Here is a 72,089-nt window from a genome sequence, read left to right on the forward strand (position 1 = left end):
AGAACGGCTCGCCAAGGGTCTCTGCTTTTACTGCGGAGAGGGCACACACCTGCTACGTTCCTGTCCAGAGAGGCCGGGAAACTCCAAAGCCTAGGGTTGGTAGTAGAGGCCACCCTAGGTGCTGGGACTCTCTCAGACCTGGTTACGTGGACTGTTCAAGTGACAACAGGAGAGACGCGGTTCACGGCAGAGGCATACCTCGATTCCGGAGCAGCAGGCAATTTCATCCAGCAGGCCACGTGGACAAGTACCAGGTGCCGGTTACTCCACTCGACAAACCCCTCGTGATTGCCTCTGTAGATGGGAGACACCTCTCTGACACCATCTCGTGGATTACCAAGCCAGTAGAACTACGTATCGGTGCCCTGCACACCGAGAACATCACTCTCTACATCCTCCCACACATGTCTCATCAAATCCTGCTGGGACTTCCCTGGTTACGGACACACGAACCGTCGGTCAGCTGGCGTACTGGTGAAATTACCCGATGGGGCTCCTCTTGCCACGAGAACTGCCTGAAGTCCATACAGCCCATCCGACGACCTCCGGTTCCGGAGTCCCTACCAGGACTACCTTCGGCCTATTGGTCCTTCGCGGACGTCTTTGATAAAAAGGAGTCAGAGGTACTGCCGCCACATCGTCCTTACGACTGTGGCATTGACCTACTCCCGGGAACTACACCACCTCGAGGACGGATATATCCTTTGTCCCCTGCTGAAACAAGAGCCATGTCTGCCTACATCACTGAGAACCTGGCAAGGGGATTCATCCGGAGATCCTCCTCTCCTGCTGGAGCAGGCTTCTTCTTCGTTAAGAAGAAAGAGGGCGACCTGCGCCCATGCATTGACTACCGGGGATTGAACCAAATCATCGTAAAGAATAAATACCCCCTGCCGCTCATCCCCAAATTGTTTGATCGGCTTAGAGGAGCTCGTGTGTTTACCAAGTTGGATCTTCGTGGTGCCTACAACCTGGTCCGCATCCGCTCTGGGGACGAATGGAAGACCGCATTTAACACTCGCGATGGGCACTACGAGTATTGTGTGATGCCCTTCGGCCTGTGTAACGCACCGGCAGTCTTTCAAGAATTAGTGAACGACATGTTCCGGGACCTTCTCTACGTCTGTGTGGTGGTATATCTGGATGACATCCTGGTCTTCTCTCCGGACCTCCAGACCCACAGAGAGAACGTGCAACTGGTACTACAAAGACTGAGAGAGAATCGTCTGTACGCCAAGTACGAGAAGTGTGTCTTCGAGCAGTCTTCTCTTCCCTTCCTGGGTTACGTAATCTCCGATACCGGCCTGCAGATGGACCCAGAGAAGGTCTCTTCCATTCTCAACTGGCCCCCTCCTTCCGGACTGAAGGCAATTCAACGGTTTCTTGGATTTGCGAACTATTACCGTCAGTTCATCCCTCACTTCTCTGCCCTGACTGCGCCTCTCTCTGCCTTGACCAAGAAGGGGGCTAATCCAAAGGACTGGTCACCTGCGGCCGACGCCGCGTTTGGCTCCCTGAAACGGGCATTTGCTTCCTCTCCTGTGCTCCACCGTCCTGAGTTAAACCGACAGTTCACCTTGGAGGTGGATGCCTCCTCCTCTGGAGCCGGAGCAGTGCTCATGCAGAAGTCCTCCTCCGGGAAGATGGTTACTTACGGTTTCTTCTCCAAGAGCTTCTCAGCGCCTGAACGCAACTACACCATCGGTGACCAAGAGCTATTAGCAGTCAAACTAGCTCTGGAAGAATGGCGCTACCTTCTGGAGGGAGCAGTGTACCCCGTGATCATTTACACGGACCACAAGAACCTGGAATACCTGCGGTCTGCTCAGCGACTGAACCCACGACAAGCCAGGTGGTCCTTGTTCTTTGCCAGGTTCGATTTTCAGCTCCATTTTCGTCCCGCGGATAAGAATGTGCGAGCAGATGCCTTGTCCAGGTCATTCGTGCCCATGGAACAGGAGGAGGAGGCATCCCAGCCCATCATCTGCCCAAGTAAAATCATTCCGGTGGCTCCTGTCACTCTGGCCCAGATACCGCCCGGGAAGACCTATGTCTCTGAAACTGACAGACAAAAAGTGTTGCATTGCGGCCATGCCTCGAAAATAGCTGGCCATGCTGGTCAGAAGAGAACATGGAGTACAATTGTACGTCACTACTGGTGGCCATCCCTTCGCACGGACGTCGCGTCTTTTGTCTCAGCCTGATCCTCTTGTGCCCGGAACAAGACGCCCAAACACCTGCCATATGGTCGCCTTCTGCCGCTGCCAATTCCCTCCGTTCCGTGGCAACACATTGCAATGGACTTTATTACAGACTTGCCCTTGTCCGCCGGACACACAGTCATATGGGTCGTGGTGGATCGGTTCTCCAAAATGGCTCATTTCGTCCCCATGGCTGGACTCCCCTCTGCCCAGGAACTCGCTGACGCCTACATACAGCACATCTTCCGGTTGCATGGCTTTCCCTCACACATTGTGTCCGACAGAGGAACTCAGTTTACCTCCCGCTTCTGGAGGGCCCTCTGCAAACATCTGGGAGTGGCTTTGGACTTTTCTTCAGCCTACCATCCTCAGTCGAATGGCCAAGTGGAACAAGTCAATCAGATCCTGACCTCCTTCTTGCATCACTACGTTAACACCCATCACGACGACTGGTCCACGCTCCTTCCTTGGGCTGAATTCTCCCATAACCATCACATCAGTGAGTCCTCCTCCAGCTCTCCCTTCCATGTAGTTTACGGACTTCAGCCTTCCGTCCCATTACCTGTATCTTCTTCCTCGGATGTCCCTGCTGCTGATACCGTAGTCCGTGACTTTTCAACAATTTGGGACTCTGTCAAGACGTCCCTTGGACGTGCTTCCCTGCGGATGAAGAGACACGCGGACAAAAGGCGTCTGGATCCTCCGTGTTTCTCTCCAGGAGAGCTGGTCTGGCTTGCTTCCAAATATGTCCAATTGAAGCTACCATCATACAAGCTGGGTCCTCGCTACATCGGGCCGTTTCAAGTCATCGGCAAAATAAATGAGGTCTCCTACAAGCTGCAGCTCCCGGCCACGATGAGAATACCCAACTCCTTCCACGTCTCCCTGCTCAAGCTGGTTGTCCTTGGTCCCTTCTCCGCTGCTGCCAGCCCTGCTCCTCCTCCTATTGCTGATGATGACATCTATGCGGTAAGGGATATCGTGGCCATGAAGACCGTACGGGTCGACAGTTCTTCCTGGTGGACTGGGCTGGGTATGGTCCTGAGGATAGGTCCTGGGAACCCCGGGAGAATGTGGGTACTCCTCTGATACGTGCCTTCCTGTCCCAGTTGCGGGGAGGGGGGCGTGGGGGAGGGGGTACTGTCACACTCCCCGGTGCCCGTGCCATGCTCCCCGGTGCCCATGCCACGCTCCCCGGTTCCTCTGCCACGCTCCCCGGCTGCCCTGCCACGCTCCCCGGCTCCTCTGCCACGCTCCCCCGCTCCCGGACCTCGCATCCCCGCTCCCGTGCCACGCTCCCCGGTCCCCCGCTCCTCAGCCTCCATGCTCCCTCACCTGCGTCCTCCAGGCAACCCGGTCCCCGGTCCCGGCGCCTGTCTGTTGTCCTGAGCCGGCCCGGCACTCCTGCCTCCTGTACACCGCATCCTGCTCTGGCTTCTGGCACCCGGGCCTCGCGCATGCGCATTAGGGCGCGCACGCGGTCATTGACCTTTTCTTAAAGGGCCAGCGTCCTCCAACAGGATATTGAAGATGCAGGTACAGGGTATATAGGGGGTTCCTTTCCAAGTGGGCGGGGCCTGTTCTTCGTGTTTGCTAAGCTAGGAATCAGGTCTCCCTGTGCCTTGTTCCGTACTTACCTATCTCTCTTGTAGAGTCGCTCCTGTCTCGCCAACCGGTCCTGACGATTCCAGAACCCCGAACGGTGACTGTCTGCCATCTCGTCAGTCCCTACCATCTCCGATCCCTGGATCCGTGTTGTGACCCACCTCCTCGCTCCGTTGGTTCCGGATTCTGCCTGACATCATCTCAGCCTCCGAACCTGAGCTCCATCACCCGGACTACCCTCAGAGACTCCGTGGTCCCAGGGACTTCTTCACTCCACTCCTCTGTACAGACTGTCCTGCTACCCGTAGTGCTCCGGCTACCGGGCACCTTGCCCTCTGTGAGGTGTTCAGCCCAATGGATCCACCTCCTGGGCCTACCTGTCCTCCTGGTCCTAACATATAGGGACATAATAACACTATAACCATGGTAAAGAAAAAAACTTCACCAGTAACAATCTTAAACCACTGAATAATCATTCATCTTTTAATTTTTCAAACAAAATAAAATAAACCTACAGTAAGCCATGAGCAACAAAATGACTACTAACCCATGAAGTGTCATATGTTCCACATATATTTTCCATTATACACTACACATTACTGTTACCATTCCAGACATGGTGACACCAAGGAACATGCATAATAAACCAAACATAGAAATACAACTCAAAATGTATAGACAATTCAATGCACATTTGCAATAGAAAAAGCACAGAAATGCAAACCAAAAATAACCCCAAACATGTTTAATTGTTGCTTGACCACCCTGAAATGCCTTTTGTACATGCAGAAAATGCTTTGCAGACCACATATACACATGCTGACATTACTAGAAAACTGCAATGAATACTTCAAAAGGCCAAATAAATACACTCTCCTGTTTGTGAGTCTCCAGTGTAGCTCAAAATGAGTCAGGCCCATTAATACATGCCAAACAAACTATACAAATATGTTTATACTCTGCCTACAGAATGTGCACATGTAGGTAAACACAGAAGCAATGCAAATATCTGTACTCACAATATCTATTTTTCCTTCCAGGGGTACATGACAGTGTATGGCCCAATTCCTCCATTCCTTCCATATTCCGTTCCATACCCCTCCTCCCCACTTACTTATCTATATAAATAAACACACCACAACTTCTGTTGGATAAATTTAGCCACAGCGGCCAGAGCCCCATTAAGTGCCAAATCCCCCAATACCCCAATTCCATCCGGGAGGGAATTATCCAAATAACTCCGCCCCTTTTAACTTTACCAACTCCAAGGACCCCACCCCACCGCCAACGCACACGCGCCCTGAAACCTTAGGTGCGTGCGCCCCCAACCAACTCCATGGCTCGCTCGATCCCATCCTGATTCGCGAGAGCCCATAAGTCAATTCCAATGGCGTTCAGATGCACGCCATCATTCAACCAAAAATTTCCCTCACCTGACTCCAAGTCGTGATGTCGTACTCCAACACCCCCATTAAGGGCTACAAAACGTGCTACCACCTTATTCACCTTCACCCTGGCCCTATTGATACCCCTCTCCGATCTTGCGCCCCGCCACTTCTTTCTGGGCACGATGTCTGACCACACAATCACAACCTTCGGGAATGATGACCACAACCTCAATAAGTCAAAACGAATATCCCTAAGTAACTCCCGCACCGATCTAGAACCCAGATCGTTACCCCCCACATGCAAAACTAGGATGTCAGGCAGCCGAGCTTCCTTATGAACCTCTGGTAACACTCGACTCCACACCATCCCCCTTAAACCCAGTGTGAGGTAGCAGCGTTGTTTGGGCAAAAACGTGAGGCAATGAGGCAGCAGTGTGTTCACACCAACAGTCTATTTATTGTTGCAGCATAAATAGATCCAATTTCCCACAGTCAAAGTCTCTTCCGGATCACAGCCGGTGCATATAGACAAATTCTTTGCATCAAAAAGTCTTGTTACCTTAGGACCCCGATAACCGCAGGGATCTGTGTAAGGTTCTCCTAGGCTGACACTCTTGGCCTGTGTTCACTCCACACAGAGCCAGCCCAGCTCACATAGCATGTGTTAGCTTCACCAAGCCTGGCTCTCAACTGAGCCACACCCTGCTGTGCTCTGCATGATTTTAAACGAAAATGCCGGACATGAGGATTGCTACAAAACCTGGACTGGGAGGAGGGATCTGTCTCCCTGTTACCCTTTGTGCTATACTCCCAGTAATAGCTATAGCAAACTCAGAGGGTTTCCAGACACATTCTGGGGGACACATAGCGGTCTTCAAATATTACCCCTGTCACTGCCTCACATATCCCCCCCCTCAGTTCAAACGGGTGGGGTTGAACTTTTGCCAACATACAGGGACCTCTGGACAGGGCATCCGCATTGCCCTGCCACCTACCAGCCCGGTGTTCCACAGAAAAGTGAAAGTTCTGCAAGGAGAGAAACCACCTGGTGACTCTAGCATTTCTCTCCTTAGCATTCCTCATCCAGACCAAAGGTGAGTGGTCTGTCACTAGGCGAAAGCGTCACCCCAGCAGGTAGTAGCGGAGGGATTCCAGAGCCCATTTTATGGCCAGGCACTCCTTCTCCACTATGCTATAGTTATTCTCTGCCGGGGTGAGTTTTCTACTCAAATAGGTGACCGGATGCTCTTCTCCATCTACCTCCTGGGACAGAACTGCACCCAGACCCACCTCAGAGGCATCTGCCTATACTATAAACTCCTTTTGAAAGTCAGGGTTGACAAGGACAGGCTGACAACATAGGACTACCTTTAGCGCCTGAAAGGCTTTCTCTGCTTGTGTAGTCCAGTGGACCATGACCGACTTCTTCCCTTTTAAGAGATCGGTCAAAGGCGCCGACCTTCCAGCAAAATTGGGTATGAATCGTCGGTAATACCCCATTATACCCAGAAAGGCTCTTACCTGTTTTGTGGTAAGGGGACGAGGCCAGTTTTGAATGGCTTCGATTTTGTTTACTTGTGGCTTGATAACCCCTTGGCCTATCACATACCCCAAGTAACGGGCTTCTTTGAGACCCATAGCACATTTGCTTGGATTCGCCGTCAGACCAGCAGTTCTGAGCGAATCCACTACCGCTTGTACCTGAGATAAGTGGGTGCTCCAGTCACTGCTATAGATGATGATGTCATCCAAATATGCGGAGGCATATGGTTGATGGGGTTCTAACACTATGTCCATTAATCTCTGAAACGTGGCCGGAGCCCCATGTAAACCAAATGGCAAGACGACATAGTGATAGAGCCCCCCTGGCGTGACAAAAGCGGTCTTTTCTTTTGCCGCCTCTGTCAGCGGCACTTGCCAATAACCTTTAGTGAGATCGAGAGTCGTGAAGTACTGGGCCCGTCCCAGTCTCTCTATCAGCTCGTCGACCCTGGGTATGGGATACACATCGAATTTCGAAACCTCATTTAACTTTCGGAAGTCATTACAGAATCTTAAAGAACCGTCTGGTTTCGGGATCAGCACAATGGGACTGGCCCATTCGCTCGTGGATTTTTCAATAACCCCTAGTTGGAGCATTTTTTTACCTCCTCCGCAATGGCTTGCCTACGAGCCTCTGGTACTTGGTATGGCCTCAGGCGTACCCTTACTTGAGGCTCGGTGACAATATCATGGCGGATTACGGTTGTTCGGCCTGGTAGGCTTGAGAACACATCCGTATTCCGCTGCACTAACCTCCGAGACTCCCGTCTCTGCTGTTTTGAGAGAGAATCCCCTATCCTCACTCCTAATTCATCATCAGGGGACTCCTCCTTTGTTGTTGTCAAAGCACCTGAAAAGGTTAGGTCCAACGTTACGTCAGCCACCATACATTCCCTGTCTTTCCACGCCTTCAGCAGGTTTACATGGTAGATTTGCTCTGGTTTTCTTCTACCTGGCTGATACACCTTATAGTTTACTTCCCCCACTTTCTCCCGGATCTCATATGGACCTTGCCATTTGGCTAAGAACTTACTTTCTGCAGTAGGTATTAGGACTAAGACACGATCTCCCGGTTTAAAAGACCTGATGGAGGCCTTTCTATTATATTGAGTACTTTGGGCTGCCTGAGCATCCAGCAAATGCTCTTTAACAATGGGCATTATTGCCGTGATACGATCCTGCATACACATAACTTATTCCACTGTGCTTTTGTGAGGGGTGGGCTCCTGTTCCCAAGTTTCCTTAACTATATCCAGCAGTCCCCGCGGATGTCTGCCATACAGTAACTCAAATGGCGAGAACCCGGTGGAAGATTGTGGGACCTCGCGGATAGCGAACATTAAATAGGGCAATAACATGTCCCAATCTTTCCCCTCTTTGGAGACCACCTTTTTCAACATAGCCTTCAGAGTTTTATTAAAACGTTCCACTAGACCATCAGTCTGGGGATGGTACACTGACGTGCGTAGCTGCTTGATCTGGAGGAGTTTGCACAGTTCCTTTATAATTTTAGACATAAAGGGAGTGCCCTGATCGGTCAGGATTTCTTTGGGTAACCCCACGCGACAGAACATAGCAAACAACTCCCGAGCAATAAGCCTCGCCGAGGTGTGACGTAGTGGAATGGCCTCCGGATAACGTGTTGCGTAATCCATCACTACCAGGATGTGCTGGTGACCACGGGCTGATTTTACAATGGGTCCGATCAGATCCATAGCAATCCGCTCAAAAGGCACCTCTATAATGGGTAAAGGTATCAGAGGACTACGGAAACGGTGCGTTGGTGCGGTCAACTGACAAACTGGGCAGGACTCACAGAACCTCTTGATTTCTGCGCCGACCCCTGGCCAGTAAAACCGCTGAAACATGCGTTCCCGCGTTTTCTCTTCACCTAGGTGCCCACTCATTAGGTGGTTATGAGCCAATTCCAAGGTCTGACGGCGGTACGGCTGAGGGACAACCAACTGTTCCACTATTTCCCCCCGGATTGTATCAACCCGATAGAGCAACTCTCGCTTTAGAGCCATGTAGGGAGTTTCCAGCCTGGCGCCAGGCCGCTGGGGTACCCCATCAATTACCTGTACATTTCCACGTCCAGGAGCCAATGTGGGGTCCCGGAGCTGTGCGGTTCCGAAATTATCTGGAGACACGTTCAACTCCGGGATTGCCTCGGGTGGCTCAACCTCTCCTGCCATTACCTCTAGGGGGAACCTGGCAGGGTTACACTCTGTCCCTATACTGGTGACCCCTACGGCAGGTATCCCTGAGTCGGGATCGTCCGGCTCAGGGCCTGGTTCAATCATACACCTCGGAGGGCTAGGTCGCCTCCCACATAATGTCCAGAACAGGGGCAAGTCTCTTCCCAAAATAACAGCATATTGAAGTATTTTCATCACCCCCACTTGATGTTGAACCTCTCCACACGAGGTAGCAATGGTGACCCTTTCCATAGGGTATTCACGTAGGTCTCCATGAATACAAAGTACCCCTACTTTATGTCCCGTAGGGTTTTCCCCGGAGACCAAGGAGGCATGTACAAGAGTCACTACACTTCCTGAGTCCAACAAAACCTCTGCTGTATAGCCATTAACACGTACTTTGCAGAGATGGGGCTCCTCCCCCATAGTAACAGTGCTTGCGGTACAAACAGTATGGGCATACATTGATACCCGGCGAGCGTACCGGCAGTCCATGGGTTCTGATGTGAGTGGGCACTGTGCCATCACATGCCTGAGCTGATGGCACCGCCAGCACATACCAGCAGAGGTGTCCCTGTTTCGGGTGTCTGACTTTGGGGAACCGGGACTCCGGCTAACCTTAGTCTGGGGTTTACTCTCTGCCAGGGCTGAAGACGGGACAGCACACGAGGGGGGACGGGAGTCTTTTACCAACTGTGAAGGGGGCGTATCCCTACGGAGTGCCTGCCGTGAAGCAGAGTCCCGGACCAACTCCTGGGTAGCTGTGTAGCGTTCCACCAAATTCACTAGCTGGTCTAGGGTACCGGGGTCACCCTGTCCCACACACCGTTGAATGGGGGCTGGCAAAGTCCGCACAAACCGTTCAATCACCACCCGCTCAATCATCTGTCCGGGGTTCAAGGTCTCCAGCTGCAGCCATTTTTTTTACAAGGTCCAGTAAGACATGGGCCTGTGATCGTGCATGTTTTCCCTCCTCAAAGGACCACTGGTTCACTCGTTGGGCCCGGAGATAAGTGTTAACCCCCATTCGTGCAAGGATCTCACCTTTCAGTATGCCATAGTCCTTGGCATCCTCCGTGCTGAGATCCAGGTAGGCTTTTTGGGGTTCACCTACCAAGAACGGGGCCACGACATCAGTCCAACGGTCGGTAGACAATTTCTCTCGCTCAGCGGTCCTCTCAAACACGGAGAGAAAGGCTTCTGGGTCGTCCTCTGCACTCATCTTCGTAAGTGCCGCCCTTACTCTGTCCTGGGCCGCAGGAAGGACTGGATGACCTGGAGTTACCGCTGGGAGCGCTTCTCGCAGAGCAGAAAGCTGTTTAATCAACAAGCTGTTTGTCTCCTGTTGCTGAGCTAACGCCCGCTGGTGCTGAGCATTAGCCTGTTGCTGTTGTGCACTGGTTTGTGCAAAAACCTGCTGTAGTTGAGCAGTAGACTGCGCCAGCTGCTTTACAAGATCCTCCATAGTGGCTGCTGAGGTAAACTGTAACTTTGCAGGCTTGATCATAAGCACATGAAAACTGGGTTGTTGCCCCTAGCAACCAGGCTGCAACGCCTGCAGGCTTCGTGTAACCCGCCGATCCACCGCAAACAGTCAGTAGGAAAAAAAAATTATTTATTTTTTTTTTTTTTTCCGGGTAAGTACCTCTTAGGCCATTGCCCTTAGCAACCAGGCTGCCATGCCCGCATTCTCCACCATAAAGTGAGGTAGCAGCGTTGTTTGGGCAAAAACGTGAGGCAATGAGGCAGCAGCGTGTTCACACCAACAGTCTATTTATTGTTGCAGCATAAATAGATCCAATTTCCCACAGTCAAAGTCTCTTCCGGATCACAGCCGGTGCATATAGACAAATTCTTTGCATCAAAAAGTCTTGTTACCTTAGGACCCCGATAACCGCAGGGATCTGTGTAAGGTTCTCCTAGGCTGACACTCTTGGCCTGTGTTCACTCCACACAGAGCCAGCCCAGCTCACATAGCATGTGTTAGCTTCACCAAGCCTGGCTCTCAACTGAGACACACCCTGCTGTGCTCTGCATGATTTTAAACGAAAATGCCGGACATGAGGATTGCTACAAAACCTGGACTGGGAGGAGGGATCTGTCTCCGTGTTACCCTTTGTGCTATACTCCCAGTAATAGCTATAGCAAACTCAGAGGGTTTCCAGACACATTCTGGGGGACATATAGCGGTCTTCAAATATTACCCCTGTCACTGCCTCACACCAGCCATCTAATCTTCAGTACTTCTCCACGAAAACCTAACTGCCGTCCATCTGGCCGGACATCCGCACGTCTTGCTCCCCAGTGCACGTACGAATGCCCCAATATCCACGCCAGGTACGGACCACCATCTAAAATAAAGAGAGAAAAACCAAACACACCTAAGTACCAACTAATTGACAGGAAACAAACCCCCCCCCGTCCACCTCACCAAAACCTGAACAAATTAACTCATTGACGAATATATGATTTATAATGCAACGAGCTCCACCTACCAATTTTTTGTATATCTTCTGCACCTAATCCCCTAGACGCTGCCTCAGTTGCTGCCCTATGCGGAATGAGTGAGCAGCAAAACACGAAGCTTCCAAACCCATCCCTGCTAAAGACTTCCGCATGACACCAGTGAACTGGTATCTGGAGAGGAATGAACCGTCCCTATGACAAAGCAGTGGGCCTCCCCCCCTGCCCCCAATCCCTGATACTCTCTAAAACAACGTACCGGACACATCGTGGAACCATCCACTGCTCTCAGCGTCACCCTTTTTCCCCTCCCCTCCTGGTCCGTCTTGGATCTCCTACTCCAGAATTCCAGCACCCGCTCTGAACAAAAAACACCGGTCTACAACAAGCCTCCTCCCCTTACCTTGCTTGGTGAGACCAACTCCCCCACCCTTAACGCCCCAAAAAAGGCGAAAGAAAAAGCCAACCGGAACAAAACGGTCTCCCACTCAGAGCTGCAGACCCCCACCAGTCGCTCCCCAAGCTTCTCTAACATATCAAACGACACTGGCCTCCGCCTATCCACCCTATAATGCCCCCTCCTATAACCCTTCATTGCCTGCCCAACAAGAAAACCCTTCGTCACGTCCGTCTGCCCTCTAAGTTTAAAACCAAAAGCCAACCCCGCCACAAAGCCATTCACCTTTGCTACGGACCAGCCCAATTCTGATGCTTGACCAATAAAAAACAATACCACTAGCATCCTATCCCTATCTGAAAAAACATCTCCCCAAAACCGCAACCAGCTGCACCATACTTGCCAAGCTGACTCATACGTCTCCCACGTCCTCTCCGTGACCGAGCCCCGTATCAAACGACTCACTCCCCGACAACCAGCCTCCACAGCTCCGATGGGCACTCCACTCCTGAAGACTGAGCCTCCGAGGCTAAGGCATGAAAGCGATCCCACTGAAACCGAGACAGAGCATCAGCAATGCAATTCTCTAACCCGGGCACATGAACAGCCACAATACAAGCATTCAGCCGTAAGCATTGCAAAATCAGTTCCCTCAACACTCTTATCACCGGAGGGGATGAAGCTGTGAGGTTATTAATAACAGCTACCACCCCCATGTTATCATAGTGAAACCTGAGCTTGCGATCTCTAAACTCCTCACCCCAAATAGACACCGCCACCAGAATGGGGAATAACTCCAACAACGTCAAATTTCTCAAAAAACCCAGTTGCTTCCAGTCCTCTGGCCAACTGCCAGCACACCATTGGCCCCTACAATAAGTCCCAAAACCACCGCATCTGTGTAAATCCCCCCACCGCATCTGTGTAAATCTCTCTGTTAAAATTAGTCTGTGCCTCACTCTGAATAAGGGACCTACCATTAAACTCCCGCAAAAATGACCCCAGACCTCCAAGTCGTCCTTATGCTCCTTTTTTAATCGCACGAAATGATGCGGCGCCCGAACTCCTGCCGTCGCTGCTGCCAATCTCCTGCAAAATACCCTGCCCATTGGCATGATTCTGCAAGCGAAGTTCAATTTGCCCAGCAACGATTGCAGCTCTTTCAAAGTCAACTTCCGAGACTGTCGGGCCCTCTCCACCTCCTGTCGCAAGGACACCAACTTGTCCTCCGGCAATCGACATTCCAATGCAACAGAATCAATTAAAATGCCCAAAAAACTCAACTGTGTACAAGGACCCTCCGTCTTTTCCGGTGCTAAAGGAACCCCAAATCGCCGCGCAACGCAAACCACCGTTGCCAGTAAATGTTGACAGACCGCTGAGTCAGGCGGGCCCATAACAAGAAAATCGTCTAAATAATGAATAACTGACTGAATGGTAGAAACGTCTCGCACCACCCATTCCAAAAATGAACTGAATGTCTCAAAAAACGAACAAGAAATTGCACAACCCATCGGCAAACAACGATCCAAATAAAAACTTCCCTCCCAGTGGCAGCCCAGCAACCGTATGCTATCCGGATGCACCGGTAGCAGCCTAAAGGCCACCTCAATATCAGTCTTTGCAAGCAATGCCCCCTGACCATACCGTCACACCCACCGCACCGCCTCATCAAACGACGTGTATATCACCGAGCACAATTCGGGATCTATGCCGTCATTAACTGACAAACCCTTAGGATACGATAAGTGGTGAATAAGACGGAATTTGTTAGGCTCTTTTTTAGGCACCACACCCAAGGGAGAAACTACCAAACCCTCAACCAGAGGAAACTGAAATGGGCCAGCCATCCTGCCAAGCCACACCTCCTTTTGATTTTTTTCTCTCACCACCTCTGGGTACAACAATGCTGACCGCAAATTTTTTAAAGAGAAAGGGACCTGATACACCGGCAGAGGAATCCTGAAACCATCTTGAAATCCCTGAAACAAAAGAACTGCCCTATCCCTGTCCGGAAATCTATGTAGAAAGGGGGCCATCGCGTGCAGCCGAACTGGTGTCTCCCCCTTGGCTATTACCAGCTCCGAGCTTACCTTTCCCCTTCTTAAAACATTTTTCTGCCCCATGTGAGGACCCACTGCAGTGCGAGCAGATATGTTTGAACTTACAACTGGTCCCATAGGTACATTGCCCCTCATTAAATTTCCAGCATGCCCCAGACTTGTCGCCCTGGCCACTGCTGCCACCGCTTCCTGCCTGAGACTCTCCGCCTGCACCCCCAAGAAAGGACTGACCATAACGCGATGGGGCCATGACCTTCAACCACAGCCCAATATCCTTTTGATCCCACCTAATACTGGGACGAACTGCCTTTCTTTTGCGGAATTGCTCATCATACCGAAGCCATGCCTGGCCTCCGTATGTCCTATGTGCCTCTCCTATTGAATCTAAATAACAGAACAATGATGAACAATTCTCCGGCGCCTTCTCACCCACCACACTTGCCAGTATAGCAAAAGCCTGTAACCAGTTCACAAAAGTCTGCGGCATCAGGCGCCACCTCCTTTTTTCCTCTTCTTCCTTTTTACTATCATCCTTTTTTCCTCTATCCAGATTAATTTTTTCCAATGGAAGCAGAGAAAAAATCTCCACGTATTCGTCCTTCCAGATGTTTTCCTTTGTCTCCTTTTTCAAATGAGCCCCCAATGGCCCCTCAAAACACACGTAGACCTCACCCTTTGCTCTATCATCTAACTTTATCGCATCCGCCTTATCTTTCTCTGTCTGAACAGACACCGAAACACCACTGGTAACTGTCTCACTGCCCTGACAAACACTACCTCGGCTACCACCTAACACTGCTGCACTATCCTGGGTACCCACCCAAGCTGCCGTCGGAGACACTGCGCCCCTCCCCCCGTAACCACGCTCCAGACGCAACAAAATCTCCCGGACGCTACCTATTAGCTCCCTGACCCCACTACCTTCTGCTGCCGGACCCCCCCAACAGGGGCCGCACCCGGGAACGCCACCTGCTCCCCCAATCCTAAACCTAGCACATTTAAGTTCTGGGACGTACACAACACAGATCCATACTCACTTGGCTGCACGGTTACTGTGACACCGCCAGCCGCCATTCCTGAATCCTGCCGTATGCTCAGCGCCGATCTCGACCTGGGGGGCTCCCGACCGCTTCTATCTGCCCCACCGCTGTCTCCCCTCACCTCCAAAAAGGCTGGGGGTGGCAAAAGTCCAGATACATCCACGCTGTCATGTTGCACCGGTGATTGCCCACTCTGTCCTCTGATGTTCTGGCCCCTGCTCCTTGCTTGCTGTCTCCCCCTGGATTCATCCTCCTCAGTGCAGGGGTTGTCCTCAGCTGACCCAGCTGCAAGCACCTGAACAGGCACCTCAGCCGAAGGACCCACAGAAGGCCGCAGCATGTCACTGTGCAGGCCCCACCTCCTCTGCTCTGACTCCCGGCCTCTCCAGTTTGCAGGACCCGAACTCCTTGCTTCGTCATCACGTCGCCCAGCAGACCCTGCGACCGGAGCATTGCCGACAGGGCCTGCCGCAGGATTCTTCCGTCCACGCTGCCGAGGAGGTGCAGGCCTCGCGCTGACCACGCTTTGCAGCCTGCCACCTCCCGCAGCCCCAGGCTGGCTGATCGGATTCCTCCCCGACCGCGAGCGTGGACCTGATGGAGTGTTCCGGCGCCCGCTGGTGGGAGGGTCCCCGGAGGGGCTCCGTAGCTGACGCCTGGAGCGAGGGGTTGTCTCTGGGCTTAGTCTCTCTGGAGGCCTGGTCCTCCGTTGCCTCCGTCCAAGCCCCTCCGTGCTGCGCTGCGGCTCCATATCACCCAGCAGGCTGGACACCTGCTCCTGCAGCCAGACCTCACCCCGCACGCCTGCAGCCGCCCTCAGCTCACCCAGCAAAGCCTCCATATTCGCCATAAGGTAGGTGACTGTGGGAGAGGGTACACTCCAGTTATTGAGGCACCCTAAAATGGCTCCTCTTCCCGCCTTTTTTCTATGTATTACACCCACCCCATGTCACATGCCCCTCCCCATCTCCTTCCCTTAAAGCTACCCCTCCATTCCCTCATGGACCAATCCCTGTCATGTGGGCCTCTGCTCATTTTCCGCTCCGGCCCTTTCTTTGAGACCATCCATTCCTGGGGTAGACTACCTCTGCCACAGACATCCATGCTCGTTCCACCATTAACCTGTCATGGTAGCCATCAACACGTGTGTCCCACAGCTCTGGATGCCTCTCCACTTCTCCAATCAGCCTCTCTGTATCGATTCTGGGCGCCATGATCAGTACCTGTGTTGTTCTCTGTGCTCAAAGTTCCCCTGCAGTGAGAGGACAGGTGCCCAGCTGCTGTCTGGCGTGCAAATGAGACAGGAAATGTATGTTTGGCGCCAGAATTAATGACCATCAATTGACCTGATAGATTGGTAACAAGTGTTTCAGATTTTGTGATGAAAAACGGACACGGACGATACGTGCTTAACACGGACATACTCCGTGTGCGGTCCGTGCAGGCACGGACCCATAGACTAAAGCAGATCCGTGCCTGCGTGTTGCCGGCCAAAAACGGACATGTCGTCCGTGTAGAAAAGCGCACACACGTACTTACGACACGGACACACGTTCCGTGTGATTTTACGTACGTGTGCCATCTTCCATTGAATAACATGGGTCTCCGTGTGTACGTGTCTCCGGTACGTGCAAATACGTACCGCACACGTACAAATTACACGGATGTGTGTTGCGGGTCTGAAGCACTCATCTAGGGACTGCTGGAAAAGCTGCTAACAGCAAAACTGACATTAACCGTTTCAGTACAAAAAGAAACAAAACCAATTTTAAATGTAGAGAGCCAGATGGAGAAGCTCCAGTCCAAATGTTGTCACCACCAGTCTCCAACAATAGGCAGATGACCATGACAGCATATTTCTAATTCCTGCCTAACTCCCCCAGCATATACTAGCATACATAAAGAGATCTTAAGAAAAAATATTTCTCAAGATCTTTTATGGGATGCTAATGTGACACCCTGGACTATTCAGGTCGTCACAGGGTTCTGCACAATCTTTCTGTCCCCGTGCAGGGCTAAAACCCCCATGGCTCTGGGAACCTAACCTGCAGTACTGTCTCAACCAGCATTCACAAATCCTAGTTACATCTCGCACCACACCTGTCACATACATCAGTGGGCTGCTTAAGCTGGAATAGGGCAGTCAGACAGATTGGTGGGAGGGGGGAAGTCAGCGAGGGAGGAAGTGGAGCAGAGAGCAGAGCTGACAGGCAGAATAGAAGTAGCTCCCAGTGAGAGAGGAGCTGGGAGCAGCAGCTCCCCAGAGTTCAGTGTTAGACCTTGAGCAGTGAGGAGCTCTGAGGAAGCTGGGAGTTGGAGCTCCCAGGGGAAAAGTAAACTAGGTCACAGACCATGGTCTGGACCTAGAGGAGTCAGACCCCCGGTCGCAGGGGATTGAGGCTAGGTGCCTGGGACCTGTCAAGGAGGATGGTCAGCAGCCTGGTCCAATCACCGGTCCGGGACCGAAGGCACAAAAGGGGTACACGGACCCTAGGTTGGGGAGAAGCTGCAGGCAACCCGGCAATTAATCTGCAGAGGACAGGGCCGTTATGGACTGTTCCCACCAGCTCCAGAATCGGGGCACTAGCGCAACGAGGGGGATAGGGCTTTCCTAGCAAGCAGCCCAGTGAAATCCCAAGAGTGAGCCCTGAGAGCAGGCTTCTTCACTTAGCCGCAGTGGGGAGTGGGGCCCAACTATCTCCAAGCTACCTGGCCACAACGGACAATCTAAAACTTAGTGCCAGGACACAAGTTACTATCGACAGCACTGTAGGGGACAGGCCCCGGACGAGCTCCCCTCGAGAGGCAACAGCATTCAGAGACTTGGTTTACCCTGTTGTCAGCGTCTGCTTCATTGCTGAGTGACTAACCTACTGACCCCTGCACTGCATCCCCGCTTCTCATCCACCAGAGTCCCAGGGCCTACCCCTATCCGTGGAGGGCAATGTCACCTAGCTGCCCCACTCCATCACCCCGGGTACTCCCAATAGCAGCGGCGGCACCCCCAATTACCGCACACCACGGGTGGCGTCACAAACTATATCAAATCCCCTGTAAATACCCCTTTTTACATTTGAGTGTGGCCCCTAAACCACAGTGTTGAGTGTGGCACCCTCGAACCACGAACTACCACCACCACCGGATCCGAGCGGTTCGATCCGCTGCTGGAGCGGCACACTATTGAGCGCAGGCAATAGTCACAAGGGCATTATTTCTCCTGACTAGTCTAACCTCTTAGCATGCTAACATGCTATTCAATGCCCAGCGTCATCGGCATGGACACGCGTACCTGTCCGTTGTCTTCGCCTCCGATGCCGAGTTTAGGTTTAGTGTGCATGATCAGACGTCAGCACTACCGGTTATGCGCACTAGACCTCTCTGAAGCCATGACGCATACACTCCCTTGCTTCATAGTGCGGATGATTGGAAGTGCCGGTACTTCTGATCATGCGCACTGACCCTAAACCCAGCATCTGAGGCGGTGACAATAGACACAGGTACGCCTGTTTATGCCAATGATGCTGGGCATTAAATAGCATGTTGGTATGCCAACAGGGGCGTGCTAACATGCTAAGAGGGCAGACTAATGGGGCAAAATAACACCCTGGTGACTAGTCCCTGCGCTCAATAGCATATCATAAAGTATCTTTAGAAATACTATTTCTAAAGATCTCTTTATGTATGCTAGCATGTGTTAGGACAGTTAGGTAGAGCTTAGAAATATGCGTCCAGAACTGCTTGTGATTCTGGGTGCATATTCGATCTCACAGGTTCCCATTAAGGGCATCGTGCTAGAATGTGCTGCTGAAGACTGGAGAGGATGGAAGTCTGCAGAGATGAGCTGTAAATGTGAAAAGTAATCATGGCATCTGGCCAAGATGAAGAAAAAAAAGAAACAACTTCGATCAAAGACGTCATCAATAAGGTAACTGAATGTAATTGTTAATTTGTGATACTGACTTAAGCCTGTTTCCCACGTCAGTGATTCTGGGACGTTTGTGCTTTTTTTTTAAACGTACCAGAATCACTGACATACGCAGACCCATTATAATCAATGGGTCAGCTCACACATCAGTGATTTTTCACTGACCATGTCTCCGTGCAGCGTTCACGCGTGTCCGTAATTGCCGCACGGAGACATGTCCATTTTTTTCTGGCATCACTGATGTCCCACGGATCACGCAGTGGTGTGGTCCATGAAACACGTGCCAGAAAAAAACGTGCATATAAAATAAAAATCATTTTTACTCACCCGGCTCCAGCGATGTCCTCTGCAGCCCGTGCAGCCTGCTGCTTCTGAGCCGGCTCATAATTGTCGCGCATATTCATGATGCACGACACAGCCGACCCGGAAGCAGCTGCAGGGGTCAGCGCCGGCCGGATGCTGCACCGCGGGAGCGATCAGCACCATGGAGAGCGGGAGTGCGCACAGGTGAGTTAATCTCTATGTGCAATCACGGACCACGGAGAACGGAGCCCAGATTGCACTTAGACAATCACGGCACACGGAGGGACATGTGCGTGTTTTACACGCCAGTGAAAAACGTCAGTGTTTTTCACTGACGTGTGAAACGGGCCTAAAGGCCGCTTTACACGCTGCGACATTGCTAGCATTTGCTGGCGATGTCGAGCGCGATAGCACCCGCCCCCGTCGTACGGCCGATATGTGGGGATCGCTGCCGTAGTGAACATTATTGCTACGGCAGCGTCACACGCACATACCTGCTCTGCGACGTCGCTGTGACCGGCGAACCGCCTCTTTTCTAAGGGGGCAGTTCATTCAGCACCACAGCGACATCATAGCAGTGTCACTGAACCGCTGCCCAATAGAAAAGGAGGGGCGGAGATGAGCGGGACGTAACCTGCCGCCCACCTCCTTCCTTCGTCATTGCCAGCGGCCACAGGTAAAGTGAGGTTCCTCGTTCCTGCGGTGTCACACATAGCGATGTATGCTGCCGCAGCAACGAGGGACTACATCGTACATGCAGCAGCAACGATAACTGAGAATAGGGGGGCATGTCACCGATTAGCGATTTTGAACGTTTTTGCGACGATTCAAAATCGCTCATAGGTGTCACACGCAACGACATCGCTAACGCGGCTGGATGTGCGTCACAAATTCCGTGACCCCAACGACATCACTTTAGCTTTGTCGTAGCATGTAAAGCGGTCCTTTAGGCTTTGTGCCCATGTTGCTTTTTTGTGTGCTTCTTTTCTGCACACAAAAAAGCATGTTTTGGCAGGAAAAAAGCAGCTAAAAAAAATTTCGAATTTTTTATTGCGGTTTTTTCCTGCTTATTTTTGTGCTTTTTTTTCTCATTGCAATTGGCGGGTTTCAGGCGCTGCACCCCCGCGATCGTTGCTGGGTCTCTGGTTGATGTTACAGCCAGGACCTGGAGCGGTCCCCACGCCGCTCCTGGCAGTTTAACCCCCTGAATGCTGCGATCAGTGTGATCGCAGTATTTAGGAGGCAGGGAGAGGAATTGCTAACCTCTCCCTGGAGATTGAGTCCCTTCAATGGGATTACAGGGACCCGATCGCTGCAATAGTAACCCTGGGTCATCACCATGAAGTTCCCGGGTTACTGAGCTATGGAGAGCGTCACACACCATATTGCATGCATGGTGTGTTAAGCAAAGTGCTGCACTCTAATCCACTGTGAAAAAACATTGCAGGGGAATATAGAAACGCAGAAGAAAAATAAAAACGCAGAAACAATTGACATGCTACTTCTTTGTTCAGCAACAAAATCTGCAAGGAAAAGAAGCAGCGTGTGCACAGCAAGTCATGAGTTTCATAGACTTTGCTGGGATGCTTTCACCTTGCTTTTATTGATTAAAGTAAGCAAGGAAAAACACATTAAGGCTACGACCGCACTTTGCGTTCACCTACTTGCAGTTCAAAACGCACGTTTTGTGCTTAATTGATTTGACCAAAGTTGCCTTTTTCAGAAATTTAGTGCTGAAAACGCATGCGTATTTACTGCATTTTTGTTGCGTTTTCAGCGCTTTTTGCATGCGTTTTCACCTGCGTTTTGACAGATGCGTTTTGAACATCAAGACACTGCCTAATAAAGTTTAAACATTAAAAAAGAATGAAAAAAGAGAAAAAAAAAGAATAAAACTATATTAATGGGAAAAATAATGAAAATAGATGTAATTCATAAAATTATAGCGCTAATATACATTTTATCAGAAATATAGCAATAAATGCATATTTATCATAAATTTAATTGTAAAAGCAGGCAAAACGCAGGATTTTGAAGGAATTTTGGTTTTTGCCATTTCTCATAGACTTCAATGTTAGCAAAACGCTGCATAAATGGCAAAAACAATTAACATGCTGCTTCTTTGAACGCATGGTTTTTGCCACAAAATATGCAAATTAAACGCAGCATAAAAAACTGCAAAGTGCGATCAGGATTTCTTCTTTTTTCATTGACTTTGCTGGAAAACCAAAACGCTTGCGTTTTGGCACAAAAACGCTGCTGCTCAAAACGCTGCGGAAACGCAGATAAAAATGCAAAGTGCGGTCATAGCCTAAGGGAACCTGTCACCACTTTTTTTGGCTATAAGCTGCGGCCACCACCACAGGGCTCTTATATACAGCATTCTAACATGCTGTATATAAGAGCCCAGGCCACTGTGAGAACATAAAAAACACTTTATATAACTTACCTAACGGTCGCGCTGCGGTGGAATAGGGTCACAGAGGCGTCTCCGTTGTCCTGTGCCGGCGACGACTCTTACGGCCATCTTCGTCCTCTTTCTGAAACCTGTGTGCATGACGCGTCTACGTCATACACAGTCGCCGGTCCTGCGCAGGCGCACTACAATACTTTGGTCTGCCCTGCTCAGAACTTGAATGCCAACGAGTGTGTATGACGTCAGACGCGTCATGCACCGCGGCTTCAGAAGAAGGAGGACGAAGCTGGCGCTGGCACCGGACAATGGAGACGCCTCCGTGACCCTATTCCACCGCAGCGCGACCGTTAGGTAAGTTATATAAAGTGTTTTTCTATGTTCTCACAGCAGCCTGGGTTCTTATATACAGCATGTTAAAAATGTAAAAAAAAAAAAAAACACCATCTGGGCACATAGCCTAATTCTCATTATTAGGCCTCGGTCCCACTTGTGCATTGCTTACGATACGAGAGCATTGGATGCTATATGCTAATGACAGTGTGAGTTATGCGGTAAGGATCGGCCATCAATAGAGATGAGCGAACCGGTCGCGGTTCGGCTCGAGGTCGGTTCGCCGAACGGGGGTCCCGTTCGAGTTCGGTTCGTCGAACGTTCGACGAACCGAACTCGAACCAATAGGCTATAATGGGAGGCAATCACAAACACATAAAAATGCATTATAAATGTACACAAACAGTTAATAAACATTGCCATAACACTTACCGGTCCTCGCGATCCCTTCTGCACTCTGTCTCCTGCCGCTATTCCATCCGATGATCGCTGAATCCTCCCGGTGACGGCACTGCCAGCAGAGATGCAGGACCTATCGTGATGTCAAAATAGCCATGTGACCAGTCACGTGGCTATTATCTCATTGGCTACAGACTGGTCACATGACTATGACGCGTCATGTAGGACCTGCGAGTGCATCTCTCCGGTACACGGTGCACATATGTGTATCGCCGTGTACCGGCGACATGCTCTAGCACACGGTTGACTCCCCGTTCCGTTAAGGACCGGCTGACACAGCCGGTCATTAACGGAGATCACCGTTGCCATAGCAACGCAGTTAGCGGTGACGTCACCGCTAACCGCGGCTCCGAGAGCACCGTTGCTATGGTAACGCGTCTGTCAGCGTTACCGCTGTTACCGCTGACAGCCAGCACTGATCACTCACGGAGTGAAGGCTGCACGCTGCTTCCCGATTGTAGTGAGGATTGTAGTGAGGATGAGGTTCCCCAGCCCCAAGTGATGAGCTGGTGAACCTCATCCTCACTACAATCGTCACTACTACTACACTAGAAAGAAAGAAGACAGAATAGCAGGATCGTGGAGGGCTGACAGGGGGTAATAAAGATGGAGTTTCTAATGTGTCTGTGTATTTATTTCTATTAAAGTATTTTTTCTCTGTGTGGTGTTTTTTTTTAACCCTTTATTGGAGATTCTTAATGGCCGGGTCAAACGTGCCTGACATTAAGAATCTCTGGCTTAATACTGGCTAGTAAAACAAAGCCAGTATTAACTCATGATTACCCAACAAGCCACCCGGCTCCAGGGCTGTTGGAAGAGTTGGATACAGCGCCAGATGATGGCGCTTCTATGAGAGCGCCATTTTCTGGGACGGCTGCGGACTGAAATCCGCAGCAGAGGCGACCAGAAACCTCGGGCTAACCTGTGCTGCGGATTCCAATCCCCAGCTGCCTAGTTGTACCCGGCTGGACACAAAAATGGGGCGAAGCCAACGTCATTTGTTTTTTAATTATTCCATGAAATAAGTGAAATAATTAAAAAAAAATGGGCTTCCCTATATTTTTGGTTCCCAGCCGGGTACAAATAGGCAACTGGGGGTTGGAGGCAGCCCGTGGCTGCCTGCTGTACCTGGCTAGCATACAAAAATATGGCGAAGCCCACGTCATTTTTTTGGTGGGCAAAAAAATTCTGCATACAGTCCTAGATGGAGTATGCTGAGCCTTGTAGTTCTGCAGCTGCTGTCTGCTCTTCTCCATACAGACAGACAGCAGATGCAGAACTACAAGGCTCAGCATACTCCATCCAGGACTGTATGCAGAAGTTTTTTGCCCCCTGAAAAAATTATGTGGGCTTCGCCATATTTTTGTATGCTAGCCAGGTACAGCAGGCAGGTACGAGTGCCCCCAACCCCCAGTTGCCTATTTGTACCTGGCTGGGAACCAAAAATAAAGGGAAGCCCTTTTTTTATTATTTCATGAATTTCATGAAATAATTAGAAAACAAATGACGTAGGCTTCGCCCCATTTTTGTGTCCAGCCAGGTACAACTAGGCAGCTGGGGATTGGAATCCGCAGCACAGGTTGGCCTGAGCTTTCTGGGCCCCACTGCTGCGAATTGCAGTCTGCAGCCGCCTCAGAAAATGGCATTTTCATAGAAGCGCCATCTTCTGGCACTGTATCCAACTCTTCCAGCACCTGCCTGCTATACCTGGCTAGCATACAAAAATATGGCGAAGCTCACGTCCTTTTTTTGTAGTTTTTTGGCAAAAAAAATAAAAAATGCTTCCCTGGATTTTCCATTGCCAGTGAAGGTAACACCAAGCAGTGGGGGTTAGCAGCCAGTATCTGCTTGGATTACCCTTAGCTAGCAATACAAAAAATGCAGCGGGAGCCCATATATATTTGTTTTAATTATTTATTTAAATAACTAAAAACAAAATGGGCTTCCCTGTATTTTGATTGCTGGACATCACAGTGCTGTAAAAATAAATCTTTAAAAAAAATGACGTAGCGCTCTGCGGTATTTTTGATTCTCAGCGCAGATAAAGCAGACAGCTATGGGTTGCCACCCCCATCTGCCTGTCGTTACCTTGGTTGGCAATCAAAATACAGGGAAGCCCATTAATTTTTTCTATTTAAAAAATAGTTAGAAAAAAAAATGACGTTGGGTCCCCCCATTTTTGATAGCCAGCTAGGGTAAAGCAGACGGCTGTAGCCTGAAAACCACAGCTGGCAGCTTTACCGTGGTTGGGGATCCAATGTGGAGGTCCCCCCAGGCTCTTTTTTTATAATTATTTTATAAATATTAATAATTACACAAAAAAAGTAGGGTCCCCCCCAAATTGGATCACCAGCCAAGGTAAAGCGGACAGCTGTGGTCTGGTATTCTCAGGGTGGGAAGGTCCATAGTTATTGGGCCTTCACAGCCTAAAAATAGCAGGCCGCAGGCACCCCAGACGTGGCGCATCCACTAGATGCGCCAATCCTGGCGCTTCACCCCAGCTCATCCCGTGCCCTGGTGCAGTGGCAAACGGGGTAATAAATCGGGTTGATACTAGCTGTAAAGTCACCTGAGATCAAGCCCAGCAGTTTGTGATGTCATGGCATCTATTAGATACCCAACATCATAAACTGTCAGTACTAACAAAAAAAAAAAATCGACAAAAGATATTTATTTGAAAAAACAGTCCCCAAAACATTTCCTCTTTCACCAATTTATTGTAAGAAAAAAAATAAAGGGGTCCCACGACGACTCTGGACCGTCTAGAATATGGGGGGGAGACACTCAGGGAACATATCCCCCATTTTCTTAGAGTGCGGACCCTTCATGTGAGGAGTGTGGGTGCAATGAATCTGCACTCACTCTCCCCGGGTCCACAGCAGCAGAGTCCATGTTGTAATGGTTGCTACCAAAGCTGCAATGCCCTGCTCATGAGGTAAGGGCATGCCTAATCAGGAGAACTACTGTAGAGGAAGCTCTGCTCACTGGTATATAGGTGCTCAGAGGTAATAATAGATAAAATTAGTGAGTAACCTCGGCACTCTAAATCTCCCAGACTAAGTCAGTAAGTCACAACGGATAGTAATGCAAAATCACTCTTTATTAGTCTGTATTAAGAAATTTTTTTTTTTCATAAGCATATGTTTTTGTCCAAAACAAGTTACAAATGACGTTTCGGCCTGAGCCTTCGTCAGATTGGACTTATCTGCATGTAATCCTGAAAAATGACAATAATCAGTATCACATAAGAGTGAGAGAACAATAACATAAACTTGAACAATGTAGAGGTACAATTGGGATGCAGCAAAAAAATTGCAACACAGCAAGAAATGAAACACATGATACAAATGTCATAATACAGTACAAGGACAATATAGTAATGACAAATATGGGGTCAGAGTAGGCTTAGACAGCTCTGGTACGAAAGAGATGTCAATCATAAAGTAACATGTGCAGTAGGTGTAGAGCTACACTATGCATGGCAGAGCTAATGGGTAGACCGACCATAGAAAAAGAACGGAGAAAAAGTGGAGAAAAAGTGGAGAAAAAGTGGAGAAAAAATGGAGAAAAAGTGGAGAAAAAGTGGAGAAAAAGTGGAGAAAAGGTGGAGAAAAGGTGGAGAAAAGGTGGAGAAAAAGTGGAGAAAAGGTGGAGAAAAGGTGGAGAAAAGGTGGAGAAAAGGTGGAGAAAAAGTGGAGAAAAGGTGGAGAAGAAGTGGAGAAGTGGAGAAAAGGTGGAGAAGAAGTGGAGAAAAAGTGGAGAAAAAGATGGAGAAAAAGATGGAGAAAAAGTGGAGAAAAAGTGGAGAAAAAGTGGAGAAAAAGTGGAGAAAAAGTGGAGAAAAAATGGAGAATAGGTGGAGAAAAAGTGGAGAAAAAATGGAGAATAGGTGGAGAAAAAGTGGAGAAAAAAATGGAGAAAAAGTGGAGAAAAAGTGGAGAAAAAGTGGAGAAAAAAAGGAGAATAGGTGGAGAAAAAGTGGAGAAAAAGTGGAGAAAAAATGGAGAATAGGTGGAGAAAAAGTGGAGAAAAAAATGGAGAAAAAGTGGAGAAAAAGTGGAGAAAAAGTGGAGAAAAAATGGAGAATAGGTGGAGAAAAAGTGGAGAAAAAAATGGAGAAAAAGTGGAGAAAAAGTGGAGAAAAAGTGGAGAAAAAGTGGAGAAAAAGTGTAGAAGAAAGGGAGAAAAAAGTGGAGAAAAAGTGGAGAAAAAGTGGAGAAAAAGTGGAGAATAGGTGGAGAATAGGTGGAGAATAGGTGGAGAAAAAGTGGAGAAAAAAATGGAGAAAAAGTGGAGAGAAAGTGGAGAAAAAATGGAGAAAAAAATGGAGAAAAAGTGGAGAAAAATGGAGAAAAAGTGGAGAAAAAGTGGAGAGAAAAAATGGAGAAAAAATGGAGAAAAAGTGGAGAAAAAGTGGAGAAAAAGTGAAGAAAAAGTTTAGCACCCTTTGGTGCCTTTCATGTGGCACTAAGGGGTGCTTAGCTTTGTATTTAGCCAAAAAAATGAAAAAAAAAATGACGTAGGGTTCCCCCTAGTTTTGTAGCCAGCTAGGGTAAAGCAGACGGCTGCAGCCTGCAGACCACAGCTGGCAACCTCACCTTGGCTGGTAATCCAAAACTGAGGGCACCCCACGCTGTTATTTTAAATTAAATAAATAATTTAAAAAAAAAACACGTAGGGGTCCCCCAAAATTGGATCACCAGCCAAGGTAAAGCAGACAGCTGGGGCCTGATATTCTCAGACTAGGGAGGTCCATGGTTATTGGACTCTCCCCAGCCTAAAAATAGCAGGACGCAGCCGCCCCAGAAGTGGCGCATCCATTAGATGCGCCAATCCTGGTGCTTCGCCCCAGCTCATCCCGCGCCCTGGTGCGGTGGCAAACGGGGTAATATATGGGGTTAATACCAGATGTGTAATGTCACCTGGCACCAAGCCCTGGGGTTGGTGAGGTCAGGCGTCTATCAGATACCCGACATCACCAACCCAGTCAGTAATAAAAATAAAATAGACGACAAACACATTTTTATTTGAAAAAACACTCCCCAAAACATTCCCTCTTTGACCAATTTATTAGAATGAAAAACAAATCCAGGTCTGGTGTAATCCAAGGGGTTGCAATGACGATCCACACTGTCCCAGTCAATGAAGAGCAGGATGTTCCCCATTGGCTGGGAGAGCAGTGCAGTGACCTGAGCTAACATCAATGGGTCAGCCCAGGTCACTGCAGGGCATGACAAGTGCTGCTGTCAGCGAGGTACATTATCTGCGCTGATCTCCAGCACACTGACAGCCCCTGTCACTGAGTTCAATGACCGGCGCCTTCACACCAAGTATCGCGAGAGGCCCGTGACGTCACCGCTAGTCAGTCTCGGGTCGGAAGCGAGAGGTGATGTGACAAGCGGCGGCCATGGAGGACAGTGACAGCGCTGAGGTCGGGATGGCGGGACTTCATCACCGCAGGTAAGCCGAGCGGGACCATGTGTGTGTGTGTGTGTGTGTGTGTGTGTGTGTGTGTGTGTGTGTGTGTGTGTATGTGTACATGCCGCGGGCAGGAGGGGGCGGAGCGAGCTGAGCGGGGAAGTGTGGGCTTCCTGCACGTAACTAGGATAAACATCGGGTTACTAACCAAAGCGCTTTGCTTGGATACCCGATGTTTATCTTGGTTACCAGCTTGTGGCAGGCTGCCAGCGATGGCTCCTGCACACTGTAGCTGTAAAAAGCCCTGCTTTTTGCTGCTAGAACCGTTCTCGAACGTATCTAGAACTATCGAGCTTTTGCAAAAAGCTCGAGTTCTAGTTCGATCTCGAACAGCCCCCAAAATCACTCGAGCCTAGAACTGGAGAACCTCGAACCGCGAACCGCGCTCAACTCTAGCCATCAATGCTAAAGTAGTGGACAACCTCTTTAATAAAGTTTTGCGCAACCCAAGAGGTTAAGGGTTACTATTAGGGATGATCGAATACCTCAAATATTCGGCTTCGCGAATATTTGCCGAATAGTTCGCCGCTATTCGACTATTCGCGAATATTCAATGCGCAATGTAAGTCTATGGGAAACCCAAATAACAACTATTCAGAACTGTTCGGGCTTCCCATAGACTTACATTGCACATCGAATATTCGCATAGCGGCGACCTATTCGGCAGATATTCGCGAAGCCGAATATTTGGGGTATTTGATCATCCATACTTACTAGTTTTTTGTTTATTTATGTTAGGAGCATTAACCCTAGAACGCGCAAGAAATTCAATCTAGGATAGAAAACAAATGACCTAGCAGTCCTGCGAGGCCCCAGGTATGCGTTCTAAGGTTAAAAAGGTTGTCCCCATTTTCGAAAGCGTGCTTTACATGCTACGATATATCTAACGAGATGTCGGCGTGGTCACGTCGTAAGTGACGCACATCCGGCATCGTTAGTGATATCGTAGCGTGTGACAGCTATCAACGAAATACTCACCTTCTCGTTCATCGCTGACACGTTGCTCATTTTCTAAAAATCACACGTCCTGTTGTTCATCGCACCCGGGGCAGCACACATCGCTCCGTGTGACACCCCGGGAACGATGAACTGCAGCTTACCTGCAGCCGTCGGCAATGCTGAAGGAAGGAGGTGGGCGGGATGTTTACGTCCCGCTCATCTCCGCCCCTCCGCTTCTATTGGCCGTCCGCTGTGTGACGTCGCTGTGACTCCAAACGTCCCTCCCCATCAGGAAGTGGATGTTCGCCGCCCACAGTGAGGTCGTTTGGAAGGTAAGTGCATGTGACGGGGGGTTACAGCATTGTGCGACACAGGCAACAAATTGCTCGTGCCGCACAAACGATGGGGGCGTGTGCGATCGCAAATGCGATCGCATGATTAATTGTAACGGGTATGACTCTCCCACCCCAGGGCTATGGGACACCCGGTGCCGGGTCGGACTAGTCCGGGGGACGTCAGTGGTGGCTGGGCCCGACTCCGTGCCCTGGTGGGGTCAATTAATATGGCTTCAGTGTTGGGGGTGATTAAAGTTTATATTTGTCGTGACGCCACCTGTGGTTTGCGGCTATTAAGCCACTGCTGCTGTATGGGGCCTCCGAGGCTGATGGAATGGCAGCTTGGATGGTCCTGCTCCCCACAGGTGGAGCAGTACACCGGGGCACAGTTGGTGCTTATAAGTGTCTATGCAGTGATGGAAGTCTATGAAGATGAAATAACAGAGGCAACACCAAGGGTGCAGTTTCAAGTTGTTTACTCATAGTTCCTGGTAGGTGCACACTGGTGCCTCTGGACTGCTGAGACCCACTGTCAGGGACCTCCGCCGATCCTGGGTAGATCTGGGGGTAAAAGCCGGTGCACCCCTCTGTGTTCCTTTCTTCAGCTGTCTCCTTAAGCCTTGCCCTTATTGGCTGAACCTGGCTCGGCCTCCGGGCCAGGGGCTTGCCTGTCGGTAATTTACCCCCTTTCTAGAGGTTCTGCTGTGGGCTGTGGCCCGGGGAGCTTGCAGCTTTCCCTGGGCCTCGGTTTTTACTTTTGGAGATGACTTTTCCTCCTCCAGTGTCTAGGGACCGTCCCCTGTGTGCAGCTTGATCCCTCCACTGAACCTTCTTATTGTGGAACAGGCCACGAGCCTGAAAGCTATCCGTGGCCCTGGAATCCCTTCTTTTCTCTACTTGGTGTCACCTGGACCCTCTGAGTCCCAGGGTCTTCACCAGGAAGCGTCACTTTCTTCTCTTGCTCCTGACTGACTAGAGCACTTCTTCTTTCAGCTCTCTCTGCAGACTCACACTTCTCACTTCTCTGCCTCCCGCAGACTTCCTCACTCCCCTCCTCCCTGAGGTAAAACTGAAACGCTCTCTGACTTAACCTTCCTTACTACTCTGCTCTTGGCTGGCTCCTCCCACCCACCCAGTTGCTAAGCTACCACTCTATGGGAGCAGGGATGGGTCTTACGTCCCCTCCCAGCATGCAGCATGGGAGGGTTGCTGCCACTGTCCCTGGTCCCTGTGTGTACCTAACAATGGGTGTAGTGCAGATTTGCCTGTGGATCGGCGTTCACTACTTTCCTTACCCAGGATGGGACATCACACCGCTGGATGGGGTGCAATGTTCCTGTGGCGACGGAAGCCTCAGGGGCGCCACACTCCCCCACAGTGAATCCCAGCACGTCCTCGGGCTGAAAAACAACAGGAACTGTGGAAAGAAATTGCAAAAGACATTTTTACATGCATGTAACACAAACATTTTTAAAACTTTTCATCCCTTTATGGGAGGCACATTTTCTTGAATGTTGCAGAAATTAAAACTAATAAAACTTTAGAGTCTTTTTAAGCTAGAGCAGACCAGCCACATTACGTTTAGTGGCCTGGTTACACATCAACATACTTCACATATAAACACTTGTAACTGCGGACCACTTTCAAGTCCAGTGGCCCGGTAACGCATTAATAGTGAGGGGGGTGACATCTTCGAAAAGCACAAAGGGGCAGGACTTCAGGGATAGGGTGTCATCTTCGAAAAGAACAGTGGACAGACATACAAGGGCTATTTACAGTTCGGCATCTTCTTTCTTTTTAATTGCAGACGTCCTCATCTGGCTCAGCTCCCGGCGACATGGAAGCTGCAGCCAGGTTGGTCTGCGTCCCCTGGGAGCTTGTGCTTGGACTGTTGCGGGGTAATGGTATCGGAGCTGCGTCCTCCTCTGGCTGTTCAGGAGTCTGCTCTTCAGCCACGACAGTTGCTGGGATAGACGGCATTGCGGCTTGGTCTGATCTGGCCGGATAGGGTGTTTCTGCGCCGGACGTCTCAGCAGGGACTTCAGTCAGGATCGCAGCATGGATCACAGCTTGGGTCTCAGGGGCATTGCAGCATGGATCCTAATGGGCATCGCAGCACGGATCTCAATGGGCATCGCAGCATGGATCGCCTCTGGGATCGCAACAGGGATTACATTCGGGAGCGCAACAGGGATCACATTCGGGAGCGCAGCAGGGATCACTGCAGCCTCCGGTAGTAACGCCGGCGGGGTCAGCACACCCAATCGGGCAGGGGCAGTGTGGGACTCACCCAGGGCTAGGCCGGAGGTGTTCTGCAGCAGGATCGCCATCGCTGGTGTGGGCTCCGGATGGTCGTGGGCGGCACCTCCACACAGGCCTTGCTGCACAGACACCTGCAGATTCCTCATGGCCAGCACCATCTCCTTCCCCCACACAGCTGTCTCCCGTCCGCTCTGCTCGTTCATCCTGTCAGCCGTTCTCCTGACCTCAGCCTCCAGCTCAGCGGCGGTCAAAGGCCTGATCCAGGTGAGCTCCTCCTGGCCTCCGCTTGCAGGAGCCATCTTCTTTTGTGACACCCTGGACAAGCCAGGGGCCACAGGTAATTACTCCACCACACCCTACACCCCGGTTAGGCACATCTAAGCCAGACACAAAACCCTTGTTGCCTTCCTCCAGGGGCTGATGATCACACCAGGGGGTGGGCCAGGCGGTTGGTCCCGCCCACCGAGGAGTTCACAGTCCTGGAGGCGGGAAAAGAGCTCAGATTAGTTTGAGAGGAGTTGAGGAGTGGACAGAGTTAAGTTAGGGAAGTGAAAGTGGAAGGAGTAAAGTGAAGTGGCAGTAGAGCAACTGACTGATAGCGTCCGGGTGTGTGGTCCGGGCGAGACAGCAAGGTTGGCAGACGGTGGTGACCGTCTGCAGGAGTGGCCTATCGGAGTTACCGTAAGGACCGTGGACGGGCGGTGGCCCGGCGGTACCGGACCGGTACACAAGGAAAAGCCAGCACCATTGGCAGGGGCTTTTCGGACTCCGGCAAGGCTAGGAGTCGCCGTGAATTTGCCGAATCCGTTAGTGAAGGGGACCTCCTGGGTTTCCAAACAGTCAAGTCCCGACAGAAGGCAACAGTCCAACCCAGTGAGAGAGACACCGCCACCACCAAGGCAACAGTTTCTCAGGGCCAGCGCCTGCGGGCAAAAGGGGGCTCCTCCGGCCCATATCCAAGCCGGGGAGCAGGTTACCGGTGGGAACCCATTAGAACCGTCAGAAGTACATAGGTGCAGGGAAAGGCAGTCACCATCAACCTGCCGGGGAAAAGCAACAGCAGCCGTCCGTGGGACCCGTCTTTCCAGCCGTGTGTTTTACCGAGAACTGTGTCATCGTCTCAGGCTGAGTGAGTACCACCGTGCCGTGCGGCACAGCGCTGCCCCTGCGACCCTGCACCTCACCAGGCCCCGCAGCCCGCCTGCCATCATCCATCCCTACCCCATCACCGGGCCCCGGGACAACCAACCCCCTACCCACGGAGGGGAGAACTAACAACTCAGCTGCTCCCTGTCACCGCTCCCGGGATCCCCGTCCAGAGCAGCGGTGGTGTCACCTAAATCACCACAACCGTGGAGGAGTGGGAGACCGACATGGCGGACGTGGTGGCCGCTATGTGGAGACGCGAGGTGGAAGAGGATTCGGAGGAACGGGTAAGGGACCCACGCCCCTGTATTCCCGAGGGATCGGCCACTGCGGCTGAGGAGCCCGGCCTGCACCCGCTCACCCTGCCTCCCTCCCCGCTACCCGCGTTAGCTGCTGCCGCCCCGCCACTAGGCCCGCTACCCCCGCAACCAGTAGCGATACCCTGCCAACCCGCCCTGGCGGATCAGCCGGCTGCAGACGCTCAGGACTCCCCTGAATCGCTCCCGTGGGAGCCGCCGGGACCGTGGCCCCTTAATGAAGATATGCCAGAAACCCCGGCAGTGATTGTGCCGGACCCCGAGCCCGGGACCGTGGCATGGATGAAGGCCCGAGTGATGGAGTTCCACCGACGCCAGCAAAGTCAGATATTCCTCATGATGGAGCAGTGGATCAATGAAGTAGAAGCGCTGGTTGCAACCGCCCCAATGTATGAGAAGGGAGTATATGTGATGGAGCCAATGGGTAGCCCACGTCCCCATGTCCTACTAGGACCGGTCACTGCGGCTGGGGGGCCCGGCCCTGTCTCGGCCCTCGTATCATCCCTACCATTATTCTTGGAGCGCCTCAGCGTTAACCAACCTGACCTACTACCCCACGCTACCGCAGAAGGATCTGATGTATTGGATGCTGGAGGCCAGGAGGCTGAGGCAGCTGGCGGCAACCCGCCTGACGCAGAGACAAGTGATAGTGACTCCAGTGACTCCAGTTCCGGTGCTGAGCCCACCCCTGGAAGCGTGGCGGCAAGTGAGCGTCCCCACTACGTGGGAGAGGCGGTGGTTTATTACACTCCGTGCAATGGTGGAAGCGGATATCGGGCACCCCTTTCACAGCAGGCCTGCCACTGCATGTTTGATATGCTGGTGGCGGAAGATAGGGCCGCCTCTTCAGAAGAATCAGAGTAAGGGCAGCGGAATGACATTGTCACCGTCCCTGTTGGGACCACCACTGTTTAAAGTTTGAAAGTTTTGAAAGTTCTGCAAAAATGATAAGAAATGATTAACCGAACATTCACCTGATTTGAAGCCCTGATTGAGACCGGTTGTTACCGGCACCGTTGTCCCCGTGGGGACCGTTCCAAAAAGTTGCATAAAGGACTCTTTATGGACAAGCCCGAGAACTTGCAGGGAACCACAAACTTAGTGGATTGTAAATAATGTTGTTATGGCTTCCACCGTTGCCGCCTCCGGAGAGGCAGATTGGAGGAAGGGCCCACAGTGGAGCAGGCTGGGGCCCAGCCACCACCGGAACCGGTGGCAATCCTCTGGGGGTTTCAGGGGCTCCCCATGGACGTGGGTCCCCTGAAAAGGACAGAACCCGCTCGGGCAATTTATGCAGGACTGGGGTCAAGGGGTGCTGCCTGTTTGCTTAGGGGCAGCATCAGGGCCAGGTTGCTTGGGTGGGAGAGAGCGGAAGCTGTAACCGTTTGAAACCGTTTGAAACCGTTTAAGTAAGAGTACCTCCCGATGTGGGAAGATGTTATTTTAATTGTATTGTGTGTTACCGTTTTCTATTTTTTGCAGTTAAAAAGAAAAATAAAACCGGTGATGGACGGGCAGCCCACGGACGGTCTGCATTTTGCTAAGGGTGAATGTGACGCCCTGGACAAGCCAGGGGCCACAGGTAATTACACCACCACACCCTACACACCCGGTTAGGCACATCTAAGCCAGACACAAAACCCTTGTTGCCTTCCTCCAGGGGCTGATGATCACACCAGGGGGTGGGCCAGGCAGTTGGTCCCGCCCACCGAGGAGTTCACAGTCATGGAGGCGGGAAAAGAGCTCAGATTAGTTTGAGAGGAGTTGAGGAGTGGACAGAGTTAAGCTAGGGAAGTGAAAGTGGAAGGAGTAAAGTGAAGTGGCAGTAGAGCAACTGACTGATAGCGTCCGGGTGTGTGGCCCGGGCGAGACAGCAAGGTTGGCAGACGGTGGTGACCGTCTGCAGGAGTGGCCTATCGGAGTTACCGTAAGGACCGTGGACGGGCGGTGGGCCCGGCGGTACCGGACCGGTACACAAGGAGAAGCCAGCACCATTGGCAGGGGCTTTTCGGACCCCGGCAAGGCTAGGAGTCGCCGTGAATTTGCCGAATCCGTTAGTGAAGGGGACCTCCTGGGTTTCCAAACAGTCAAGTCCCGACAGAAGGCAACAGTCCAACCAAGTGAGAGAGACACCGCCACCACCAAGGCAACAGTTTCTCAGGGCCAGCGCCTGCGGGCAAAAGGGGGCTCCTCCGGCCCATATCCAAGCCGGGGAGCAGGTTACCGGTGGGAACCCATTGGAACCGTCAGAAGTACATAGGTGCAGGGAAAGGCAGTCACCGTCAACCTGCCGGGGAGAAGCAACAGCAGCCGTCCGTGGGACCCGTCTTTCCAGCCGTGTGTTTTACCGAGAACTGTGTCATCGTCTCAGGCTGAGTGAGTACCACCGTGCCGTGCGGCACAGCGCTGCCCCTGCGACCCTGCACCTCACCAGGCCCCGCAACCCGCCTGCCATCATCCATCCCTACCCCATCACCGGGCCCCGGGACAACCAACCCCCTACCCACGGAGGGGAGAACTAACAACTCAGCTGCTCCCTGTCACCGCTCCCGGGATCCCCGTCCAGAGCAGCGGTGGTGTCACCTAAATCACCACAACCGTGGGTGGCGTCACGGACAATAAATCCCCACAATCAACCCCCCTTTCACTCACGGGCGAGGAACGCCGCTCGAGTCCCCGGGATCCGGCCCACCGCTCGAGCCACCACCGAGCAGCAGCAGCAGCCGGACCCGAGCAGTGGGAGAGCGCAGCGTCCCCTCCTCCGCCCGCGACACTTTCTTCCGCCATACAGCAGCATGCACTGCCAGGGATGTCTTTTTCTAGCGTGCCATTCTTCATTCTCTGCTCTGCATAGCAGACACGGTCTCAGCTTCACACTCTTCTGCAAGACCAAGGGGGCGGGGCTTACTTTTGCGCCCTTTCCTCAGGCACGCCCCCCTTCTTCCCGCTTTTTGCAAGCTGTAATGGCGGCGGTTCTCACAGTAAAACACACAGTCTTTTCAAAGGCGCACAGTACCCGGTGGGCGCCGGGCACGTTATCCTGTTCGTGACGCCAAAGTTGACTCGCCCACCCCAGGGCTATGGGACACCTGGTGCCGGGCCGGACTAGTCCGGGGGACGTCAGTGGTGGCTAGGCCCGACTCCGTGCCCTGGTACGGTCAATTAATATGGCCTCAGTGTTAGGGGTGATTAAAGTTTATATTTGTCATGACGCCACCTGTGGTTTGTGGCTATTAAGCCGCTGCTGCTGTATGGGGCCTCCGGGGCTGATGGAATGGCAGCTTGGATGGTCCTGCTCCCCACAGGTGGAGCGGTACCCTGGGGCACAGTTGGTGCTTGTAAGTGTCTATGCAGTGATGGAAGTCTATGAAGATGAAATAACAGGCAACACCAAGGGTGCAGTTTCAAGTTGTTTACTCACAGTTCCTGGTAGGTGCACACTTGTGCCTCTGGACTGCTGAGACCCACTGTCAGGGACCTCCGCCGATCCTGGGTAGATCTGGGGGTAAAAGCCGGTGCACCCCTCTATGTGTTCCTTTCTTCAGCTGTCTCCTTAAGCTTTGCCCTTGTTGGCTGAACCTGGCTCGGCCTCCACTACAACCTCCGGGCCAGGGGCTTGCCTGTCGGTAATTTACCCCCTTTCTAGAGGTTCTGCTGTTGGCTGTGGCCCGGGGAGCTTGCAGCTTTCCCTGGGCCTTGGTTTTTACTTTTGGAGATGACTTTTCCTCCTCCAGTGTCTAGGGACCGTCCCCTGTGTGCAGCTTGATCCCTCCACCGAACCTTCTTATTGTTGAACAGGCCACGAGCCTGAAAGCTATCTGTGGCCCTGGAATCCCTTCTTTTCTCTACTTGGTGTCACCTGGACCCTCTGAGTCCCAGGGTCTTCACCAGGAAGTGTCACTTTCTTCTCTTGCTCCTGACTGACTAGAGCACTTCTTCTTTCAGCTCTCTCTGCAGACTCACACTTCTCACTTCTCTGCCTCCCGCAGACTTCCTCACTCCCCTCCTCCCTGAGGTAAAACTGAAACGCTCTCTGACTTAACCTTCCTTACTACTCTGCTCTTGGCTGGCTCCTCCCACCCACCCAGTTGCTAAGCTACCACTCTATGGGAGCAGGGATGGGTCTTACGTCCCCTCCCAGCATGCAGCATGGGAGGGTTGCTGCCACTGTCCCTGGTCCCTGTGTGTACCTAACAATGGGTGTAGTGCAGATTTGCCTGTGGACCGGCGTTCACTCCTTTCTTTACCCAGGATAGAACATCACACCGCTCGATGGGGTGCAATGTTCCTGTGGCGACGGAAGCCTCAGGGGCGCCACATGTAAAGCGTCTATGTGACTGTAGACGTCTGAATCCTCACAGTGCGCGCACTGCCCGCTGTCAGGAGTCTCTGGTGCTGGCAGTGAGAGTGCGAGGTCATGAAACCGCAAGTATGCAATTTACATTTATGTGGTCAAATACCAACTAGACATGAAAATAAATTGAGAGAGGCTGGACACGTCAAATCAGAATGTGGCTAGAAATATACAGATTGCATAGTTGTGCTCATATGATCAGTCACTCTAATCACTGGCACCAGAAAGTTCTAAAAGTGTGCGGTGTGCGCTGTGAGAATTTAGAAGCCTGCAGTCACATAGACTTTCATCTCAAACCTGTACAAGCTGATTAATTATAAATATTAAGCATTGTAGCTTCCCCAGTTCTAGGAGTGTGTAATATACTTACTGTCAGGATTCGGCTCTGCTTGCTGGTTCCAGCAGTCATTACATGGCCTCTCCACTTAAATGTGATTTTCATACTTCTACAGTCATGGCCAAAAGTTTTGAGAATGCTACAAATATTAATTTTTACAAAGTCTACTGCTTACGTTTTTCTAATGGCAATTTGCATATACTCCAGAATGTCATAAAGAGTGATCAGCTTAACAGCAATTACTTGCAAAGTCAATATTGGCTAAGAAAATTAACTTTAACCCCCAAAACACATTTCAACATCATTGCATTCCTGCCTTAAAAGGAGCAGCTAACATTGTTTTAGTGATTGTTCCATTAACACAGGTGTGGGTGTTGATGAGGACAGGGCTGGCGATCAATCAGTCATGACTAAGTAAGAATGACACCACTGGACACTTTAAAAGGAGGCTGGTGCTTGGTATCATTATTTCTCTTCAGTTAACCATGGTTATCTCTAAAGAAAGACGTGCAGCCATCATTGCTCTGCACAAAAATGGCCTAACAGGGAAGAGTATCGCAGCTACAAAGATTCTACCCCAGTCAACAATCTATCGCATCATCAAGAACTTCAAGGAGAGAGCTTCCATTGTTGCAAAAAAGGCTCCTGGGCACCCAAGAAGGACCAGCAAACGCCAGGACCGTATCTTAAAACTGTTTCAGCTGCGGGATCTGACTACCAGCAGTGCTGAGCTAGCTCAGCAATGGCAGCAGGCCGGTGAGAGTGCTCCTGCACGCACTGTGAGGAGGAGACTGCTTGAGCAAGGCCTGGTTTCAAGGAGGGCAGCAAAGAAGCCACTTCTCTTCAGAAAAAACATCAGGGACCGACTGATATTCTGCAAAAGGTACAGGGAGTGGACTGCTGAGGACTGGGGTAAAGTCATTTTATCAGATGAATCCCCTTTTCGATTGTTTGGGACATCTGGAAAACAGCTTATTAGGAGAAGAAGAGGTGAGCGCTACCACCAGTCTTGTCTCATGCCAACTGTTAAGCATCCTGAAACGATTCATGTGTGGGGTTGCTTCTCAGCCAAGGGAATCGGCTCACTCACAGTCTTGCCTAAAAACACAGCCATGAATAAAGAATGGTACCAGAATGTCCTCCAAGAGCAACTTCATCCAACTGTCCAAGAGCAGTTTGGCGCCCAACAATGCCTTTTCCAGCATGATGGAGCACCTTGCCATAAAGCAAAGGTGATCACTAAATGGCTCATGGAATAAAACATAGAGATTTTGGGTCCATGGCTTGGAAACTCCCCAGATCTTAATCCCATTGAGAACTTGTGGGCAATCATCAAGAGACGGGTGGACAAACAAAAACCAACAAATTCTGGCAAAATGCAAGCATTGCTTATGCAAGAATGGACAGCTAGCAGTCAGGATTTGGTCCAGAAGTTGATTGAGAGTATGACAGGGAGAATTGCAGAGGTCCTGAAGAAGAAGGGTCAACACTGCAAATATTGACTTGCTGCATTAACTCATTCTAACTGTCAATATAACCTTTTGGTACTCATAATATGATTGCAATTATATTTCTGTATGTGATGTAAACATCAGACAAACGCAATTAAAAACCAGAGGGCAACAGATCATGTGAAAATAGAATTTTGGTGTCATTCTCAAAACTTTTGGCCATGACTGTATGTAACAACTAGCCTTTCTTCCAATGTTTCTCATTGAACATTGAGAGAATTATTAAGGGCAGCTTGTCATCACGTGACTGTAGGTGTGATAATCACATCTGAATGATTAGTCACATGACGACCACCCAAAGCGCTTGGTGGGGGGGAGTGCGCCAAGCTGAATTCTTGCCCCAGGTGCTGGAAAGCCTGAATACATCTCTGCCTATGTGATGTATAGACCCCACTGCTTGAGTTGCATCTATGATCAGACCTTATTGCTGCTAGATCTTTTAAAAAGTCATTGCAAAGTGTCGATTGCGCTCCAGACCAACACAAATCTGGAAAAACAGTTGCGAGTAGCAACATAATTATCATCTAACCTCACATATCTCATAAAAGAGACACCGCTTCAGCCATCAATAAAAGGAAGTGTTAATTAAACGCTTGACATAATATAGCAGGAGAAACTTAAAGTTGATAATGTTGTACGTTCCCCGAATGATAGTATAATTATTCTAATGGACCTTGTAAAAAAAAAAGGCTCCCACTCCTGAACTAGGGTGACCAAAAAAAAATCAGTTTTGGATAGTAACACTGACACGGATGAGTGAATCTAGCTTAAATGTCATCCATAAACTTGAAAATGAGCAACTTTAGTCTGTGGCCACTAGGTGGTGCTGCTGTGCAGTGCGGTATGAGCTCCCAGTGTTTCCATGAAGTGGGTTACATGTAATAAATAATATAATCCCAATTCCCAAAAAGTGTAAAAAGTAATGAAAACGAGAATGCAATGATTTGGAAATGTCTTATAGCTATATTTTATTCACAACATAACATATCAGCAGGTTAAAGTTGCAAACAGGAAAAAGCACACTTTAAAGATAGGCTGTGCAGCTGGATAAACAGTTCTTGCTTCTGTAGTAGTAGTAAAAAAACAGATTTTTTTTTTTACCATGCGTTTCAATGTTGAACTATTCTCTTTTTCAAGTTGAAACTTGTTTTTCTTTTTTACAGTTTTTTTTTCCAACTGGTGAATTTTATCTCTCAGCTACAAGTCACTAGGGACTGTTAATTTTAAGCATGTACCCCATTTCCTCCTAGGGGAACAATACCATTTTTTGCAGAGAACATGCAGCTCTTGACTTCCTTGCATCACTGACTAGTTAATGATCCCCACTGTCATCAATCATAATGTGACGCCCCTGGACTATTCAGGTCATCACAGGGTACTGCACACTCTTTTACTTTAGTGCAGGACTCAACCCCCCATGGTTCTGCATCGCTATCCTGCAGTACTGCCTCCACCAGCATTCACAAATCCTAGATACACTTTGCACCACACCCTGTCAGGCACACCAGTGGGCTGCTTAAGCAGGAATAGGGCCGCCCACCTAGGGGTCAGGCAGAGAAGTGTCGAGTTAGTTCAGTAGTAGCCCTCAAGCCGTGAGGAGCTCTTAGGAAGCTGGGCGTTGTAGCTCCCAGGGAAGAAGCAGACTAGGTCGCAGACGGTGGTCTGAATCTAGAGAAGTCGGACCCCCGGTCGCAGGGGATTGAGGCTAGGTGCCTGGGACCTGTCTTGGAGGACGGTCAGCTGCCTGGGCCTAATCACCAGTTCAGGACCAAAGGCACGGCGGGGTTCATGGACCCTAGGTCGGGGAGAATCTTCAGGCAACCCGGCAATTAACCTGCGGAGGACAGGGCCTATATGGACTGTTCCAACCCAGCTCAGAGATTGGGGGCACTAGCGCAACGAGGAGGATAGGGCTTTCCAAATAAGCGGTCCACTGAAATCCCAAGCGTGAGCCCCTGAGAGCAGGCTCCTTCACTTAGCCATAGTGGGGAGCGGGGCCCGAAAAGCTCCAAGCTGGCGGGCCACAAAGGACACTCTAAATTTGTGCCAGGATGCTGGTCACGGACCACCAGGCAGTGCTGCAGGGGACGGGACCCGGACGAGCTCCCCTCAAGAGGCAGCGGCACCCAGAGACTTAGTTTAGCCTGTTGTCGGCGTTTGCTTTATTGCTGAGTGAGTAGCTGATTAACCCTTGCAACCAGCAAGCCTGCGCTCCCCCTGTACCCCACACCACCATCTAGAGTCCCGGGGCCTTCCCCTACCCGTGGAGGATGACGACATCTTGCTGCCCCGCTCCAACACCCCAGGTGCTCCCCAATCGCAGCGGCAGTACTCCCAATTACCATACACCACGGGTGGCATCACAAACTATATTTCACCTGTAAATACCCCCTTTTCCATTTGAGTGTGGCCCCTAGCCCCCGGGTCCGGAGACCCTCGAGCCACGAGTAATCGCCACCCGGATCCGAGCAGTTCGATCCGCTGCAGGGGCGGCACAATAACATTTTAGCAGGTATTATAAAACACTGCCACCATAACTCTGAAACCCATACATATATAATGTCTCTATACAACCATATTCAATATATCTAGAGACTTTATATTTGTATGGGGTTCCAGAGTTCAACCCATGTAGATATAGTGGTAGTTTTTATATTAGCTGTCAAAATGTTATCGTTGACGGCATTGAGCATAATCATCTAATGGATATAATAGGTGAAGGAATGAAGTTAGATGCTGCACAGAGGTGTTCTCGGCCATCTTTGATTTTCAGAAGTCATAAACTACACTTCTAGTATACCAGCACAGCAAGTGGTGTCATAAGAGAGAAGCCAGTGTGATATGATCACTTGTATGGTGCAAGAGGGGAGATATGTGTCGCTGAGATTATTGAAATCAGTGATGTGAACCTGGGTGGAATACTCCAGCATATTAGGTGCTGAGAGGGTTAATGTGTATTACCTGGGCCGGGTTTGTTGTGAACAGCTAAAGAGATGGGTGGGATGGCTGGCTGTTCACCATATCTCCACCTCGGGGTGTTGTCCCAGAGGTAAAAGCCAGGCCTCTGGACACACTCGTTGTTCTGATCTGTATAACCCTGTGCTGGAGGAAGTAGTTCCGGGTTTGTCTGTGGGTGGAGATGAGGAAACCTCTTCTGAGAAGTCTCTGCTGAGATTTATGTGCTGGACTGACCCTGGAGATCTGCTCAAATTGTCTCTCCAGTAATGGAGACAAACTCTAGCACAGCGCCACCTATTGGAAGTAGCGATCCTAAAAGTCACAAGTGGATTTTTAACAATCCTTTGCAATATGACTCAGGATATATAAGCCAGGTCAGAATCCCAATTTGCAGACACGGTGTTTCGGGGTGCTTGCCCCTCGTCAGTGCAAAGTATGGGGGTGTCTGATCTGGCTCATGAGAAAGCTTGGAATGTGCCTGTTTTCCTGCATGTAAATGCCATTTGTTGTCTGTACTGGCGGTATGCTTTATGCAATCCAAATAAAGCAGCCTGAGGTTTACAAAGTGCCTCTCTACCTGAACCCGCATGCTGAGTGAATACCCCCTCCCCCACATTGCAGGGGCTGCAACATCACAATTGGTGCTAGATAGCTGGCAGCGTTCCCGGGAGCACGTGTTGGGTTTCCAGCTGTGGATTGGCGGGTCCACGAAAAGTGACAGCGCACTCAAGCGGCTTGCGGTTGATCGGCGGGTCCACGACAGTCCGGGGGAGCTGAGCGGCCATGAGTGGAGCAGCAGGCCTGGACGTTATGGAGGAGCTGTACCAGTTCCTTGTGCATGGACAGAGGGAGCGGTCAGTGCACAGAGATGTGGTAGCAGTGGACAAGTTTGTGAGTTCCCTTCTGGGGCCAGTATGGACACAGGGTGCCCAGGGAGATAATGGGGAACGGTGTGAACTGGGGGCTAAAGACACTGCAAGGAAGCCACAGAAACCCCATAAGGGGGCGGAGTCCCATTAAGGGGTGGTCGCCCAAAGGGGGCAGAGTCCCGGAAGGCGATGGTTGCCCAAAAGGGGCAGAGGCCCGGAAAGGGGTAGTTACTCAAAAGGGGGCGGAGCCCCAGAAAGCGGTGGTGGCCCAAAAAGGGGCGGAGCATTCCAAATCCAAAGGTGTAGTGGCACCGGTGGACAGTAGCCAAGGACAATGCTGCTCATGCTATGCGTGTCCGGTCTGCGGTACAGACTGCCCGGCTAACGAGAAGTCACGTCTGTGTTCCATGGAAGTTGATGGCAAATGTGTGACTGGGATGGTAGAGTCAGTGAGCTTGGTGTCCCTGGTGAGGGCCTCGCTCAATACCTACCTGATTCCTGGAAAGATGGAAGCCCGCTGCAGACATGGAAACATTGGAGAGTATCCACGGTCCCGAGTGATCGTTGAGACGGATGGGGTGTTTGGATCCGTTAATCTTGGTGTAGTGCTTGACTTACCGCATCCCATTATAATAGGCCGGGACTGATTTTTTTTTTTTTTTTTGAGGACTTGTGGGAGCTGGGGAAAGTGCCCACGAGCTCATGCAAAAATCGGAGTGGTGCTAAGGAAGCCCCACCACAGCTGGAGGCTGAAAGGGTACCTTGTTGTATGTTTCTGTGTCAGAAGGAGGAGAGAGTGCCTCCTAGAGGCAACAGTCCTAAGTTAGGGGTGACCAAAGAAAATGGGGAACATGCCCAACTTAGTGACATGACCTTTTAAAGTAGCAAATGATAGTGTGACTGTTAAAAACGGGAGAGCTCCAGATAGGGGGGCCGACACCTGGTTAAGTGGGGACGTGTTAGTCCAGGACACCAGGGGGAGTGACGATGACTCCAGTAAAGACACTGACTCAAGAAAGGTGACAAACGAGTACAGTGAGGTACAGATGGGTGAAAAGGGTAAAACTTCCGACGCCGAAGACGTAATAAGCGCCGAGAGGTGGCACAGTGTATGCCGTCTGAGGGTGGAGAGAAGGTGAAATACCTGGTTAATGAAAACAGGTTGCCAGTAGCAACTGCTACGGTAGAGTCAGACAGCGATATCCTGCCAAAGAAAGAGGAATCAGAGACTGAACTGACACATTGTACCGACAAAAATCAGTGGGCTGAAATTTCAGAAAAGGAGCCAACCAAGGAAGTAATGGTGGTGTCCCCTATGATTTCCTAGCACAAAGCTGATGGTCTGTCAAGTGAGAGTGGTATAGGAAATTAAATCCTGGAAAGCACTACAAGCAGGGCCGTATTTACCATTAGGCACCCGTGGTCCCGTGCCTGGGGCGGCAGGATGCGGGGGGGGCGGCACCTTCTAGCAGTAAAAAAAAAATATTTTTTTTTTTACATATCCATTAAATACGCTGTATTTTCGGAGGGGGGAGGGGGGAGAGGCGCACCTCCATTTATTTGTATCCGCATCAATTAAGACGCGAATGCAGACAAACTGCGGCGGCTGGAGACAGAGAGCTGATTGACCCCGGAACTGCCGGCACCTGCACTTCCGGGGTCACAGGCGCGCCAATCACCTCCTTCCTCTGTGCTGCGTCCAATGCTGTGTGGATTTCACATGCAGAGCTCACAGCAGGATGCTGCAGAGGACGCCGCGATGGAAGCCGGTGTCAGAAGAGGATACTCACGTGAGCCAGGAAGATGACAGTGGGCCCTGGAGCAGGTAAGTGCTCGCAGAGCTGAAGATTCATAAGGAGCGTGGGGGTGTTTCTAATGCAGACTGGAGATCTGCGCATGTGGTGGGGGGAGAGAGGCTGATATTGGGGGAGACTTGGGGAAAGAGAAGCTGATGCTGGGGGAGGCTGGGGGAGAGAGTCTGATGCTGGGGGAGGCTGATGCTGGGGGAGGCTAGGAGGGGGAGGCTGATGCTGGGGGAGGCTGGGAGGGGGAGGCTGATGCTGGGGGAGGCTAGGAGGGGGGAGGCTGACGCTGGGGGAGGCTGGGAGGAGGGAGGCTGAGGCTGATGCTGGGGGAGGCTGATGCTGGGAGGGGGGAGGCTGATGCTGGGGGAGGCTGGGAGGAGGGAGGCTGATGCTGAGGGAGGCTGATGCTGGGGGAGGCTGGGAGGAGGGAGGCTGATGCTGGGGGAGGCTGGAAGGAGGGAGGCTGATGCTGGGGGAGGCTGATGCTGGGGGAGGCTGGGAGGGGGGAGGCTGATGCTGGGGGAGGCTGGGAGGAGGGAGGCTGATGCTGAGGGACGCTGATGCTGGGGGAGGCTGGGAGGAAAGAGGCGCTGGGAGGAGGGAGGCTGATGCTGGGGGAGGCTGGGAGCAGGGAGGCTGATGCTGAGGGAGGCTGATGCTGGGGGAGGCTGGGAGGAGAGAGGCTGATGCTGGGGGAGGCTGGGAGGAGAGAGGCTGATGCTGGGGGAGGCTGGGAGGAGAGAGGCTGGGAGGAGAGAGGCTGATGCTGGGGGAGGCTGGGAGGAGAGAGGCTGATGCTGGGGGAGGCTGGGAGGAAAGAGGCTGATGCTGGGGGAGGCTGGGAGGAGAGAGGCTGATGCTGGGGGAGGCTGGGAGGAGGGAGGCTGATGCTGAGGGAGGCTGATGCTGGGGGAGGCTGGGAGGAGAGAGGCTGATGCTGGGGGAGGCTGATGCTGGGGGAGGCTGGGAGGGGGAAGCTGATGCTGAGGGAGGCTGGGAGGGGGAAGCTGATGCTGAGGGAGGCTGGGAGGAGAGAGGCTGATGCTGGGGGAGACTGGGAGAAGAGAGGCTGATGCTGGGGGAGGCTGGGAGGACAGAGGCTGATGCTGGGGGAGGCTGATGCTGGCAGAGGCTGGGAGGGGGGGAGGCTGATGCTGGGGGAGGCTGGGAGGAGAGAGGCTGATGCTGGGGAGGCCGGGAGAAGAGAGGCTGATGCTGGGGGCAGAGAGGCTGATGCTGGGGGCAGAGAGGCTGATGCTGGGGGAAGCTGGGGGAGAGAGGCTGATGCTGAGGAAAGCTGGGGGAGAGAGGCTGAAACTGGGGGAGGCTGGGGGAGAGAGGCTGATGCTGGGGGACGCTGGGGGGAGAGAGGTTGATGCTGGGGGGGCTGGGGAAGAGAGGCTGATGCTGGGGGAGAGGCTGCTGCTGAAGGCGGGGGAGAGAGGCTGCTGCTGGGGGAATGGGAGAGAGGGGCCAATGCTAGAGACAGAGGACAAGGGTTGAGGGATAGTGCAATGACAAAATCGATGGGGGGAGTTTAAGGTCTCAGAATGAGAGGGGGGCAGCATTGGGAGCTCATTATGGAGAAGGGGCAGCATGTGTGGGCTCAGTATGGAGTGGAGCAATGTAGGGGAGTCAAAACCAAGAGTGGGGTAGTGTGTGTGTGTGTGGGGGGTGTCTCAGCATAAGCGTTAGTGTGGTGGTCTTAGTATGATGATTGGGGCAGCATGGAGGTGTCATTATGGAAAAGAGGAAGGCAGCATTAGGAGCTCATGGAGAGGGGCAGCATGCATGGGACATTGTGAGGAGGGCGCAGCATGCATGGGACATTGTGAGGAGGGCGCAGCATGCATGGGACATTGTGAGGAGGGGCAGCATGCATGGGACATTGTGAGGAGGGAGCAGCATGCATGGGACACTGTGAGGAGGGGGCAGCATGCATGGGACATTGTGAGGAGGGGGAAGCATGCATGGGACATTGTGAGGGGAGGGCAGCATGCATGGGACATTGTGAGGAGGGGGCAGCATGCATGGGACACTGTGAGGAGGGGGTAGCATGCATGGGACACTGTGAGGAGGGGGCAGCATGCATGGGACACTGTGAGTAGGGGGCAGCATGCATGGGACACTGTGAGGAGGGGGCAACATGCATGGGACATTGTGAGGAGGGAGCAGCATGCATGGGACATTGTGAGGAGGGGGCAGCATGCATGGGACATTGTGAGGAGGGGGCAGCATGCATGGGACATTGTGAGGAGGGAGCAGCATGCATGGGACATTGTGAGTGGAGGGAAGCATGCATGGGACATTGTGAGGAGGGAGCAGCATGCATGGGACACTGTGAGGAGGGGGAAGCATGCATGGGACATTGTGAGGAGGGGGAAGCATGCATGGGACATTGTGAGGAGGGGGCAGCATGCATGGGACATTGTGAGTAGGGGGCAGCATGCATGGGACATTGTGAGGAGGAGGCAGCATGCATGGAACATTGTGAGGAGGGGGCAGCATGCATGGGACATTGTGAGGAGGGGGCAGTATGCACAGGACATTGTGAGGAGGGGGAAGCATGTGTCGCGGGCGGGGAGGAGGGTGTCAGCACTGCGCTCACCCCCCTGCTCGGGTCCGGCTGCTCAGTGGTGGCTCGAGCGGTGGGCCGGATCCCGGGGTCTCGAGCAGCGCTCCTCGCCCGTGAGTGAAAGGGGATTGGGTTTTGGGATTTAGTCTATTGTCCGTGACGCCACCCACGGTTGTGGTGATTTGTTGGCACCACCGCTGCTCTGTATGGGGATCCCGGGAGTGATGGCGTGGAGCAGCAAGTTGTTGTGTTGCCCCTCCGTGGGTAGGGGTTGGTGATCCCGGGGCCCAGTGATGTGGTGGGAGATGCAGGGCCTGGTGGGCGCAGGGACGCGGGGGCAGCGCTGTGCCTTGCGGCACTGTGGTACTCACTCAGCCTGAGACGGTGACACAGTTTTCGGTAAACCACACGGCTGGAAAGACGGTTCCCACGGACGGCTGCACTTGCCTTCCCAGTAGGTGACGGTGATGTCCCTTTTCCTGCACCTTTGTTGTTGATGGTTTCGATGGGTTCCCACCGGTAACCCGCTCCCCGGCTTCAAGCTGGACCGGAGGAGCTCTACTCTTTGCCCGCAGGCGCTGGCCCTTAGAAACTGGAGCCCTGGCGGTGGCGGTGTCTCTACTGTAATGGTTGGGCTGTTGCCTTCAATCGGGACTTGGTTGTTGGGGGATCTACGTCCCCTTCACTGACGGATTCGGCAAATTATGGTGACTCCTAGCCTTGCCGGGGTCTGAGAGGCCCCTGCCCTGGTGCTGATTGTCCTTTGTACACTGCTCCAGACCGCCGGGTCACCACCCGTCCGCGGTCCTTCCAGGAACTCCCGAGCAGTCACCCCTCCAGACAGTCACCGCCGTTGCTGACCTTGCTGACCCTGTCCTGCACACAGCTGGACTCACTTCAGGCTTTCTTTCTGTCACCTTTCACCTTCCTTCAGCTCCTCTTACTGTCCTCCTTTACCACTTCCTCTCACTTTCAACTCTAACACTCATCTTAGTTCCACACTCAAGCTCTCCCTGAGCTAACTGCCTGGTTTTCCCGCCTCCAGAGCTGTGTACTCCTCGGTGGGCGGAGCCAACCACCTGGCCCACCCCCTGGTGTGAACACCAGCTCCTGGAGGAAGGCAACAAGGATTTTGGTAGCTGATGTGCCTAACTGGGGTGTAGGGTGTGGTGGTGTAATGACCTCTGACCCCTGGCTTGCCCAGGGCGTCACACATGCATGGGACATTGTGAGGAGGAGGCAGCATGCATGGGACATTGTGAGGACGGGGCAACATGATGTGAGGTCAATGTGCAGATCATATTTCATAATTGAGGAAGGTGTGGTGGGTATAATGTATAAGGGAGGGCAGTGTGTAGTTTATTAGGGTCAGTGTGACAGTCACAGTATATAAGTGGGGACGGTGTGATGGGAATATTTTATACTCATGCTATGTTTTGATGTGCCTGTGGTGATTCCCATTGGGGGGGGGGGTAGTGCCCTTCATTTCTCATTGATACTTTTTCAAGTGTTTTACAGAGTAGATCTGCCTTAAACAGATGTCGTGTGCGAAAACTCATAGTGTTACGTTGTCACTAAGGGGCGCGACCACTTATAGTGCCTAGGGCAGCACGAAGGCAAAATACAGCCCTGACTACAAGAAAAGAAATCCGGGAAGAATGGTTGGTGGAGAAATAATCCACAATGGTCATGGTGAGCAGACTGGTGAACTACCTAGTGCTGGGGTGGATAACAGCGAATACAGACCCACATCTCTAAAAGGAACAGCGTACCATGCTGAAGGGTGTGACACCCTGGCAGAAGGTGATGCTGCAAATTCCCAAGAGAAGGCTGATAGTGACACTGCAGAGACCCAAGAGGAAGTTGGAGGTAATGCAGGGAAGTCCCAAGACACAGCTGGTTTTGAAAAGGAGGAAAGAGCCTCTGAGGAAGAGGTGAAGTCTGGACCCGAGATCTCATCAGGAGCTTGACTGACTCAGTGGGTAAGACCAAGATCGCAGACATGAAGATTGACTCAGCTAAGAGCATGAAACCCAAAGGCTCTGAGGCTGGGGCTGAACCCGAGGAGTGTGTAACTCAAAAGGTGAAGCCTTTGGTGAAGAATATGGAGGGAGCCAAGAGACCTCAGGAACAGTCTAGTGTCCTTGAAAGTAAAGGAAACAGACCAGTCTTCAAGTGCCTGATAGATGTGCCGGAAGACTTAAGAGAAGCCTGTGCCAGTGAGATGGTGCGAGAGAGATTTCAGAAGGCAGTAGGAGCCTGTAAAGTGTACTTTGCCGCAGAGACTAATCGGTTGGTGGTGTGCTCTTTAAATGATGTCACAAAGAAGCGAGTGGCCATCCTGAGTGACATGCACCTACGGTGTCTTTGTATGAAGTGGCTCATCACTGCAAAGAAGGATGAAGATACCAGATTCTTGGCGCAGATGAAGCAGCTGACCACAGTGTTTCAAGAAGTGGTGGTTGTGAAGAAAACATTAATTGGGCTGGCAATAAGAGCCCTAAGAAATAATGTTAAGCAAGCCAGGAAGGTTCCAGGTGTTACAGCTGTGCAATTAGAAAAAACTAGTGGAACATTTTGTATCCATGGGAAAACTGCAGAAGCGGTCAAGACAGCTCAAAGGTTGTTGGAGTATGTGGAAGAGATCATACAAGTGCCCAGAGAGCTGGTCATGAGGTTTCTGGGATGACATGGAGGAACCATGCAGGAGATGGTTGATAAGACCGGTGTGACGAGATTAAGAATTGATATTCATAATGAAGCCAAGATGCCCTGTGAAGTTGGTATGGTTCCATGTGCCATTGTGGGAACAAAGGAGTGTTGAAGATATACGAGCCCTCCTAGAATACCGCCTGGGATACTTGGAAGAATTTAAACAATTGAAGCTAGAAGGACAGAAAATTGCAAACCAACTTCGCCACGTTGGCGTGAGATGGCGACCATGTTTGGGCTATGGCCTAGAAAAGAAGTGTGGCCCACTTTATGAATGTGTTACCTCAGAAGGCAAAATCAAGTCCATTAGTAAAATGAGCCAAGGTCATAGAGGACCCAGGTATTCATCAGGCTATAGCACAGACTCTGAAAGGTCTCGGTCGTTTGAGACAAAGTCCAATGGACAGAATGAAAGGAGTGACGTGTCTTTAGCCAAAGATTCTGACAAGAGAGTGCAAAATCGGAGAGACAGATGAAGATGCCCTAGAAGAAGAGCCCAAAATAGATCTGCAAAAAGACAATGCGGATGGTCTAGCTATGGCGACTCTTCTGTCAGCTCAGTGCTGAGGCCCCTCGATAGTAACCCCTCTAGTGGACCGGATAGCTTGGAGTTAGACGGGACGGTAGTACCGACTAAGGCCTCTTTCACACGGCAGTATTTTGCATCAGTGTTTCATCAGTATTTGGATGCCAAAACCAGAAGTGTCTCTAAAACACAGAACAGGTGTCAGTCTTTCAATTAGTTCTTCTCTAAGTTCCACTCCTGGTTTTGGTATCCAATTACTGATGACACACTGACAAAACACTGATGCAAAATACTGACGTGTGAAAGAGGCCTAAATGAGATTCTCCCTACCACACTGGCTGTTGGGGGCCGTCATGGAGAGATAGGTCTGACCAGGGGGCGTATCCAAGAAGAGGGTTCACTGGGAAGCGTCTGGTGACGGTATCGGATGGTATGTCAAGGGCTGAAGTCCAAGGCGGACAGAGGGGGTGCTCTTGTCCGCTATATCTAGGTGCCAAATCCCCGTGGCTTTGGGCAGAGGGGGGGGATATGTGATATGATCACTTGTACGGTGCAAGAGGGGAGATATGTGTCGCTGAGATTACTGAAGTCAGTGATGTGAACCTGGGTGGAATACTCCAGCATATTAGGTGCTGAGAGGGTTAGGGTATGTGCGCACGTTGCTTTTTACCTGCTTTTTACCTGCTTTTTTGCTGCTTTTTCTTCTGCGCTGTTTAATGCCAAAATGGATGTGTTCTTCTATTCAAGCAAAGTCTATGGGAATTTGGGTTTCTTATTCACACTATGTTGTTCAAAATGCTGCCTTTTTGTGGCAGAACTTTGGTCAAAAACTCAGCTTTGCAGTGCAAAACCCAAATGGCAAAAACAATTGACATGTTGCTTCTTTGAAAAGCTGAGTTTTTGACCAAAGTTCTGCCTCAAAAAAGCAGCATTTTGAACAACATAGTGTGAACAAGAAACCCAAATTCCCATAGACTTTGCTTGAATAGAAGAACACATCCATTTTGGCATTAAACAGCGCAGAAGAAAAAGCAGCAAAAAAGCAGGTAAAAAGCAGGTAAAAAGCAACGTGCGCACATACCCTAAATGTGTATTACCTGGGCCAGGTTTGTTGTGAACAGCTAAAGAGATGGGTGGGATGGCTGTTCACAATATCTCCACCTCGGGGTGTGGTCCCAGAGGTAAAAGCCAGGCCTCTGGACACACTCGTTGTTCTGATCCGTATAATCTGGAGGAAGTAGTTCCGGGATTGTCTGTGGGTGGAGATGAGGAAACCTCTTCTGAGAAGTCTCTGCTGAGACTTATGTGCTGGACTGACCCTGGAGATCTGGTGATTTGGAATGTGCCTGTTTTCCTGCATGTAAATGCCATTTGTTGTCGGTACTGGCAGTATGCTTTATGCAATCCAAATAAAGCAGCCTGAGGTTTACAAAGTGCCTCCCGTGTCTACCTGAACCCGCATGCTGAATGAGTACCCCCACCCCCACATTGCAGGGGCTGCAACATCACACCAGCCACAGTGTGCGCAGCCATAGTGTGCGCAGCCACAATCAACTGTGTATGGCCAGAACAATTAGTTTCATTTCTGACCCAAAATAACGAGTCGTTAAAATTTGGGTCAGTCCATCAAGTGGGTCAACACAATTTTAATAGTGCCCTATATTTCCCATTCAGACTGATGAAAAGCTATATCTATCCTGTACTTTTCAAACACCTATATCTATTCCTCAACACAGGTGTCTATACGTATTTCAATTGTCGCGGGCGGGGAGGATGCCGCCGCTGCGCTCGCTAACACTCGGGTCCGGCGCTGCTGCGGCTGCTCGGTGGCTCGAGCGGTGGGCCGGATCCGGGGACTCGAGCGGCGCTCCTCGCCCGTGAGTGAAAAGGGTGGTTGGTTTTTGGGGGATTTAGTCCGTGATGCCACCCACGGGTTGTGGTGAAGATGGGCACCACCGCTGCTGGTGACGGGGATCCCGGGAGTGATGGTAGGGAGCAGCTGGGATGTTGTTTTCCCCCTCCGTGGGTAGGGGTCGGTGGTCCTGGGGCCCGGTGGTGTGACGGGGAGGCAGGGTTGGTGAGGTGCAGGGTTGCAGGGACAGCGCGGCGCGGTGCCGGATGGCACGGGTGTACTCAGTAAGAGATGCACAAAGTCCTCGGTAAACCAAACAGCTGGATGGACGGGTCCCGCAGCCGGCTGCAGTGTCTCTCCCCGGACAGGTGATGGCGGCTGTCTTTCCCTGCATCTTTGAGTACTGTTTGACTACGATGGATCCCCAACGGTAGTCCGCTCCCCGGTGTATGGATGCCGTAGGAGCCCGTTTGCCCGCAGGCGCTGGGCCTTGGGTCTCTAGCCTTAGGCGGTAGCTGTATACCCTCACGGTGCGGACGGTTGCCTTCTAACGGGTCTTTGGCTGTTAGGAAACCCCTGGGGTTCCTGTCACACTCGGATTTGACTGTTGACGGCGACTCCAAGCCTAGTCGGGGTCCGATGGCCCTGCCTGTGTGTGCTGGCTTCACTTCGCTCCCCGGTCGGTACCGGCGGGCCACCGCCCGTCCCCGGTCCTACGGTTCCACGTTGATTCACCACTCCTGCAGACGGCCACCACCGTCTGCCAACCTTGTTGTCAGTGCCTGGGCCACAAACCCAGACACTCTCCACTTCACTCCTCTCACTTCAACCTCCAAGACTATCTGTCTGTTTTTCCCGCCTCCAGGCCTGTGAACTCCTTGGTGGGTGGGACCAACCGCTTGGCTCCGCCCCACCTGGTGTGGACATCAGACCCTGGAGGGAGGCAACAAGGATTTTGTGTTTGGCTAATTTTGCTGTCTAATGGGGGTGGGGGTGTATGTATGTTACCTGTGACGACCTGGCTAGTCCAGGGCGCCACACAATCTCCTATAAGACAGCAATAGGATAAAAACATGAAGGGCAAGTCGCCGCGGAGTGGGGGCACCAACCTATTTTAACCTAGAGTGCCGACCCCTACAAATAGATAGCTACAGGTATATAGGGAAAATTTAGAGACTTTTTAGTGTACAGAGACACAAAGGGTAGATTGTTCAATTGTATTTGTAGTAGTATGTATTGAACGCATAAAAATTAATAAAAATAATCCAAACAAAAATTCTGTGAGTACTCTTAAAGGTAAAAAATAACTGCCACAGGGCAGTATTCCAACTTGATTACATCTCCAAGACAGCCAATGTCTTGTTAAAGAAACTGAGAGTAAAGGTGCTGGACTGGCCAAGCAGGTCTCAGACCTAAACCGTATTGATCACCTTTGGGGCCTACTCAAATGGAAGGTGGAAGAGCGCATGGTCTCTAACATCCACCAGCTCCGTGATGTCGTCATGGAGGAGTGCAAGAGTATTCCAGTGGTTCCTATCAATCTTTAGTGAACTCCATGCCCAGGAGAGTTAAGGCAATGCTTGAACATAATAGTGGCCACACAAAAAATTATATTTTGCCCTCATTTTGGCCATTTCAACTTAGGGGTGAGCTCCCTTTTGTTGCCAGTGGATTAGACCTTAATGCGTGTGTGTTATTTAGAGTGTACATGTGGCGCCCCTGACCTGGTCAGGCACCACTGAGTACTGCACCCACCCTGGGGACAGTACAATACAGGTAATCCAGAAGGCTGACCGAGGTGTGACTACACAGGCGCATAGTGATCAGGTCTCACACATGTACCTTTGAGAGGACCCCTGGGGATCCCAGGAGGGGGCAAAGCCTTCACCTCCACTGGAATAGTGGAGGGGGCCAAAAGCCTCCATCTCCACTCAAGGGGTGTGGTAAGAGAGTCTGGTTGCTAGGTGGCGTAGGCAGGCACAAGAGGGAGAAGGAGAAAAGGAGTCTGAAGCAGAGTGGGGAGGAGTGAGGAGCATGGAAGTGGAGCTCTGACAGGAGCAGCAGGGCAGGACCCTCAAGTGAGCCGGTTCAGTGTGCAGTTCAGGGGAGAGCAGGAGCAGACCCCTGGGGCTGTTGCAGTCTGACAGCGTCCGCGCAGTGGCTACCGACGGGGGAGAACGGTCACCTAGTGGTGCTACCCGAAAGCCATCTTCAGCTAAAGAGAGAGCAACGGAGTGGGAAGTAAGGAGACTGCTAGGGAGAACCAGGCCCAAACGGGCGGCAGATCCCGGTGCGGGGATAGATCCAACTTTCCTTGCTAAACCTGCCGGTGTGGGGCCCTCAAAGCCCACACCACAACACTACAGAGTCCGCAGCCACGTAGCCACAGTTAGGGCCCATAGTTCACAGGAGGCAAGCAGCCGGAGTGTCCTGGTCCAGGCTACAAGCAAACGGGCCAAAACGAAGGGGAGAGAGGCACCAGCAACTTCCCTGGGTGACCCCCATAGGGACTAAAAGTCGGGGTTACCCCAAACCACCAAGGGCTAAGGAAGGCGAGTCGGTAGTCACCCTCATCAGTCAGCCTGAAGGACACCTGGTTCCAGCCTGGTTCATCCCAGCTACGCCCGGGTTACTCACCCTGCCATCAACTGTGAGTAAAACCCCTGAAAGACATTCTGCTTGTGTGGAGTTATTCTGCGCCTTGTGGTTCTACACACCTACCCAGGGCCCTGGGGCTTGCCTCACTCTCAGGAGGCTATTCCAACCGACTGCACCCACCATCAGCCCCAGGCATCCCTTAATCTGCAGTGGCGGTCCCCACTGATCGCAATTCTGAGAGTGGCGTCACGACAAATAGAAGATTTCCTACCGGTGACCAGATCCAGCTGCGTGGAGTCCCTGAAGGTAATGCACCGACACAGCGTTTGCGGGGCTTCACATCTGGCGTCACGAACAGGATAAAGACTAGACCTGTTCAGACAGGTGACCATGTGCCTGGGCGGTCCGCTTGAAAAATTGGAAGCGCCGCCATATTGCCACCATGAAAAGCGCGCTGAAAAACAACAGCAGCCCGCGCTGGAAGAAGTTACCGCCCACGAAGAGGTGTGGCTACCCAGAGATCCCCTGCAGAGTTCTGACCTCGCAAGTAACGAGAGCGGAGGCGTTCAGAGACGTCGGGACAGAAAGGAAGCCACAAGTCTGTTGTTGGAGGAAAGGGACGCAGAGGAAATGGCGTCTGAACACAGAGACCCAGAGCCAGGCTCCGCTGCCTGGTGGTGTCGGGAGCTTGCCGAGTTCTGCGATCAACTGGAAGCCAGGATCGGAAGGCAGATCAGAGACGGACGTATGGAGTTCCTGGGGATGACCGCGGCGGTTCAGGCCTACGAGGAGAGGGCCACGCGACGAGTGCCAGATCGGGCGGTGACGACTCAGACCCCGATGATGCTACCGATGGGTGAGTCCAGTGTTGCCCCTGCCAGCACGAGTGCCCCGACCCCTGCTGCCACGCCCGCAGTCCCTGAAGAGGCGCCCGGCGCGGCGACGCTGAGCCAGGCCGCAGCCACGCCAGGTGCGGCCCGCCAAGCCCAGGCCGCCGCAGCGATGCCCTGCTCGGCCCACCAAGACCCGGTCCCTGCAGTAACGCCCAGTCCGGCCCGCAAAGAACCGGCTGCCACCGCGACCCTCATCCGCGCCGCAGGTGTGACGCTGACCCAGGCCGCCGCCATGCTAGGCCCGGCCCGCCGAGACCCCACCGTAGCAGCAACGCTCGTCCGCGCCGCAAGTGAGGTGCTGAACCAGGCCGCAGCCACGTCCGGTGCGGCCCGCCAAGCCCAGATCGCTGCAGCGACGCCCAGCCCAGCCTGCACAGATCCCATCGCAGCTGCGACGCCAATCCAGGCCGTGACAGCGACGCCGATCCAGGCCGCCGCAGCGATGCCCTGCCCGGCCCGCCAAGAACCGGCCATAGTAGCGATGCCCGCTAAGACGCCAGCTGCAACAGCGACGCTGATCCAGGCCGCCGCCATGCCAGGCGCGGCCCGCCAAGACCAGGCCGCCGCCACGCCAGGCGCGGCCCATCAAGACAAGATTGTACCACCATTTACCCCGGCCTGCAAGGCCAGAGCAGACACCGCTCCCCAGTCCAAGGAGGTCCCTGCTAGGCAGTCTACGCTGGGGGAGGACCCCGAATACCAGAGGCTGAAGGCTGACCTAGAGGCCCAGTTCCCAAAGGAGATGGTGGACCGGTATCTGCTCCCTCCACATACCCCTCAGAAGACTCTGGAGATATCCACGCCAAAAAGTTCACCGCCCGGGCCAGCTGATGAACACTCATCCCCAGCGCTGCCACCAAAGGAGTGCTCAGAAGAACTAAGGGGGAGAGGAGGCCAGGAAGCTGAGGAGCTGACCCCGGAGCCATCAGCAGTGGATCCATGCCCAGAGCCAGAGATGCTGCCATATTCCCGCTGGGATGAAGAAGACCCGATACCGTCTGCTGAAGAAGATCTGCCCAAAAGCCTCACCTGGGAGTTTGTAAGCTGTACTCTGCAGAATCCAGCCCGCAAGACACGGCGTCGTAGCAGAACACAGTTTTCCCCAGCACCGCAGTCTCCAGAGAAGAAAGATGAAATAACGGCCAGAGACTTGAAGGAGAAACGGTTCCTGAGAAGGTCCAACGCCCAGGTCAGAGGACCCCTTTGTCGAGGAGTAGTAGAAGATTTCAGCCTAAAATCAGGATACGGCTTCATAGTAGCACCTGGTATGAAGGAAGGCATTTTTGTCAACAGAAGAGACGTTAGAGCTCATTTGCCCAGAGGACATCCTGGAAGGAACTTAAGAATGGGAGATTCAGTGCAATTTACAATGCATCAAGGAGAAAGAGGCTGGTATGCACTCGATGTGACACCATGTCCTAAAGAAAAAGCAACAGACACAGAAGAAGAAAGGAAAGACAGAGATAGAGAAAGAACAGATAAAGAACCCACTGATGAGACTACCACAGACGAAGAAAGAAGTCAAGGAAGCAACAGGTGCCGCAGCCCTACAGGCCCAAGCCCTGGTGAGGAGGAATCCATGTAAAGTAAAGAAAGAAATACAGCAAGTTACCAGTTTGACAAGTTTGAAGTTTTGCAACGTTAAATGTTTAAGTATGTGCCCACATAAACTGATGTGAGAAATGAACCTTAAGGCTATGAACTGGCTATAGCCACAAACTCTCGCAGTGTAAATAGTTACACCAGAGGGTACCACCACCAGAGCCAGCCTGTTTAGGGGCTTGGCTCGTCTGCAACCAGGGAGCACGTCCGTTTATGGGGCCTTGGCTCACCTGCAACCAGAGAGCATGCCTGTTTATGGGGCCTGGCTCTCCACCACAAAGAGGGTACCTGGTCAGCACCAACTGTGAAAGCCGCCTCTACATCCTGCCAGAAGTGGCTGAAGGCGCGGCCAACGGGAGAGGCAGATTGGAGGAAAGGTCTGGGGAAACGGATGGCCCAGACCTGGTTACCAAAAGGACCGGTGACCTGCCTCCTGAGAGGGTTTTGGGTGGGTTAATGGACTTGTGGGTGGAGGGTGGTGATGTATGGTACCTGGTGATCTTAAAATGTTTTACCATGTTTTACTGTTTTATGCATTTTAAAATGTTGTCTTGCAGCCCGAGGACGTGCTGGTGATAACTAAGGGGGAATGTGGCGCCCCTGACCTGGTCAGGCACCACTGAGTACTGCACCCACCCTGGGGACAGTACAATAGAGGTAATCCAGAAGGCTGACCGAGGTGTGACTACACAGGCGCATAGTGATCAGGTCTCACACATGTACCTTTGAGAGGACCCCTGGGGATCCCAGGAGGGGGCAAAGCCTTCACCTCCACTGGAATAGTGGAGGGGGCCAAAAGCCTCCATCTCCACTCAAGGGGTGTGGTAAGAGAGTCTGGTTGCTAGGTGGCGTAGGCAGGCACAAGAGGGAGAAGGAGAAAAGGAGTCTGAAGCAGAGTGGGGAGGAGTGAGGAGCATGGAAGTGGAGCTCTGACAGGAGCAGCAGGGCAGGACCCTCAAGTGAGCCGGTTCAGTGTGCAGTTCAGGGGAGAGCAGGAGCAGACCCCTGGGGCTGTTGCAGTCTGACAGCGTCCGCGCAGTGGCTACCGACGGGGGAGAACGGTCACCTAGTGGTGCTACCTGAAAGCCATCTTCAGCTAAAGAGAGAGCAACGGAGTGGGAAGTAAGGAGACTGCTAGGGAGAACCAGGCCCAAACGGGCGGCAGATCCCGGTGCGGGGATAGATCCAACTTTCCTTGCTAAACCTGCCGGTGTGGGGCCCTCAAAGCCCACACCACAACACTACAGAGTCCGCAGCCACGTAGCCACAGTTAGGGCCCATAGTTCACAGGAGGCAAGCAGCCGGAGTGTCAAAACGAAGGGGAGAGAGGCACCAGCAACTTCCCTGGGTGACCCCCATAGGGACTAAAAGTCGGGGTTACCCCAAACCACCAAGGGCTAAGGAAGGCGAGTCGGTAGTCACCCTCATCAGTCAGCCTGAAGGACACCTGGTTCCAGCCTGGTTCATCCCAGCTACGCCCGGGTTACTCACCCTGCCATCAACTGTGAGTAAAACCCCTGAAAGACATTCTGCTTGTGTGGAGTTATTATGCGCCTTGTGGTTCTACACACCTACCCAGGGCCCTGGGGCTTGCCTCACTCTCAGGAGGCTATTCCAACCGACTGCACCCACCATCAGCCCCAGGCATCCCTTAATCTGCAGTGGCGGTCCCCACTGATCGCAATTCTGAGAGTGGCGTCACGACAAATAGAAGATTTCCTACCGGTGACCAGATCCAGCTGCGTGGAGTCCCTGAAGGTAATGCACCGACACAGCGTTTGCGGGGCTCCACATACACGAAATTTGCACCGTTATATAAGCTGTGCACTGACTACTTTACATTGTATTAAAGTGTCAGATCTTCAGTATTGTCCCATGAAAATATATAATAAAATATTTCCAAAAATGTGAGGGGTGTATTCACTTTTGTGATATATTGTGCAGTCCTATAATTGTGATGTGACGCCCTGGCGCCGCCAGGTGGTCACAGAGAAACAATTCACCCGACATAACACCATCCCACATTAGGTACCATCTGCTACAAAATTCTAGCCACCCCCCCTCAGGGTAAGAAGGACAAACCAGTGGGTGGGACCAGGCGGATTGGGAGCGCCCACCTAGGGGTGTTGAGGATCTAGAGGCGGGAACCAGTGAGAAAGAGTTCAAGTTCAGATTGGAGTGATGACGGATAAGAGAAGGAGAGAAAAAGCTGACCCTAGTGAAGGATAGCCAGGGTAGTGGCCCTGGTCTACTGGCTAGGTGGCAAGCAGTAGACCGTGTCCAAAGGTGACGGGAGTCCGGTTGCGGGAAATCCAGAGTGGACCGGGACAGGGTTGGAGCCCGCCGGTACCGACAGAAGAGATACGGTCCGGAAACCGTGCACAGTCGGGGTACCTGGACCCTAGTTAGAAGACGGTTGCAAGCCCCTTCTCTAATTAACCAGGCCGGGAGCAAGGTTCCAGACGTTGTTCCAAGGTGTGAGCCCAGATAGAGTGAAACGGCAGCCCACCGGGTTAGGGTATCCGCAAACACCCACTGAGATCCCAAGGGTCAGTTTTCGCGGGCATGACTCCCAACCACAACAGCACCGGGAGCGGACTTTCCCGTTCCATACGAGGTTGTACAGAATTGAGACGTTACAGAGTGCCGGAGGAAGGGACATTGGTACACCAGCCGGGTGTGGGACCCGAGTACACCCGGACGCGGCAGCCGGCCACTGACACCTTGGTTTACCAGTTGACTTGTCTGCAATTATTCAACAGTGAGTACACCAACATCCCCCGGTCTGGCCTGGCGCGCCACCTCCGGCATACATCATTCCCCGTGTCCTGGACACCGAGCCTCTGGGCATCCACACCTACCCACGGAGGGGTCCAACACCTAGCTGTCATTCCACCGCCCCGGGTGCTCCGCAATAGCAGCGATGGTACTCCATCTTGCCACACACCGTGGGTGGCGTCACGAAGAATCTACGACAATCCTCTATACATACTACATCCTCCTTTTTATTTGAGTGTCCGCACGACCCCTGGGTCCGGAGACCCCTCAAGCCATTGCGGATCCGGACCTCAGCAGCTCGGCTGCTGACGTGGGGGCAGCACAGTGAGTGCAAGCTGTCTGGCAGGAGTTTATTACACAAGGGAATTGTTAATCAGATTGTGGCTCCACAGGCATGCAGGGAGGAAGGAAGTGAGGAGTGCACCATTTCTGCACACCCCGGAGATCACTGAAGCAGACATAGCAGTGATTTCCCGACTTCTGCGCAGAAGAAACATGAAGCCAATGCCCATAGTAGGACGGAACACTACAGTGGAACATCAGCAATTGCAGTGCACAGGCGCAAGATTTCAGGACAAGAACTAGACGTTAGAGGGATACTGTGCTGCTGATGGGCAGCGATAACTAAGCTAATGAAGTGAGGAGGAAACACTATCTTCCAGGCAGCATCTGCCCTATAGCCTGATAGACCTTACTTACATAAAGGGATAAAAGATGATTTATCCAGCAATCTATTAAATGTAGGCCAACATTAACAGGTTAGATAGGTCAAATATGGTGACGAATTCCCTTTAAGCTATTTTCTCAATTAGTGTACCAGTAATAGGTACAGTTCTAGTCTGATTTTTACAGGGGCCAGGTCCCTATAGCCCTGTGTAGTTAATTTAAAAGGCATTTTGGATGTGATAGACTCCCTTTAAAAACATTTTTCAAATCTCATGTTTCACTCCAGAATGCTTTCAAATATCCAAGTGATTCTGAGATTGTTTGTGACACATTGTACTTTATACTAGTGGTGCCTTTAGATATGTTTGGGGTTTATTTGGGAAAATATTGAGAATTTGGCAAAAAAAATTAAAATTTTCAAACTATGAATTTGTCTATCCTTTAACCTTAAAGTCGTACCACGCAAAGTAGTTAAATAACATTTACCATATACTGTACCTGCTTTACATCAGCATCTTTTTTTAATCATTATTTTAAGGTATTGGAAAAGATAAAATGTAAGCAACAGTTTTTCATTATTTCTAGAAATGTATAATACCTAACTCTTATATTTGGAGGGCCCTTGAGGTTTCAGAACAAATAAAAACACCCATAGATAACGCTATTTTGACAATTATACCCTGTAACATTTTTATTTAGTGAGGTAATGAGAATTTTGATATCCCAACTTTTTATTAAATTAATGCATTACAAGTTTGAAAAATTGCAATTACCATTTCTTAACAAATAAGATGCTTAAAGAGGTGGTCCACTACTCAGCATATCTCTCTCCTGCAGAGTGTAAGCGCTTATGATCAGCAAGTTCCTCTCTCTCCTGTAGTATGTAAGCTCTTATGGTCAGCATGGTCCTCTCCCTCTTCTGTACAGTGCAAGCTCTTATAATCAGCCTAGTTCTCTCTCTCGCTATTGTGCCGTCGCTGTGCTAGCAGCCGGCGCTGCTCGGATCCGGGCCTGCTGGAGTAGTGGCTCGAGGGTCTCTGGACCCGGGGTCCTTGCGGACACGCCGAATAAATGGAGGGACGTAGATGTATGGGCTAGGCCGTATTAAGTTCGTGACGCCACCCACAGTGTGTGGTGAGTTGGGACTTCACCACTGCTGTTATGGGGCACCCGGGGAAGATGTAGTGGCAGCAAGATGTTAACCCCTCTGTGGGTAGGGATGGTGGCCCCCGGACCCAGTGGCTCTGGTGCAGGGTATAGCGACGGCAGGGGAATGCTTGTTTACTCAGTCAATAAACAAGTCTCTGGTAAACCAAGGTGCTGGTGGCCGTTGATGCGGCCGGTTGCATTCGGGTCCCCCACCTGGCTGGTGGTCTCTATCCTTTTCCTCTGCACTGTTTTGTGTAAGGTGGACTTCCCAGTCTGGAACTTAGGAGTCCTCTCCCGGCTGGATGTGGCCTAAGGAGTCGTGCCCGCAGATGCTGGCCCGTGGGACCTATGGGCCCTGGCGTTGACCTCTTATCCCTATCGGTGGGCTGTTGTCGTCTATGAGGGACTTTAGGTGGGACAGGACCTCCTAGTCCTGGCCTCAATCAGTGAATTAACCAGTCCGCTCGTTTCCGGTTCTGGCTTCAGGGTCCGAGTACTCCCCTTTTGTGCTATGGTTTCCAGGTCAGTTCCCTGTGTCGGTACCGGCGGGCTACAACCCTGTCCCGGTCCACCTCGGTTCTGCCGAGCCGTCTTCCTGTCTCCTGTTGATGGAGACCACCGTCTGCCTCCTAGCCAAGGCACCAGGGTTCCAACCCTGACACCGTTCAACTTGAACTTCACCTGCTGGAGCTACACATAGCTTCAGTCCACACTCCTCTCCAAACTTCACTCCCAACTTCACTGCTTGTTTTCCCGCCCCGGGCTGTTTAGACCCCTGGGTGGGCGTGTCCAACCACCTAGTCATGCCCACTGGTGTGTCTATCTTTCCCTAAGGGGGGGTGACTAGGGTTTTAGGTCGGCTGTGTGTTTCCTGAGTGAGGGATGGTGTTATGCATGGGCCTATCTGTGACTACCTAGCTTTGCCAGGGCATCACATTATCTCCTTTAGAGTGTAATCTCTTATGGTCAGCAGTAGAGTTGAGCGAAGTTCGAGGTTCGCCAATTTCATGTTCGAGTGATTTTGGGGGTGCTGGAGATCGAACGCGAGCTTTATGCTAAAAGCTCGATAGCTTGAGTTACGTTCGAGAACAGTTCGATCAGCAAAAACCCTAGCTATTTACCAGCTGGCTTTTCACTGTAATAGTGTGAGTCACTCTGTGATTCACACTATTATCTAATTTCAGCGTATAGTGTGCGGGGGCGGCGCGGTTAGATCAGTGCTGCTGGGATAATGGCGATCGCCATTTTTTTTTCCCTAAGCGCGCGTGCAGTGGGGCGGGCCAGCATGTCAGCCAATCCCAGACACACACACAGCTAAGTGGTCTTTTTTGCCAGACAAGCAAGGGCATGTGTCATAGGCTGTCCATGTCACATATCCTTGCATTATAAATACGGGCATTTTCTCTCACGGCGCCATTATCTGCTTTCTGTGTCTAGGAGTCAGTCACCGCTCACGCAGCTCCTGGCGCTGCTCCGGCTGTGTACGCTACACACACACAGGGCTCTACAGATTAGGGACAGAAGTTTATTTCAGTCCTTTTCAGGGCTCATTTTTTCGGACTCGGAGCCATAGGTGACAGTCAGGTCTGTGGAAACAGCTGTATACAGCTTCAGATAACAGCGTCTGTGTACCTAAGCTCAGGGAATTCCTTGCTGCATTTCACCATTGGGAGAACTAGAAAGTGAGGCTTCCTTTCCTGTCCACTGACCCAGAGAACCCGGCCACTGTACCCACCTGCCCACTTTTGCCACGGTATTTTTTATAGCAAACAGTGCTGGACATAAGTGGCATCCAAACAGTGGCTGCTATACTAATTTTGTGTCCAACCGGTGCCAAGCATTTGCCAGCACCCCTGCATTAAACCCTGATGCACATTTTGCTACGTTCTTTTTATAGCAAACAGTGCTGAATATAAGTGGCATCCAAAAAGTGTCTGCTATACTAATTTTGTGTCCCACTTGTGCCATGCAAGTCCCACCACCTCTGCTTTCTACCCTCATGCACATTTTGCTACGCTATTTTTATAGCAAACAGTGCTGCCAGTTTTAGGGCCATAGTTGCATTGCCAGGGATAGTCAGTGTTGGTTCTTCAGCTGTCAATAAAGCTAGACCACCTCTGCAATCTACACCACCTCTCAATTTTTGCTACCACATTGTAAGTGACTAATCTTGTGACTAACAAAATGAGTGGCAAAAGGACAGATGCTGGTGGAAAGGGGAACAGGCGTGTTGGAAAAGGAAAAAAAGTTTCTGTCCATGGGGAAGGTGGCAAAGCTACATTAACATCTGCTGAAGATAAGCCATCTTCCAGCAAAAGTAAGATGTCTACTACTTTCCGTGGACAATCCGATGTGCTCCCATTTTTATGGACCCAAACAACTGTAAGAAAGGTAGATGATGCACAAAAAAAGAACATGCTTGAATGGATCTCAAGTACTCCAACAAGTGCCCTCTCCTCCAGCTCAACTACAACATCAAAAAATTAAACAGTCCTCTGAGTTGTCATCCCAATCACAATTGCTTTCTCCCAGCTATCAAGTCTCCACCCGCCCTGCACAGTATGGTGGAACAGAGATGGCTGAGTCTACCGAGCTGTTCAGTCACACTATAGCCTGGGAATCAGAGGTCTGCTCCCAAGCTACAGTGAGTACAGACCAGGAAATGGTCTGCAGTGATGCCCAGAACCTTTGTGACTCAGATTCAGGCCCTGATGACCAACTTTCTGAGCATAATGTAGACCCTCATTCCCAAACTGTAACACCTGTTGGTGGAGACAATGAGGAACATACTGATGACGATGAGACGCAGATACCAGATTGAGATGACAACTTAAATATTTGGTCAGGCCAGGAAGAAGCTAGGTCTGAGGGCGAGGGAAGTACAAACACAACGCTTGATGATGAAGTTCTAGATCTCACTTACTGTCAACCCACAGTCAGGCACTTGAGGAGGTCAACAGAGGTGGTGGAGGAGGATGCAACTGACGACGAAGTTACCTTGCGCCTTCCTGGACAGAGTCGGAGTACTGGTAGCACGTCTACAACTGCATCCTCAGCCACCACTCTGCCTCTGAGCACAAGTCGGGGTGGCTCTGCAGGTCACATGTCCATCAAGCCTTGCCTAGCCTGGTCCTTTTTTTACCTTGCAAAGGATCTCCCAAATTATGTGATCTGTAAAATTTGTCGGGAATCTATAAGTAGAGGCAAAAAGCTCACCAGTTTGACAACTTCTTCCATGAATCATCACATGAATACCAAGCATAATTCCCAGTGGGAAGCTCACTGTGCTGCAATGCGGCCTAGCGTAGCGACCCAACCACCGCCTGCCCCTTCCAGTGCATCCGCGCGCTCTTCATCTTCGATTACTGGGGGGACAGCTGTCACACCTGGTTTTCAACGCACACCTTCCACCACTGTAACCGCAACAGGCAGTTTGCTTGTTAGGTCGTCAGTTGGTTTGGAAGGGGAAACAAGTGCGTGTGTACAGCTCTCTCAGACATCGATAGCACCAACGTTGGATGAAGGCAACATCATGTCTGCGACTGCACTTTCCTCACAAACCTGCAATTTTCCAGGGACACCCTACTCACCACCATCTACACACAGCAGCCAGATCTCTGTCCCTCAGATGTGGACAAATAAAAGGCCATTTCCTCCGACCCATGACAAAGCTAAGAGGTTGACTTTATCCCTCTGTAAGCTCTTGGCTACCGAAATGCTGCCTTTTCGCTTGGTGGACACAGAGGATTTTTGAGACCTTATGTCAGTCGCAGTGCCCCAGTACCAGATGCCCAATTGCCACTACTTCTCCAAGAAAGGTGTGCCTGCGCTACACCAGCATGTCGCACACAACATCACCGCTTCCTTGAGAAACTCTGCGTGTGAACGGGTGCATTTCACCACCGATACTTGGACCAGTAAGCATGGACAGGGGCGTTACATGTCGCTGACTGGGCACTGGGTAACTATGGGGATAGATGGAGAAGGGTCTGCTGAACAAGCCTTGCCGTCCCTACGACTTGTGTGTCAATCCTCTGTCTGTATAAGTTCCTCCAACGCTTCTGCCTCCTCAACCTTGTCTGGGTCCTCCACCTCCACCCCAAGCCTGCCTGGTCAGGCCACCAGCGTTCTAACTGCGCACAAGGAATCACGCACACCTCCTTACTATGCTGGCAGCAGAGCGCAACGGCATCAGGCGGTCTTTAGCTTGAAATGTCTTGGAAATAAGAGTCACACAGCGGCTGAGTTGTGGGCAGCTCTGCTGTCCGAGTTTCATAAATGGTTGTCTCCACTCAACCTGCAGCCAGGTAAGGCCGTGTGCGACAATGCTGCAAACCTGGGTGCGGCCCTTCGCCTGGGCAAGGTGACACATGTGCCTTGTATGGCTCACGTGTTGAACCTTGTTGTCCAGCAATTTTTAACACACTATCCCGGCCTAGATGGCCTTCTGAATAGGGCATGAAAACTGTCTGCTTACTTCCACCGTTCAACCGCCGCAGCTGAGCGACTTGCATCGCTCCAGAAGTCTTTCGGCCTGCCGGTTCATTGCCTGAAATACGATGTGCCGACACGCTGGATTTCGACTCTCCACACGTTACAGCGACTTTGGCAGCACCGCCGAGCACTGGTGCAATACGTCATGACGTATAGCCTGGGCTAACAAGATGCAGAGGTGGGGCAGATCACCCTGATGGAGTGGTCTCAGATCAAGGACCTATGCACCCTTCTGCGCAGTTTTAACATGGCCACGAATATGTTTAGCGCTGACAATGAAATTATCAACATGACAATTCAGTCATTTTCATGCTGGAGCACACGCTAAACACTATTCGGAGTCAGGGGGTGGTTCAACAGGAAGGGGAGGAAGTACATGAGGATTTATATGCGCAAGGGATAACAACCTCACCAAGGTCCAGACGTTCATCGTCACCAAGGCCGCAGGCATGGTACGGTGGGGGAGAGGGATTAACAAGGGCGCATGGTAGCAGGCAAAATGTTGAGGAAGGAGAACATGAAGAAATGGAGGACGAACTGTCCATGGACATGGAAGACTCAGCAGATGAGGGAGACCTTGGTCACATTTCAGTTGAAAGAGGTTGGGGGGAGATGTCAGAGGAAGAAAGAACGGTTAGCACCTCTATGCCACAAACACAGCAAAGACATGAGCGCCTTCTTGCTGCACTACCTACAACATGACCCTCGGATTGTCAAAATTAGAAGTCATGATGACTACTGGGTTGCCACACTATTAGATCCCCGGTACAAGTCCAAATTTTGTGAAATAATTCCAGCCATAGAAAGGGACGCACGTATGCAGGAGTATCAGCAGAAGCTGTTACTCAATCTTAGCTCGGCTTTTCCACCAAACACCAGTGGTGCACGGAGTGAATCTCACAGTTGTAACTTGACAAACATGGGACAGTCTCGTCATCAACAGTCTAACCGTACCAGCACCGTACCGTATCTGGTGCTAGTAACAGCAATTTTATTGAATCGTTTCAGAATTTTTTTAGACCATCCTTTGCAAGGCCAACAGAGACAAGAAGTCTGACACATAGTCAACGGCTGGAGAGGATGATATAGGAGTATCTCCAAATGAACATCGATGCCATGACTTTGCAACTGGAGCCCTGCTGATTTTGGGCATCAAATCTTGAAAAATGGCCTGACCTTGCCCCTTACGCTTTGGAGATCTTGTTGTGTCCAGCTGTTAGCGTTGTCTCTGAACGTGTCTTCAGTGCTGCTGGGTGTGTGCTGACAGATAAGCGCATGCGTCTGTCCAGTGACAATGTGGACAGACTAACATTCATCAAAATTAACAAGTCATGGATCCGCAAGGACTTTACTACCCCTGTGTCATCCTGGGGAGAGTAAATGCTTGTGTATTTGGAATGTGCTTGATGCAAATGGACCTGTCAAGTTTGCAACTGGGGCACAAATGCTGCCACTGAAGTGGTGTCTGTGGGGCCCAATTTTTGGAAAAAAGGGAGACTCCGCTTGGAGTAACCCTTGCTTGCAGTGTTTCTAAAAATGATCCAAGACGAATAGATCTGGGATCAGCAAAGACTTTGCTACCTACCCCGGTGCCATCCTGGGGACAGTTAAGGATGGCGTATTTTTGAATGTGCTTGATGCAAATCTACCTGTGAAGTGTACAACTGAGGCACAAGTGCTGTCACTGAAGGGGTGTCTGTGTGGCCCAATTTTTGGGAAAAAGGGAGACTCCGCTTGGAGTAACCCTTGCGGTGTTTTTAAAAATGAGCCAAGATGAACAAGTTATGGTTCAGCAAAGACTTTGCTACCCACCCCGGTGTCATCCTGGGGACAGTTAAGGCTGGCGTATTTTTGAATGTGCTTGATGCTAATCAACACATACAGTTTGCAACTGGGGCACAAGTGCTGCCACTGAAGTGGTGTCTGTGGGGCCCAACTTTTGGAAAGAAGGGAGAGTCTGCTTGGAGTCCCCTTGCTGTCTTTTACATGATTTTAGAAGGGCATGCTGTCGCGGGTGGGAAGGAGGGTGTTAACACTGCGCTCACCCCACTGCTCGGGTCCGGCTGCTGCTGCTCTGTGGTGGCTCGAGCGGTGGGCCGGATCCCAGGGGTCTCTAGTGGCGCTCCTCGCCCGTGAGTGAAAGGGGTTGTTTGGGAGTGGGGATTGTTTATTGTCCGTGACGCCACCCACAGTTGTGGTGATTTGTTGACACCACCGCTGCTCGGTATGGGGATCCCGGGAGTGATGGTATGGAGCAGCCAGATGTTAGTCCTCCCCTCCGTGGGTAGGGGGTTGGTTGTCCCGGGGCCCAGTGATGAGGTGGGAGATGCAGGGCTTGATGGGCGCAGGGACGCGGGGGGCAGCGCTGTGCCTTGCGGCACTGTGGTACTCACTCAGCCTGAGACGATGACACAGTTCTCGGTAAAACACACGGCTGGAAAGACGGTTCCCACGGACGGCTGCACTTGCTTTTCCCCAGTAGTTGACGGTGACGGTCCCTTTTCCTGCACCTAAGATGATGATGGTTGCGATGGGTTCCCACCGGTAACCTGCTCCCCGGCTTGGATATGGGCCGGAGGAGCCCTACTTTGCCCGCAGGCGCTGGCCCTGAGAAACTGGTGCCCTGGCGATGGCGGTGTCTCTCTGTTACGGTTGGACTGTTGCCTTCTATCGGGACTTGGTTGTTGGGAGACAGTCGTCCCCTTCACTGACGGATTTGGCAAATTATGGCGACTCCTAGCCTTGCCGGGATCCGAAAGGCCCCTGCCCTGGTGCTGACTGTTCTTCGTATACTGCTCCAGACCACCGGGTCACCACCCGTCCGCGGTCCTTCCAGCAACCTCCGAGCAGTCCCCCTGCAGACTATCACCGCCGTCTGCTGACCTTGCTGTCAATGTCCGGGGCACACACCCGGACCAACTTCAGGCTTTACAAACTGTCACTCCTTCCACTTTCCTCTTTTACCACTTCGCTGTTCACTCCTTCACTTCCCTAGCTTAACTCTCATCTTTACTCAAGCTCTCCCTGAGCTAAACTACCTGGTTTTCCCGCCTCCAGAACTGTGAAGTCCTCGGTGGCGGAGCTAACCGCCTGGTGTGGACATCAGCCCCTGGAGGAAGGCAGCAAGGATTTTTGGTTAGCCTTGATGTTCCTAACTGGGGTGTAGGGTGTGGTGGTGTCATGACCTGTGACCCCTGGCTTGCCCAGGGCGTCACATTCCCCCTTAGCAAAATGTAGACCGTCCGCGGGCTGCCCGTCCAACACCGGTTTTATTTTCTGAAAATATATAAAAAGAATAACACACTTACAACTTATGACATCATCCCACATCGGGAGGTTCAGTACTTAAACGTTGCAAACGGTTTACGGTTACGGTCTCCGCTCTCTCCCACCCAAGTAACCTGGCCCTGATGCTGCCCCTAAAACCCAGGCAGCACCCCTTGACCCAAGTCCAGCACACGTTACCCGAGCGGGATCTGTCCTTCCCCTCCAGAGGGTAGCCACCGGTTCCTGTGGTGGCTGGGCCCCAGCCGGCTCTGCTGCGGGCCCTCCCTCCAATCTGCCTCTCCGGAGGCGGCAACTGCGGAAACGGTAACGGTAATACAACTTATTTACATTCCACTTAACGTTTGTGGTTGCCCTGCAAGTTCACAGGCTTGTCCATAAGGAGTCCCTTATGCAACTTTTTTAAACGGTCCCCACAGGGACAACGGTGCCGGCAACGGCCGGTTTTCCTAATCACGGTTAATCAGATGAAGCTTCCGTAATCATCTTATCATTGCTTTAAACTTTCAAACAAACACACTTAAAACACACCTGTTTTCTTTCCTTCCTTTAAAGAACGGTTTCCCTGTACCTAAGTGGGGGCCTACCTAGGTTGGGACGGGTGGACCTCCGGGGTCCGGTGTCGGTGGGGCTAGGCAGTGGGGCAGAGGGAACAATCGGTTCCTCCTCCCGGCTATCGTGTGGGGCAGGCGGAGGTATAGGGGAGCTGGGCACAGGTTCCTCCCTGGGCACTGGCACTGGTTCTGGCTCACGGTTGACCGCTTCCACCACTTCTTCATCCACAGGTTGTGGGAACAGTATCACTGGAAGAATCACCGCGCCGTTCTGTGTAGGCCAGTCTGCTGGGAAGTCACCCATCACAGTGTGGATCACCTCTTTCGCCTTCTCTGCTGGTGGAGGAGCTGGTACTTCAGCCATCGCCCTTAAGGCTGGTGGGCACCTTTTCAGATGGTCCCGGGAAACCGTGGCCATGGTACCCCCTTGGTCACGACTGATCTGGTAGGCCTTTCCATCTTCCCATCCTGTGGGTTGGATGACGTAGGGGATTTGTTCCCATTGATCATCCAGCTTGTGGGTTTTCCTCTTCCGCTTTAACACCACATCTCCAGGCTGAAAAGGGCCCGCAGAAGCTTTCTGATTGAAGCGCTGCTCCTGTTGTTCTCGACTCCGACTTAGGTTCTTCTCCACATACTCCTGAATCTGTCGTTACTGCACCCTCCGCCGGGTGTCCCATTCAGCCGTTGAAGGGAGTGTCTCTGGGGCCTCCAGTCCCATTTCCAGGTCCACCGGCAGTCGGCCAGGCCGAGCCCTCATCAGATACGCTGGGGTGCACTTCGTTGAGCTAGACGGGATATTGTTGTACATATCGACCAAGTCAGGCAGCTTCTCTGGCCACAGGTTCCGCTCCTCCAACGGCAACGTTTTGAGGAGGCCAAGGACCAGATGGTTCATCTTCTCACATATGCCGTTGGTCTGGGCATGGTAAGGTGTGGTCCTGATCTTCTTGCAGCCGTACAGCTGACAGAACTTATGGAACACCTCCGCCTCGAAGGCTGGACCTTGGTCGGTAAGCACCTTCTCAGGGTATCCATGGGGTCGACAGAAGTAAGCTTGGAACGCTCTAGCGGCGGTACGGCCGGTTAAGTCCTTGACCAGGACAACCACCATGAACCGGGAGTAATGATCTACTATGGTCAGAGCGTAAGTGTACCCACTTCGGCTGGGGGTGAGCTTTACATGGTCCAAGGCGACCAGCTCCAGCGGTTGGTGTGTAACGATCGGGTGTAGGGGAGCCTTCTGGCTGGCTTCATCCTTCCTCCTCAACATACAAGGACCGCACTCTCGACACCAGGCCTCCACAGACTCCCGCATCCCACTCCAATAGAACCACTCCCTCAACAGCATCTCCAGCTTCTTCCATTCGAAGTGGCCGGCACCATCATGGTACGCCCGCAGAACAGTGGGTACATCAGCTAGGGGGATAACCAACTGGCGGATCTTCTCATGGGTCTTCGGGTTGATCAGCTCACAGTATAACCTCCCCTGATGTAGGCACAGCCGTGTCCGTTCCTTCCACAAGCGTTGGGCTTCAGCTGGGGCGGCAGGGTCCATCCCAGCAGCGCCTTGCTCCACCAGGGTCTTGACTAGGCGGACAGCGGGCGCCTGATTTTGAGCTTCCTGCCACTCCTGACTGGGCAGCGGATCCAGGTTCACCCGTTGTTGGTGGACATGTACCTTCTCAGTTGGTGGCCGGTGGAATGCAGGCAACTCGATCTACTCGAGGTAATCATCCTCGCACCCACCTTCTGACAAGTGGG

Source organism: Anomaloglossus baeobatrachus, chromosome 4 (genome assembly GCF_048569485.1).
Source record: "Anomaloglossus baeobatrachus isolate aAnoBae1 chromosome 4, aAnoBae1.hap1, whole genome shotgun sequence".
Classification (NCBI taxonomy): Eukaryota; Metazoa; Chordata; class Amphibia; order Anura; family Aromobatidae; genus Anomaloglossus; species Anomaloglossus baeobatrachus.